Source organism: Mytilus trossulus, chromosome 4 (assembly GCF_036588685.1).
Source record: "Mytilus trossulus isolate FHL-02 chromosome 4, PNRI_Mtr1.1.1.hap1, whole genome shotgun sequence".
Taxonomy (NCBI): Eukaryota; Metazoa; Mollusca; class Bivalvia; order Mytilida; family Mytilidae; genus Mytilus; species Mytilus trossulus.
The window spans coordinates 48,967,338-49,039,426 of record NC_086376.1 but is presented as its reverse complement, the minus strand read 5'-3'; the positions used below and the strand labels follow the sequence as shown (position 1 = coordinate 49,039,426).

The 72,089-nt window shown below is 31.5% G+C and overlaps 1 protein-coding gene across 1 annotated transcript; it reads left to right on the top strand.

Annotated features, from left to right (window-relative positions):
• The first annotated feature begins 40,656 nt into the window (after positions 1-40,656).
• On the top strand, positions 40,657-51,367 carry LOC134715439 (homeobox protein slou-like). Its single transcript, XM_063577614.1, has 2 exons — positions 40,657-41,119; positions 50,708-51,367. The coding sequence occupies exons 1-2, from the start codon at positions 40,765-40,767 to the stop codon at positions 51,289-51,291; spliced, it is 939 nt and encodes a 312-aa protein (XP_063433684.1). The 5' UTR covers positions 40,657-40,764; the 3' UTR covers positions 51,292-51,367.
• The last annotated feature ends 20,722 nt before the right edge of the window (positions 51,368-72,089 follow it).

Genomic DNA, 72,089 nt, shown 5'->3' with positions numbered 1-72,089 from the left:
CAAAGCAGAACCAAATACATTGTACAATGAAAGTTCCCAACATGTACTGGGTTCAGAAGCTGCACATAACTCATTACAAACAAAGATTTAGTTCGTCTTCGAGCCATTGTTCCCCTACTTAACTATGAATTATACTTACTAGTAGACTTGGTACAATCAAAACCCTGATAAAAATTGTTCAAATAAGGCCTTTGAAAATAGTGGAATAAATTACTTTTGGAGCGTAAAAATTGGTTCGAGGTACTTGATAAATTGCATGCTTATAATTGGTGCTTTAGATTCTTCTACCCTATATACAACTTTGCCTCGTAGTCTTATTCAGAAAAAAATCACACACCTCATTAAATGTACATTTAAAAAAGTCAGAATGCGAATATATATATATATTCACACTCTTTTAGGTCATTTTTTAGTAGCATTTGTTGTTTTCTTTTCGTGTTAGGACATCGTAACTTTTAGGACTATCTTAAGACACCTATGTATATATCCTAACTTTAGAACCAAATTTATGACATATCTTATTTTAGGATACTTTCGTTAACCTGACTTAGGACTAAGACCATTCAAGACATTTCATATTCCTAGGACAGCTTCGTTGACACGGTCCCTGTTTCTAAAGCTCTTACACATATTATTTCCCAATTGATACGTATATATCAATTTTTTTAAATGTTATAACACAAGTAGGATATATATACATTATCAGCAAAGAATAGATTGTACTTAACGTCACATTAAACGATATTTAGAAAGACGAAGTGATTAAAATGTGATCAATAAACAGGTATCCATCATAACGACAGAGATGCTGAGAAAAAGTTACATTTTATAGGTAAAACAGAACAATGATTGACGAACTGGAAAATGATATTCCTCCTTATCTTAATTATCTGTCTATTCTCCTTAAGTCAGGTTAATACTGGTGAACACAAACATTGCTGTTTTACTGCCAACACATCATTATTATTATGAATTATATGTACACAAAGACGATTTCTGACAAATCGTCATGAAGTCTTAATTATAGAGCTCGAAATTGATGAGAAATTCGTTTTCTTTACGATACGGTTATGATTTCTTCAGAACAATTCCTTGTCGATTAAAACATTGTCAAGATTCCGCGTACACATGCGCAAATGGCATGTGGCGGAACCGATTGTTACTTGTGCAGAAAAGTTCGTTTGCTTAAATGGCGCATCGTAAATTGTCAATGTTGGAATGATGATGACTTAGTCTGATGTCATCGCTTAATTACACCATTTATTTTCGAGTAATCTAATAATCTGTTTTTGTTTATGATCAATGCAAGTAAGTTTGGGCTATATGTAGCAAATCCTTATGATTTTTTTTAACCAAATAAAGTACATGCGTATAGACGTTTTATTACAGGGACATATCTCTAAGGGAGCTTCCATTTGATTTTTATGGGGGTGGGGATGAAATTTGAAAAAAAATAGGCAGGACAGGAGTTTTGAGTAAAAAAAAAGGCGGGATGAGACACTTGCAAAAAAAAAGTCAGGACGACAATTTAGGTAAAAAAAAGTCGGAATAAACTAAAAAAAAAAAAGGCAGGACAGAACAGAGTGAAAAATAAAAAGACAGGACAGAGATCACAGCTAAAAAAAATACAGTACAAAATTTTTCATCCTAGCCGATATGAAACAATTTCATTATATTATTTCAACTGACTTTACACGGTACATAACGTCAAGGCTTTGTACCTTTTGTCTATGAAGAAATAACATAAACAATTTGGTGCACACTGAATAACGCGCATAGCGGGTTTTTTAACAGTGTGAACAACATTTTTTTAATGTTATTTCGAATAGACAGAAAAAATATTATAGTCATTTCTTATAATTTAATTCTAAATTCCATTTTAAACCATATGAAATGTAAAGCTTTATTACAATTGTCACAAAAACTTTACATTAACCAAGAAAATTAAACATTGACCAATGAACTATGAAGATGTCAGATGAACCATGCAAGGTAGACATGTACAAGGGTCTGGATGGGGGTGGGGATCTGTTATTCTGTAAACATTTAATTTTCACCCCTTTTTTCTCTAATCTTCAAAAAATTAACCCCTATTTTCTCTAATCTTCAAAAAATTAGACCACGCATTTCTCTAATCTTCATTTTTGAAGGCCATTATTCTTTAATCCTTTAACCCAATCCAAACCCTCATGTACTGCTTACATTTCGTCCATACAACAAATATAGTTGACCTATTACTTATAGTTGAAGAAAAACAGACCAAAACACAAAAACTTAACACTTAGCAATGAATGATCGTTAAAATGAGGTCAAGGTCAAATCCTGCGCGACTGACAAATATGATCATATAGATCATAAAATATTTCCACACACCAAATATAGTTGACCTATTGCACAAAGTATAAGAAAAAAGACCAAAATTCAAAAACTTAAATTTGACCACTGAACCATGAAAATGAGGTCAAGGTCAGATGACACCTGACAGCTAGACATGCACACCTAACAATCATTCCATACAGCTAATGTTGTAGACCTATTGCATACAGTATAAGAAAAACAGATCAAACTACAAAAACTTAACTATAACCACTGAACCATGAAATTGAGGTCAAGGTCAGATGACACCTGCCAGTTGGACATGTACACCTTACAGTCCTTCCATACACTGAATATACTAGACCTATAGCTTATAGTATCTGAGATATAGTCTTGACCACCAAAACTAAACCTTTTTCACTATTCCATGAAATGAGGTCGAGGTTAAGTGAAAACTGTCTGATGGGCATGAAAACCTTGCAAGGTAAGCACATACCAAATATAGGTATCCTATTACTTCTAATAAGAGAGAATTTAACATTACAAACAAATCTTTTTTTTATTTTCAAGTAGTCACTGAACCATGAAAATGAGGCCAAGGACATTGGACATGTGACTGACTGAAACTTCGTTACACGAGGCATCTAAAATATACAAAGTATGAAGCATCCAGGGATCTGTTTATCGAAGCTCTCTTAGTATTAGGATATAAAGCTTAATATAAAAAAAAATCAATTTAAAGAAGGGAAATATTAAGTAAGCTTTCAGACCTTAGAGATACAGACCATAAACAATATTGGAAATTATTTAAATCATTAATTATAAAAATATGAGGACACTAATTATAAAATTTAGCTTTAAACTGGTTTCCCAGATATTATTGATAATTGCAAGGATCAAGGAGAGACCGTAAACTATGACAAAGAATTTTACTTTTATTATCAATGAAGTAAATAAATGTATAAAAAAATAAAAACTGGGAAAAGCTCTGGTCCAGATCAAATATCTAATGAAATTATTAAATTTAGTGGTGATGGTACTTGTAAAGCTTGCAAGCTTTTTAACTTAATGCTTGATTCTGGTAAATATTCATCAAATTGGAGAAAATCTTTTACCCATACTTATTCATAAGGTGGAGACAAGCTAGATATAAATATCTATAGCGGAATTTCCCTTCAATATTGTCTTTTTAGTATGAGTGGGGTTTCATGTTTATTTAATTTAACTTTGCTTAAAGATTTGTAATTTCCTTATAGACAACCATATTAACGACATCATCAAGTACATAAACAATCTGTATATGTTTATTCGTGAACCGTAAAGCTTGCCAAATATGAAAGTTTGAAATGAAAATACAGCTTTCAGGATAAAGGATAAAACAAAGTTATTATAGGAAGATATAACACATTGGAAAATAGCATAAAAGACAACACTGAAAACTGAAATAACGAGCAGCAAGAACCTCTTTTTAATACAAATACGTTACTGGAAGGTTATATTTGTCAAGTTAAAATCTGGTGTCCCATTCGTTGATGGTGCACTCCAGTTCGTTTCATACATTAACATTTTGCAATTGGTTTAATATCATTTCGAATTAATCATCTTGAATTCACAAGTTGTGAAAGCATGCATAACATGTATGCAATTTAGTGATAAAAAACTAAAACAGTCCACATTACTTCGCTAAAACAAAAAACAAACGAAAACTTTATAATAAGAAATCTCCTATTAAAATTCTTTGAACAATAGCGTGCATAGAGTAATGAAAATAGCTTTAAACAATCTGAAATGAATTTATCAGCTGAAATCAACTGTTTCAATTGTTTACCGATTGTTTGAAAGCGATGACATTTAAATTGTATCATTGTCTAACTAATTGTATATGCCCTTTCCTTATCTTCCAATTCTACGATTGAATGAGAGATGATTCCAATTTATTACAATATGCCATCATTAAAATCACATAGGAATAAATAAGGACAAATTGTTTCACCCGCTATCACTCATCCGGGTCCCATTACGATAAATTTCCAATGATCTCTGTTTATTAACACGAACAAGTGATTTCTGTGTTATTTGGTTAGTTAATTAGCCACTCGTTTACACAGTTGTTAACTGTAACAAACGAACTCGTCTGCTTATTAGTGACATTCTTACTCAAATAATGAGATTGTGTGACATATGCGTTGTATGATGTATGTCCTCGCATACTAGTTAGAGTACATATAAAACATTTATTCTTCACTGTATGTCCTGGCATACTAGTTAGAGTACATGTAAAACATTTTTTTTCTTTACTGTATGCCCTCGCATACTAGTTAGAGTACATTTAAAACATTTTTTCTTTACTGTATGCGTTTATGAATAAAAATGTCCTTACATTTATTTAACAGTTGTCAAGTTAGTCTTTTTTCTATGCTATACACTTTTGACTTGTTACCTTCAATGTCTGTCTTTATTTGGACATTTTAAATTCGAAGGATTGAATGCGAGCGGCGTAACTGCCTTGAACTAAGCCTCGCTAAATCACTGGTGTTATTCGGTTTATCGAGAGAAATGATCGTGAAAGAATACATAACGGTGGTCAAGTATTGCAATTGAATCGTGAAAGATCTGTATCGGATCGTGAATATAATTAAATGTAAATTCTACTTTGAATACTATGAAAACAAAATTTCGAAAACACGAGACAAAGATTCGAAAAAAAAAATATGTTTGTCAAAATGAATAAACTTTCTCAATAATGCTGTGCAACAAGTTGCTTTTTTTTACGTCAATACGTAAACCTTAGAACTTTTTTTAATGCTAATTATTATTTCAACTGGAATGTAAAATTTATCTCAGTATTTTCATTACCATGTGTGTGGAGGATAATATTTTCTTTTTATTGTAACAATTCAGGACAATTATGGCATATTGAGAATGGTGTTAATTATAAAGTAGGGAGACATGGAATGTTTTTATTTCAATAGTTCATTTCTGGATGATGTTAGCTTCATTTTTACCAGTGTGAAAGGTCAAACTACTACCAAATGCATGGATGGCACTTCTAGGTTGTTCATTGGAAGATGCAATACTTCAACAGTGTTCCGGGATTTTATGCTTATGAAAGTTAACTTTTGATACCTCTTTTATAGAACTTAAGTATAGGAGATATTTTGTTAGCTATGTTAAGGAAACCTTCAACTTGCTCTTTTTTTGCCTGTGAAACCATAAAACTGGCATCTCTGTATTGATGCTTTCAGATAAGAAAAAGAAAAAATGGGATCACCGGACTTGTTACTACATGTAAAAATGGGTTAATTCCTAACACATTCTATTGTAAAAGTAACACTATCTGAATTATCTGCCCTTGCATTTGAGTTGCCTCCCCTCATTTGACAAAGTTGGAAAAAAATTAATCAAACATAGGAATTCTGTTTTTTGTAAAATACATCATAGATATGATCAAACATGACATTTTCTATATTATAATGAAAACTCTTACACATGAATTACCTATTACTATAAAATTTTGCACATTTCATCAAAGATCTAGACCTTTTTTTCTAGTATTTCAAAATCCAAAATGGAGGAAGACACCCTATCTACCTTAATTTAATGAATTTTTGAAAACTGAGGGACATGTCCATCTTTTGATTCATGATCATTTATTTGTAATTAATAGTTAAAGTAGAGGATTTTTTTTGTATATTGATTATCAACTATAATTTTATTACCATATGACACACAAGTGAGTTAGCGATCTGTGTAAAGTTCTTTATTGCAAAGTTTTAGATATTTTGAATGTTCCGTATGGAGGTGCTCTTAATTGCAGGAAGCTAATACAGGTAAGAAGAATAAATGCTCCGAATGAACGATAATTAAGGTTCCGAATATTCCTCCGTAAGCTATATATACTGACTATGTTGCTAACTAATTAATATGCGTGAACCCTCAACGCAATAAGATAAATAAAATATGCAGTACTGTAGGAGAAAACACACAAGGCCCAACACAAGCATATAGGATTTATTAAACAAGTTGCTTTCTTTAAAAAAAAAAAAAAAAAAAGAAAAGCAATACGTGAACCTAAGACCACTGACTACCGGGGTCAACAAAATATTGTTGGTGGATTTGTATTTGCTTTTAAATAGAAATAATTGACTGTGATTAGAAGAAGTCAGTTGAGAGTGTATATTTACATCTACTATTGATTTGAATATACATTGTAAAGCTAGACTATTCTATTTGGTACTTGGGAATGTACATAATTTTTTTCGATGATAACCCTTTTGCAAATCCCAATTTCGACACACCGGATGACCTATGTAAATGATAGATTTAAATTGCGTAGATAAATCTAATGTCCAATTTCCATTTGCAATGAAACCTGTGACATGTAACTGATTGGTTTCATCATATAAAGAGACTTTTTTTGTCTAATAAAAAATCTAAAATTTTAAAGATTTCCTGATTTTACTTATTTTACTTATATCAATTCACACATCCTACAGGAAAAGTTGGTTTTGCCGAAGAATATCTTGAATTCTGAAATTTTATTATTACCTGTACATACCCTCAATATAACCAATTTATATAAAAGGGTATGTAGATATAAAAAGATACCAGAATTAAAATGATGTTCGCCAGACGCAAGTCTACAAAAAGCATCAGTGACACTCGAATGAAAAAAGATAAAAGGCCAAATAAATTACAAAGTTAAAGAATCTATAATAATTCCGTTGGTAAACAATCCTTAGCTTTTCGAAAAGGTCAAAATTTATCAAAGGATTGTGACTCAAAAATGAAACAAAACAGAAACAGCTCGAAGTCAGCATACCGTAAGTAATGATGACCGTTCATGAAAGTCACATGCCAATTTCTTACAGTCGTGTCCTAAATTGAGATAAGACAAAACGAAAATAAACATTCACGAGTGAAATTAATATAATTGGGCAACACAGTGAATACAATTTTCAAAACCGTACCATAGTACAAAAATTATAATAATGTAATAAGGTTAAACTATTAAAACAAACAAACAAAATAGAGTTGAAAACATAATTTTAATATAATAAACATACATTTCAATCAGGGTTTTTTTTCCAGAAAATTTTGAATATATTTACATGATCAATAAACACAAACGACAAGTATTTAAGGACGGGCATTCTAATAATCAAATGATATTTTTAAATTCTACCATTACACTTTATAAATAGATTACTATACAAAATATAAGCAAAGATTTATAAATCCATGCTTAAACAGTACAAAATAAAAGCAATCGGAGATCAGACGCAGATCGGCGGAATATATAACAACTGACATTATTTGGGTAAGTAATGATTAAATTTTGTTATGATTATTGTAAATTTTTACTGTTATATGTAGTATTAAGTTTTTTTGTGAGCTGCAAGGATTTAAACTCTTTATGAGGGTTATCCCAAACTATACTGGAGGTTGATAAATAAGTTACAGGACAAATATCTTGATTCCTCTGTTAACAATATACCATCTTCTGACTGGCTTCATCACTTTTAAGATTTTAAGAAGTAAGGCTAATGATAAGTTTCCAGATAGGGTAAAACATCTTGAGGAGAGTTTAGAGTCGATCGAGAGACATCTATCTCCGAAATGTTTAATGAATTAGAGTTTGTAATTACTGATAATAAAATTGTCACAGCAATCTCAAAATTAAAGTGGAAGAAATCCACTGGGTTGGACAATATAACAAAAAACATTATTAAATGCAGCCTAAGAATTTTAGTCAGTTGCTTCAAAAAATATTTAACTCTGGTATGAGTAATGGCATTTATTCTAATAAATGGGCAGAGGACATATTGCACCCTTACATAAGGCTAATGATATTCCTGATCCATTGACTATCGTGGTTTTACTATAACTAGTTTAACTGGGAAATTGTTTAACTTTATTTTAAATTCCCGTTTTGACAAATTTCTAATCGAATACAACATAATTAACGGCTGCCAAATTGGCTTGACAAAGAAAGCTAGGACCTCTGACCACATGTTTGTAATCAAGACAATTATTGATAAAAATTGTAATAATCCTGGTGGTAGACTATATGCCTGCTTTGTTGACTTAAAAAAGTATTTGTAATTACTGAATTCGTGGTTTGTCGAATTTTGACCCCGCAAGTGGAAGTTGGCTTTCCATAAGATACATATCTTGTTTGTAGTACTATCGAATACTATTTTTTTCTTCAAAAAACCTATATTCAAACAAGTTTAGCTTAATTTGTTTTGTTGATAACATGTGTGTTGCTGTAAGGACATACGATACAGTTTCGATCCTAATATGATTTCTTAAGAACATTAACATATACAAGCTTATTTTCAAAGACGTATTCTAATATGACGTGATTCTTTCGCTTTGTGAACAAACCCATGCTCTAAATCCAATAAAATTTGTTTGCACATACGTATATTGACTTCTTCAGAATAATAAATTTTATCAAATTATCATGCACTTAATACATTTCCTTAACTTTAAAACACTTTCAAACACTTTAATGGTGCACACGATGTTACTAAATCATTTATTATGACTGTAATGTGAGCGTCTGGCGTTCTACCTCAGGCATATATTACCTTAGCTGTATTTGGTAAAACTTTTAGAAATTTTGGTTCTCAATGCTCTTCAACTTCGTACTTTACTTAGCCTTTTAAACTTTTTTGGATTCGAGCGTCACTGATGAGTCTTTTGTAGACGAAACGCGCGTCTGGCGTATATACTAAATTTAGTCCTGGTATCTATGATGAGTTTATTTGCATTCCGAAAAGCTTTTACACTTATACTTATCGGACATCTAACTTACCTAAATTATCCTATTCAGAATCGAAATAAGTGATGCAAGCTACACTTTCACTATCGCTCGGGCAAAAATAATCACGAATATAATGCCTACACTTGTTAAAACTACAACAAAGTATAGCTTGCATCAATTATTTCTTAAATAAAAATATAGCTTCATTTGCTAATTTAAGAGACCAAAGGGGAAGACATTTTTACAGTTACTCTACTTTAGTTTTTATGACAATTCTATGCTTTGGATAGATAATTTCATTTTGGATTTCCAAGAATACTTCTGGTAATGTTTCTGACCATATGCTTATTTGATCATGTACAAATGTGTGTCTATTCGCACATGGCCCTTCCATACGCGTATGGTCAATGTACTAATAATAAATGCAATATTATTAAAAACACCGTTTATTAGCGTATTTTAGATCAGTAAATTCTATATAGGATGAAAGCGAAGCTCGAATCTCGAACCAATATGGAATACCCTACCCCGTATCTATCGTAGTAGGTCATTAGTACACTGTGTAACGATTTGTCTAGTCAGTGGCATAATGACCAAGTCTTCGATGTAAAAAAAAATACTTCCTCCTACTACCAACAAAACAACTTGTAACCTATTAGATTGTTTTATGCTATTATCTCAATCGTTCCCCATCAATTTTTTCGTCTCTAATCCGTACGTCAGTTTCAAATTTTTCTTCAATGCAGTGTTGTTTTCAAAAAGGGACGTAACACCCAGCCCGCATTTCAAAATAAACCATGGCTATAAACCGATATTTTATATCATAGAATAAAAGAATTCAAATATAGAAAAGATATTCCACAAGTGCCCGAACAACTGTTACACATACAATCACGAACACAAGTAGCGCGTCACAAGATGAATATTTTTCGATATTTGAATTCTTTGATTTGACTTATTTATCAGTCTAGTTTTGATGCAACGTCGTCGACAACGACTTGGCAATGTCTATTTAAGGAATGACTGTAATATTTTCTGTCTATGAAGAAATAACATAAAAAATTTGGTGCACACTGAATAACGCGCGTAGCGGGTTATTTAACAGTATGCACCCAATGTTTTATGTTATTTCGAATGGACAGAAAAATATTACAGAATATTAAAAAACAAATCACATTTTTGTAAACAGGAAATTTATACAAATGACTATAATTGATATTCATGTAAACACCGAAGTGCTGACTACTGGGCTGGTGATACCCTCGGGGACTAAACGTCCACCAGCAATGGCATCGACCCAGTGGTGTAAATAGTTATCAAAGGTACCATGCTTATAATTTAGTACGCCAGACGCGCGTTTTGTCTTTATAAGACTCATCAGTGACGCTCAGACCAAATCAGTGATAATGCCAAACAAGTACAAAGATGAAGATCAATGATGACTCAAAATTCCAAAAAGTTTGCCAAATGCGGCTAAGGTAATTAATGCAGTGGATAAGAAAATCCTTAGTGTTAGACAAAAAAATCACAAAACAGGAAATCTCTACAAATGACCATATAATTGATATTCATGTCAACATCGAAGTGCTGACTACTGGGATGGTGATACCATCGGGGACGAAACGTCCACCAGCAGTGGCATCGACCCAGTGGTGTAAATAGTTATCAAAAGTACCAGGATTATAATTTTATACGCCAGACGCGCGTTTCGTCTACAAAAGACTCATCAGTGACGCTCAAATCAAAATAGTTAAAAAGCCAAACAAATACAAAGTTGAAGAGCATTGAGGACCCAAAATTCCAAAAAGTTGTGCCAAATACGGCTAAGGTAATCTACTCCTGGGGTAAGAAAATCCTTAGTTTTTCGAAAAATTCAAAGTTTTGTAAACAGAAAATTTATAAAATGACCATATAATTGATATTCATGTCAACACCGAAGTGCTGACTACTGTGCTAGTGATACTCTCAGGGACGAAAAGTCCACCAGCAGTGGCAACGACCCAATGGTGTAAATAGTCATTAAAGGTACCATGCTTATAATTTTTAACGCCAGACGCGTGTTTCATCTATATAAGACTCATCAGTGACGCGCAGATCAAAAGAATTATAAAGCGATACAAGTACAAATTTGAAGAGATTTGAGGACCCAAAATTCCAAAAAAAAAAAGCCAAATGCGGCTAAAGTAATCTATAAATATGCATGGGATAAGAACATGCTTTTTATTTAAAAAAAAAACAACATTTTTGTAAACAGGAATGACCATATAATTCCCAAAAATTCCAAAACATATTGACAAATGCGGCTAAGGTAATATATGCATGGGATAAGAAAATCCTTAGTATTTAAAAAAATCACATTTTTATAAACAGGATTTTTTTTACAAATGACCATACAATTGATATTCATGTCAACATCGAAGTGCTGACTACTGGGATGGTGATACCATCGGGGACGAAACGTCCACCAGCAGTGGCATCGACCCAGTGGTGTAAATAGGTATCAAAGGTACCATGCTTATAATTTAATACGTCAGACATGTTAATATGTTGGATGATGTGAAAACATTTAATATAAATTTTATATAAATTAACCTAAGTAGTACATGTTAAAAAATGAATTATATTATACCGTATAGCGGGTTATTTTCGCGGGGTGTACATTTTCGTTTTTTTTTCGCGGATAGAACAAAGTCGCCAAAATAAATCCGCCAATTTAAAAGTGTACATGCAAAGGTAATTCTAAAAATGTTGGATCCGCCAAAATGATAACCGCCAAAATTTTTCGTATACCTTATTCAATGAAAATCGCGAAATTTTACCCCCGCGAAAATAACCCGCTATACGGTATAACATTCCGTAATATGACGTGCCTCTTTTGCTTTGTGAATAAACTCATGCACAAACTCCAATAAAATTTGTTTGCACATGCGTATATTGACAACTGCAGAATTATGAATTTTATCAAATTGGCATGTATTTAACATATTTCATTAACTTTTTAAGTTGCCAAACTCTTAAATGATTTTGTTACTAATTCATTTATTATGAGTGTAATATGTTGCGATTGAAAATTGATATATTTGTCCAAGATACGACAACTGTTCATGCTGGCTGTTAAAACCTTCCACCTCTGACAAATCACATAACCAGTCGTTTGCTTGTTTACAAAAAAGGGAGGTTCATGAAAGACAAATGTACTACACTTATAAATATCGGAAATAGAAATTAACTTATTTTGTCATAATCAGAATCGATATAATTAATTCAATCTATACTTTATTGTATTTTTAACATTGGTAGGCATTATATTCGTGTAATTATAGCCCTCACTATCGCTAGGACAAACATAATCACGAATATATATATGTTTTTAGACCCTTCTACAACGAAATTTGTTTGACATGCACACGTATAAAAATTGCGGTTTTTATCCAACGCAATCATAGGTTTGAACGTAGTTTTCAATTTAGACTCGTTTATATTTTTTGTTTGGGCATGTATCATATTTTCCCTCAGGATTATATGATCCGTTCATCCTATATTGTCTCTTAAAATTCAAGAGTCAATCTTAAATTGAGAGTAAATTATATGGCCTTCCAAATACCGTTTCGATCCCTAACATCACTGAAGAGACATATATTGTCGAAATCTAGATCTGGTGTACTAAAGAAATATTGACACCGAAAGTTTTTGGCACAACATCGTAGCCACAAGTTAACAGTTTTTTTTTCTCTGTGACGTATTAAATTTATATTCAGATCCATTTTGTTACATCTTGTGATCAATTTTATTTGGCAATCGTCAATGGCAGTCAGCAGGGTTAAAGAACATCAGTTGTTCGACCTGTTAGTCAAATGCGTTTTGTTAAAATATACTTTTTCACTTTTTTGGTCTTTTGGAAAATGTTGTTTGTGCTGTTTTTAGACCCTTCTACAATAAAATTTGTTAGACATGCACACGTATAAAAATTGCGGTTTTTATCCAACGCAATCATAGGTTTGAACGTAGTTTTCAATTTAGACTCGTTTATATTTTTTGTTTGGGCATGTATCATATTTTCCCTCCGGTTTATATGATCCGTTTATCCTATATTGTCTCTTAAAATTCAAGAGTCAATCTTAAATTGAGAGTAAATTATATGGACTTCCAAATACCGTTTCGATCCCTAACATCACTGAAGAGACATATATTGTCGAAATCTAGATCTGGTGTACTAAAGAAATATTGACACCGAATGTTTGTGGCACAACATCGTAGCCACAAGTTAACAGGTTTTTTTTTCTCTGTGACGTATTAAATTTATATTCAGATCCATTTTGTTACATCTTGTGATCAATTTTATTTGGCAATCGTCAATGGCAGTCAGCAGGGTTAAAGAACATCAGTTGTTCGACCTGTTAGTCAAATGCGTTTTGTTAAAATATACTTTTTCACTTTTTTGGTCTTTTGGAAAATGTTGTTTGTGCTGTTTTTAGACCCTTCTACAACGAAATTTGTTAGACATGCACACGTATAAAAATTGCGGTTTTTATCCAACGCAATCATAGGTTTGAACGTAGTTTTCAATTTAGACTCGTTTATATTTTTTGTTTGGGCATGTATCATATTTTCCCTCCGGTTTATATGAACCGTTCATCCTATATTGTCTCTTAAAATTCAAGAGTCAATCTTAAATTGAGAGTAAATTATATGTACTTCCAAATACCGTTTCGATCCCTAACATCACTGAAGAGACATATATTGTCGAAATCTAGATCTGGTGTACTAAAGAAATATTGACACCGAATGTTTGTGGCACAACATCGTAGCCACAAGTTAACAGTTTTTTTTTTCTCTGTGACGTATTAAATTTATATTCAGATCCATTTTGTTACATCTTGTGATCAATTTTATTTGGCAATCGTCAATGGCAGTCAGCAGGGTTAAAGAACATCAGTTGTTCGACCTGTTAGTCAAATGCGTTTTGTTAAAATATACTTTTTCACTTTTTTGGTCTTTTGGAAAATGTTGTTTGTGCTGTTTTTAGACCCTTCTACAACGAAATTTGTTAGACATGCACACGTATAAAAATTGCGGTTTTTATCCAACGCAATCATAGGTTTGAACGTAGTTTTCAATTTAGACTCGTTTATATTTTTTGTTTGGGCATGTATCATATTTTCCCTCCGGTTTATATGATCCGTTCATCCTATATTGTCTCTTAAAATTCAAGAGTCAATCTTAAATTGAGAGTAAATTATATGGACTTCCAAATACCGTTTCGATCCCTAACATCACTGAAGAGACATATATTGTCGAAATCTAGATCTGGTGTACTAAAGAAATATTGACACCGAATGTTTGTGGCACAACATCGTAGCCACAAGTTAACAGGTTTTTTTTTCTCTGTGACGTATTAAATTTATATTCAGATCCATTTTGTTACATCTTGTGATCAATTTTATTTGGCAATCGTCAATGGCAGTCAGCAGGGTTAAAGAACATCAGTTGTTCGACCTGTTAGTCAAATGCGTTTTGTTAAAATATACTTTTTCACTTTTTTGGTCTTTTGGAAAATGTTGTTTGTGCTGTTTTTAGACCCTTCTACAACGAAATTTGTTAGACAAGCACACGTATAAAAATTGCGGTTTTTATCCATCCAACGCAATCATAGGTTTGAACGTAGTTTTCAATTTAGACTCGTTTATATTTTTTGTTTGGGCATGTATCATATTTTCCCTCCGGTTTATATGAACCGTTCATCCTATATTGTCTCTTAAAATTCAAGAGTCAATCTTAAATTGAGAGTAAATTATATGGACTTCCAAATACCGTTTCGATCCCTAACATCACTGAAGAGACATATATTGTCGAAATCTAGATCTGGTGTACTAAAGAAATATTGACACCGAATGTTTGTGGCACAACATCGTAGCCACAAGTTAACAGTTGTTTTTTTTCTCTGTGACGTATTAAATTTATATTCAGATCCATTTTGTTACATCTTGTGATCAATTTTATTTGGCAATCGTCAATGGCAGTCAGCAGGGTTAAAGAACATCAGTTGTTCGACCTGTTAGTCAAATGTGTTTTGTTAAAATATACTTTTTCACTTTTTTGGTATTTTGGAAAATGTTGTTTGTGCTGTTTTTAGACCCTTCTACAACGAAATTTGTTTGACATGCACACGTATAAAAATTGCGGTTTTTATCCAACGCAATCATAGGTTTGAACGTAGTTTTCAATTTAGACTCGTTTATATATATATATATATATTATATATATATATAGCATGGCCATGTTACGACTACAATAAAGTAAAGCTTGCATCAATGATCTGTTTGATAATCTCATTGCGAATTGGAAAATAATACATTCTATAGATGTCGGTAGAAAAAAAATAGGTCAGTATCTGTATTGTCTGTTAAGGTGTTACTGTATCTTTTTTCTATTCAAAGAAAAGATTCACATGGAAATCACAAGTAACTACCGATAAATGTGCATGAAACAGGAATTTTGATTTAAAAAAAATCGCTAAGATGACCGTTAATCATCATTAAAATGTTTTCAAGATGACCGTAACATATAACAAGGATGACCGTGATTGGTAAAATGATGACCGTAATTTCTAAAGGATGGCCGTTATTTGTGAAGGATGAACTCAACTTTGAAAGGATGACCGTAAATTCAAAGAAATATCCGATTTTGTATTCGTAGCTTTTTATTGAGTTTGTCTCAATAGAGGCTCGGTTAGCTAATATAGATATATTAAATCAATTTCTCTTTTCTAATTAATTTTATATGACAATTACAAACCTTATAGGAGATACCGGTCACGATGTTATGTGGTCTGTATTTTGTGTCTCTTAATTTAAATTAAGTAATCCAAGATTTAGAGGTGCACTCGACTATGTTACAACGTTGTATTATTTAGTACCAGTATTACATTGTAGAAAGATGTTCTTTTTCATTCATTGTCATAAAAAGAATAATAAGTATTATTATACTTCTTTCTGGTAATACAGTGCACTTTTTTCAGCCTCCTGCTTTCCGGACAGATAGTTTTAAATGAAAATGGGAATCCTCAGTTTAATGTTATATTTGTAATTCTCATCGGATTTTGTCAAATGTGTTGACGTCTTTTTATTATATTTAAGTGTTATGGATAGAAAAATTAATCACCGCCTTTATTAATTATATTTAATTTTGTACGATTAATTACGTTTGAAGTTGGATTCATAAACAACTGGACATATATATATATATATTACAGTTAATTGCTATTAATAAGTATTGCAATATGTATTTTGTTTTAATGAATTATCAGTATTTAGTTCTAATATAATCTCAAAGCAATCCTAATTCTATCTCACTTTTGAATTATAGATTTTCATGTGTGACGTCATGCTGTTTCTAAATTTCATAAATTCAAATGTGGCATAACGTTTGTGCCTTTTCGCCATCGTATGTGACGTCATTTTTTTTAAATTAAGTTGACGCCTGGACTGATTCGGGTGTGTCTATGCTGTTTTGAACTTAGCATCATGTATTCGGGTTCAGTTTTCTGTAATAAGTTAATACTTCAGTTTCATTATGTATATATCTTTCATATTCATTTGTTAAAATTTACTGTTTGCAATAGCATGAATCGTTCTATATAATAATGGTGTTCTTATCCCGGGCATAAAAACAATGCCGTATTTGGCAAAACCTTTTCAACTTTTGATCTTCAGTGCTGTACAACTTTGTACTTTTTTCACTTTCGATCTTTTATATCTGGGCGTTATGTATTCGGGTTTATTTTTCTGTAATTAGTTAATACTTCAGTTTCATTATGTATATCTCTTTCATATTCATTTGATAAAATTTACTGTTTGCAATAGCATGAATTGTTCTATATAAAAAGAATGTTCTTATCCCGGGCATACACACAATGCCGTATTTGGCAAAACCTTTTCAACTTTTGATATTCAGTGCTGTACAACTTTGTACTTTTTTCACTTTCAATCTTTTATATCTGGGCGTCACTGGTGAGTCTTGTGTGGACAAGACGCGTTTTTGGCGTATTGAATTTTAAACCTGATGCCTTTTGTTATCTATTAATCATGTTTTTCTTTGTCTAATGTGTTCTCCTATTTATTTGTATTGTAGTCCTGTAATATTATGTTGTCATTTCAATGTTATATTTAACTTTGCCATTAAAGTGCGAGGTTTGGCATGCCATAAAACCAAGTTCAACCCATAACTTATATTTCCCTTTAAAAGTGTCCTGTACCAAGTCAGGAAGATGGCCATTGATACAATATTGTTCGTTTCTGTGTGTGTTGCATTTTAACGTTGAGTCGTTTGTGTTTTCTCTTATTTTTGAGATATTGAGATAAGACGTGGCACGGTACTTGTCTATCCCAAATTCACGTATTTGGTTTTGATGTTATATTTGTCATTCTCGTGGTGTTTTGTCTGTTGATTGGTCCGTTTCTGTGTGTGTTGCGTTTCGATGTTGTGTCGTTGTTCTCCTCTTATAATTTATGCGTTTCCCTCGGTTTTAGTTTGTTACCCCGATTTTGTTTTTTGTCCATGGATTTATGAGTTTTGAACAGCGGTATACTACTGTTGCCTTTATTTTGCATCCGGTGCAACCGAGGAAATTGTAAACAGGATTTTTTTTTTAATAAACAAGTATCTATTTGAGATAAAAAAAAAATCATTTTTTTTTAACTATTTGCCTTATTTTTAGTTCATTACAATAATAGTAAATTGCACATTGATCGTAAACAATGAAACATTAATTGATAAGACGTTACATTTTAATACAAATTGACAGCGATACGACTTAAAGTTGAAGAAACAAATCATTTCTTAAACATATGAATAACCGGTAATCGATGTGTGTGGTTACAGAATTAGCAGATTAAAATCTGAATTAGTCTTGATATATGAATAACATTTCTGTTTATACAATTTGACAAGGTTCCCGCTTGTAACAGGCTATTCGTACAATACAATTTTAAAGATCCATTTTGCTGAAGTTTAACTTCATTATTTTGGTCGCTGATGTTAAAAATCATTTTTTGTTAACTTACTTGCAAAACAAAATTGAGACTGTGCACCGCAGTTTTCATTTTACTTGTAAGGCAACATTTAATCGTTTTTAATTTGTTTTATGTTTTTACCACTTGTCCATGTGCATGTCTTGTTGCATGTTCATTTTGAAAATTATGTCCTCTACCGTTAAAAGATACATATGATTAACTAAGTATTTGAAGAATTTCTTATTTCCTTCTACGTATAGGATAATACTCTCTTATAAATACGTTTCATATATATATACCAACACGATTATTTTTTTTGATACAAAACAAAGGTAGTAATACGTATATACGGATATTTCTTAGAACTGACGGTCACCCTTTAAAAGTTATGGGCACCCTTATTACGAATCGCTAATACTGTTACGGTAATCTCAATTGTGATTTACGGTCATCTGAGTGATTTTTTCAAATCAAATTTCCTGTTTCATACCTATTTATCCGTAGTAATTTGTGATTTCCATGTTAATCTTTTATAAATTTACATCATACCAATGTTTGCTTTGGAAAGAAAATGATACCGAAACTACGTAACAGACAATACAGATACTGGCCTTATTTTTCATCTGACATCTTGGGATGACCGTGAATCGAGTTACGGTCATCAGCTTTACCCCAGTGACAATACTGATGTCATTTTTGTATTGTTGACAAACATATCTTATGGAAATTGTCTTCAAGAAATTGTTAACAAAACAAAAATATATCCTGTTGGTTAAGCTTGCGTTTTGACACACGATTAATGGTTAATTATCAAAAACAAACAAACGTATAACAAAGCCACATTATAAACTTGCAAATATACGCATGTTTAATCAGGATCCAGATCTAATCGGAAAAACCTTTTATCAGTTTTATATTTGCAGGAAACGGTTTTCGCATTAAGAATGATAAATTCCCATATCGGTATAAATTTTTCTGTTCGAGACTTCCTCTAGAGTTTAGACTTTATCAGTAAAACTGCCAACTTAACATGTGCTTCAGTCGTTTTCATTTCTTCAACTAACCCTAATTGATCATGATATATCTTATATATATCGATCAATCAACTTATTCCGGATAGATTTGTAGGCGATTACTGTATAATTTGTACTCCTTGTCAGATAATAATTACAGACAACACAATATACTACAATTATTTTCTTTTGTTTCAAAACAAAATAAAAGAATATGTAATATCCAAATGATTCTCATTTCCAAAATCGATTATTAAACTAAGGCTCCAAGGATTACAACACATTATACAAAACCAACTCGTGATGGCGTCCGTAAAAATTACAAAGGGATGATTTCAACTTCACCATTTGGAACTCTTGATTTAACAGCTTCTTTGTGAGCAGCAACCTTCTATCAAAAAAATCATGATAGGAAATGCAAGCACGGGAATATCGTATAATTGGGAGATATATACCCCGTATGCAGGTGCTGCTGGAATGTTGCTACTTAGAAATGAAAAGTCCACAATTGGAAAGCTCTTTTGTCGTATAGTTTTGCTTTCAACCGACCCTCATTGTCAATTTCTAAATGTAAGTCAAGATACGAGACCGAATTAACTGTGTCTGTTGTATCCTTTATCTCTAGTTTGATTGGATAGATGCGTTCCACAGTCACCAAATTTTGAACTGTTTAGTGAAAGAGCATCATCTTTATAGCGGAGAGTTAAAGGATATCGCTTACTTTTTATCTTTCTTCCTGTGAGAAGTTCCTGTATGAAGTTAGCCTCATATAAATAAGGGGAAAAGTCGGCAAGTGAGACACTGTCAATGCTATTCGCAAAGAAAAACTTTTGGTGGGATTAGTTGGCGACTCAATAATATGTTCCTCCATAACTTAAAAAATAACTGTGTACATATCTTGTATTTTAAGGTTATGTTGTCCGATGTTTACACATAGCTGACAAGTGTCTGTTTTTGTCTCTTACATGGTTGCTTTCCTGAAAATATATTCGCCAGTTTTGTCTCGCCTGGACGGAGAAAAAAAGTCACTGTTAGGACACCCGTTTCCGGCGGCAACGGCGTCAACAATGTATTAGTTTGTGGTTATGAGCAGGTTATGGTAAACAACAAGTGGTAGGTCAATGATATTTTATATGCAGTTGTATAAGCATTGGTTCATCTTATTTTAATTAAGATAATTTTGCCCTGCCCCCTCAGTCATTGTCTATTGACTTTGAAACTTTTGCTTAGTCTACATGTAGTAGTTTGTGATTATGTAAATATATGGGGAACCACTAGTGGTAGGTCAATAATATTTGGTATACAGTTGTATAAGCATTAGCATTTCTCATTTTCATAGAGATTATTAGGACGCGCCCTCAGTCATGGTATATTGACTGAAACTTTTGCTTAGTTTACACGTATTAGTTTGTGCTTAGATCAGTTTAATACGTATCTGTTGTCAGTAGTTGTCGTTTGTTGATGTGGTTCATCAGTGTTTTACTTTGTCGTTTTTTATATAGATTTGACCGTTGATTTTCCCGTTTGAAAAGTTTCACACTAGTTATTTTTTGGGGCCCTTTATAGCTTGCTTTTTTATGTCAGCCAAGACTCTGTGTTGAAGACCGTACTTTGACCTGTAAGGGTTTACTTTATAAATTGTGACTTGGATGGAGAGTTATCTCATTGACACTTATACCACATCTTCCGTTATATGACAATGTTAGGTCAAGATATGCAACTTCATTGGCATTTGCAAGAATCGTTTCCATGGTTACCAAATAGACCCATTCATTATGCTTCATTGTCTTTGAAACTTTTATAGTTTAAAAGTTGATGTTTGTGTTTAAAGGGAACAATTTATAAGTCAATGGTATTTGGTATGCAGTTGTATTAGCATTGGCACATCTCATTTCCATCAGCCATATACCTTCAGTCAGGACACATCGACTTTGAATATTTGTATAATTTATATGTTAAAGTATTGCTATTTTAATTTCAACATTTGCATATTCAAAATTACCAAAAGGAGAGACATATCTTTGTGATAACATTTTTGTTTGGATTTATTTTGCTATCAATATTGTTCTTCAAAGACTTCGAAGGTTCATATTATTTACATTAAATGTTTTTGATTGGATATTTTTGTTACTGTAGATTCAGAAATTAATGCGTTCATTTATTATTGCAATTTTGTCGTTTTAGACGTTAATGCGATTTAAATTTTTATGATTTTGTGAAAATCCTGCTTAATTCATATAAAATATTTCAAAATATGAGTTAAAATGTTTGCGCTTACAATTATGTCGCATTATTCACAATAATAAAAACCTCGCAATAATTTCTAAATTTACAGTTCTATACATGTTCGAGGTTCAACATTGATAGAAAAAAAGTCCGATAAAAACTGTGAATATAATTGATACTTAGATTATAGGACTATGCTACCCCAAGAACTCAACTTGAAAATGGTCAACAAATCAGGGTTACTGCATTACTAAGGGGAAACACGATGTGTAACAAACCATTTTAAATGATACAGCAAATATGACTGTCAGACAAATAGTACTTGTTTAAGTAAAAACACATATCAAACATACAAATATATTTTTGAACGCTAGTAATAGTTTTAATCCCGAACATGTCATGTGATGTTACAGATATAGGACGGGTGTGTTCGATGCGTTAATCAATGTCACATTTTGGTTTGCCACTTCGGGAATGAATTTAATAGTAATCAAAGGTACCAGAATTTTAATTTAATACGCCAGACACGGGTTTCGTCTACATATGATAAGATTTATCAGTGACGCTCAGATCAAAATAGTTAAAAGTCAAACAAGTACAAAGTTGAAGAGCATTGAGGACCCAAAATTCCAAACCGATTGATAATTCATTTCCAAGAAGGATTACAAAAATCCCTTGTATGTTTTGAAGTATATTTTAAAAATAGAAAATAAAGATTAACACAAGCAAAACCAAAGCAGTGACTTTTAGTAAAAACAAATAAGAATTTTATAATACATGGAGAAAACATTGAAATAGTTGTTTCCTACTGCTACCTTGGTAAACATTTTTCAATCACAATGGTGGCGTTTGTAGTGCACGAAAAAACTGCATTTCTTAATCAGACACAGAAGTCTTTGTTTGCTCTCTACAGAAAAAAAAATGTATTCCCCTCGATTTGCAGCTAAAACTTTTTGACTCATTGGTTAGTCCTGATTTATTATATGCTTCGGTGGTATTGGGATTTAATGGTGAAGACAGCATCGAGTAAATACACCTTCAAGTTTGTAAACACTTTTTGAAATTAAGGTGGCTCGGGACTATTTGACTGCGCATAGTTTCACGCATGATTTACAAAAGTATTTGTCGTAAATTCGATATATTTTTTTTAAAATATTTTGATTGATTAGAAATGTTAAATCAATGTAGTTATGTGACTAATAGAATATTTTCGTCATTATCCATATTTGTTAAAGGGTCAAAATGACATTCCACCCATTTGTTTTTCCATATCGGTGGCCTATGTTTTTTATTTGCTCATTCTTTGAAGCTATAATTCAGCTCTTTATATTACAGTTTTGGTCCAAGTGTCATAGAACGTTTCTTTGATAATCCGATAAAAATATGTCAACACCTCTTTTTTCCCTATCATTTCATTGAAAAATGGTCCATTTTACATACCTGTTTAAAAGAAAAATTGTGAGCTTAAATGGTCCGTGACCCCCTATTTTTTCCAACCAATTTGATTCACTTTCTGTAAAGAATACAATAACACAAAATACGGCATTTCTGATAGAAAATTCGAATAGGCCCGAGCCACCTTCAGAAGCAATACACCTTGGTTAAAATGAGATTGTGTATGGGGAACTCGGAAGATTACCTTTGGAAACTATGGTTAAACGTAAAATGGTCTTGTTTTGAAATAGTTTATTATTGTAGAATAACAACTTATCTTTCATTATTTACAAATTAATTCTAAAATTACATTTTCAAAACCCACAAAATTGAAATGAATTACGTACATTTAATCCATATTTAACGAAAATTGAATTATTTTATTTGGCAAAATCAACTTCCATCGGATAAACTTTAAAGAACATTATTTCACAAAAACTGAATGACCAATTTATTCAACATTGGTTTACCCAAATGAATAACTCTTCAATAGATGCATTTTAATCATTTTACAAAGAGAAAACTTATTTGGAAACCTATAAATAAAGTTTAAGCTGTGTGGCAGGTATTATATAGCAAAATTCAGATGCTCAAATTTAAAAATTCACTAGAACACACCCGCGAAATCGCGGGCATATATAGCTTGTGGACTGTTGTAGGATGATTTTTTGTAAAAGATAGTATATATATATGTATGGGAAATTTCATAAAAGGTATCAAAAGCCTTCTCCCTTGTTCAAAAGTCCGATATTTGTTTCCTATCTGTTAAGTTCAAATATTTTCGTGTGTCTTGCCTCAGACCACAATTATTCTTCTCCTTTGCTATAATGCTGCTTTTGGTAAAAGTCAAATAAAATTAACAATTTGCACCGTTTCAAACATGAAACAAATCTAACTGCTTATATATAGACCATTATTAGTCTAATAACATATGCTTCTAGGACAATCCGTCAGTGTTTATTTTCTTTTGAGAGCCTTATTTAGATGTCAATGGTAGGATATGAATCATGTATAAATGACTAAGGCTAATTTGAGGGGTGGTCGGAGGGGTCCTGATCCCGAAATCCCGCGCTTGACACCATGAAATCCAGAGATGCAGAATTAAAAGAAATGCATATCCCGAAATCACGAAATCGAAAAATATATTCCCAGATCCAGTAAGGATCAATCCCTAAATCCCGAGCTTAAAAACACACGATCCCAATGCCCCGAAAAATGATCGCCTACTTTTAATCTCTACCTTACTTTCATTTTTGCCAAATCACTATTTTTCCTTAAAACAATATTTTTTTATGCCCCATTTATGGGCATTATGTTTTCAGGCTAGTCTGTCCGTCCGTCCGTTCGCTCGTCCGTTCGTTCGTCCGTCCGTCCATGTCTGTCCCGCTTCAGGTTAAAGTTTTTGGTCGAGGTAGTTTTAGATGAAGTTAAGCATGTTTTACTTATTTTAATATATATGAAAGTGGTATGGCCCGTTAAGTAGTAAACATTGCAAAGAAAACAGTAGACAGAATCAGGTCCGACATTCTATACTAACATAGAAAGTACCTGAGGTAGCAATACACAGTTAGGAAAAAAACTTGAAATTGACACTCATAATTTTTTAACACCCTCTTTTCCCTCCTGTCTAACAAAGAAGGCTTTATATGTGTGTTATGCATGTATATACTTGTAGAAAGAAAATCTTCCATAGATTTGATTTTTAATGGTCATAAGGGTGAAATATAATCACTTTTGGGTGTAACCATGGCAACAATCTGCATTTCTTAGATATAAAATATAGCAAAAAAGAGGGGTGAAAATGCCACAAAAGTCTCCAAAATTTGGTCTCAAGGAAAATTTCAATGAATTACAGTGATACCTTTCCTGAATCCATAGGTTTATATCTATCAAGTGTTCCAAAAAAAAAATATATGCTTTTCTGCTCGTTTTTCCATAAAATTGAATTGAAAAGATCAAGCGCAAAATCTTTGTTGATAAACACTACAATAATTTATGGACCTATGAACGGTACGGATAGAAAAAATACGGACTGTCAATCATAGAAATGGCCTATAAAACATGTTTAAATCAATCTAAATGATCATATAAACCCACTAAGAAGGCTTTATTATTCTTCAATTATCTAAAAATCAATTTTATTGTACAAAACTTTCATATTTAAAAAAATCACAGGGGCCATAATGCGAAACTAAACTTCTAACTGTGTATTGCTACCTGACAGAATACAGATAGTCTCTATATATTAAAGTAGTAAAATCGTAGTTTACATGTAGATAAACGCGGAAAATAATTGTCTTCTCTAAGGAGGTATAATAGTTGTGGTTATTGCGATCTAAACACCATGATATGGAGAACGCTCTGAATGGCTTATTTTTTCTCTCCAATTTTGTTATCCATCATACGATTGGTTGTACTTGTGTCAAATATTTTACTTATTTTAATATATATATATAGGTGTAATACCACCAAATCATGGTACGTCGCATCCGGTTGCATACGAAAGTAGGCCTAACAATGATTCCCTTGAATTTGACAGTTGTAGAAAATTAACCCTACATTTCAATGCACTTAAATTTTTCTGAGTCGCAAATATGTATGTTGGAAGTCTGAAAGCATCATTCTTTTTTTTTGATGGTCTTTTAAAATATTTTGGAACGTTAAGGTTACATAGTTACCAAAGCAGGTAACCAGTAAATAACAGTGTAAAAGTTGGGTTGTTTACTTCCGGTGTTGGTTACTTTCTTATATGCAATGAAATGTGGTGTGAAATTTTCCGTGACTGTATCACTGGAAAGGATTAAACTTTATACATGCAAAGTATTTCTTTGGTTGAAATAAAGGTAAATACTGTACAATTTTTTTAAAAGTGCCAAATTAACAAAGACTAATAGGGAAAAATCAATGGTGGTATTACACCTATTTATAATAACTGTGTTATAGTAGTCTCAGATGTTATAGTGGTCTCAGATATAAACATCTGGTATGACCCTTTAAATAGTAAACATTTCAAAGGAAACAGTAAACAGAATACAGAGAATCTCTATATATTTAAGTATCATAATCCGGTAGTTTACAAATAGATAAACGCGAAAAATAATTATTGTCCTCTATAAAGGCGGTATAATAGTTGTGGTTCATTCGATCTAAACCCCATGCTATGGAGAACGCTCTGGTTGGCTTATTTATTTTTCATATTTATTTATCTATCATACGATTGGTTGTATTTGTGCATCTTTCAAACCGGAAATCTAATCTATGACTAAAAGTTAGTCCGATGACGGAATCATATCCGGACTCCTTTTTTGTCGTTTTTCTCCGAAAATAACTCAATCTGAATAATCAAAAGAATGGATGACAAATGCGACTATGCATGTTACATATAGGACACAGAGGCATGATGATTGATTTATTGTGGAAGGAAGAGCAGCGACACACAAAATGAGGTCTTCTCGTTTAATAGTATAGATGTAGAAACGGAAAAAGATAGTCTAGAATACCAAAAAATGAGCGAATTTGTCATCTCTGTGGAAATGGAATAGGAGATGAATTTATTTATCTATTCAGATGTCAAAAACAAGAAATAAAACTGTTTAAAAATAAATATATACCACAATATTATACTGCAAATCCAACGGATACAAATTGAAACAGCTTTACAAAATCTTAGCAATAATTTTAAAAATACGATACTTATGATTTACGTTGTCTTTTTTCACTTGAATGTTATGGTAGTTTATTTATTTAACTATAACATTGATAAATAATACTACATGTATGCATGTATTTACTTTAAGGGTTATAGTAATTTAATTCTTATTAATTTTATTTACTTGGTGCATAGTTCAGATTTTTTTTTCTAATTTGTCATGTTAGCCTGTTTTTCGAAACAGTAGTGTGCTAACGTGCAAAATTAAAAAAAACGTGCTCTTTTTATATTTAAAAAAAATTAAAATGTGAAACAGTCTGTCCTACTTGTGAAGTCAGCCAACCTTCGTCAAAAAAAGGTAAGAAATGTTGTTGAGAATTTGAAATTTATTATCGGACTAGTTTACATATCACCAAACTTCAGGAAATTATTTGATCATAAAAATACATCTATTGTTTATGTCAAGCAGGTAAATCTCCTCACCTACCATTTGCTAAATCTGGTATAAAGAAATATTGTATTGTTTTTATATTGAGTTATTTGGTGGTGGTCATCGTGGTTTCAATAAAATGACTACATCGATATGGAATGTATATTGTTGCAACATTCAACACCGAACAGAGACAGCACACGCGGGAATGAAAATTTATGTTAGTTTTATATCATCGTGGGTGTTGACTTCCAGTCTAAGAGGAACCTGAGATGACAAATAATAGCATAACACAAGTTTTACTGATTTATCAGAAAATGTGTAATTTAACGCATAGTGTAATTTTATAGACTAATTTACACGGAATCTTAACACGAAACGGTTAAGTGTCGCTGTATGTCTACCTCTCTGATTTGTCAAATATAAAACTGATTTGTGCTAAATGTACTGATAATGTAAATAACTTTCACTACAAATAAAGCATAGTCCGTTATGAATATAACATAATTACACATCAGCTCATTATCAATATATGTAACAAGTTCACCATCAATATAAGTATGTTTGCTAAGAAAAACATGCAATGCTATATACAATGATAAAAGAGAGTTTTGAAAAAAAGATCTTGTCCATATATATCATTTCATTTTATCTAATTCTTATATATTTTATTATGAATAAAGGCAACAGTCGTATACCTCTGTTCAAAACTCATAAATCCATGGACAAAACACAAAATCGGAGTAACAAACGAAAACCGAGGAAAACGCATTAAATATAAGAGGAGAACAACGACATAACACTAAAATGTAACACACATAGACAAAATCCCACGAAAATAACAAATATTACATATATGTTATATTAAATAGTTGAAATTAGGAATTACACGTAACTACTAAAATTTAGGAATTACACGTAATTACTAAAATTTAGGAATTACAGGTAATTTCCGATGCACTTAGTTAATACAAGTAATTCCTTAAGGTAGATCACAAGTATATATTTTTTGAGTCAGATTTTTTTTATAATTTGCCAAAATGAAGATTTTACTATGCTCTTTTCAAAAATTTAACAAAAAGTATGGGTCACCGTGCTATTTTTCAAGCTATGAGTCGTTGAAAATTGCAAAAATTTGGTTAGTTTGTTCATGAAAATACACATTAGTGTGCATAAAAAAAATTCTATGTGATAGAATTTTGAAATAAATTGTGAGAAGAAAGGTTTCATAATATGCTTTAAGAAAATAAAAAGAAAACATGGTGTCACCGAACTTGTTATCTTGCTACAAGTAAAAATAAAAAAAATCCCTATTAGACCAGTATAAATTTTGTACTTAAGAATTATCTCCCCTGAAATGGCTCATTAGAAAAAACATGATTTAAAACCTAACAAATTGATATTTGTTAAAATATTTTGTATTATTCAATTAATTAACAAGTTTTCTTTAAATAGAAAAACATTTTAACCAATGAATTGCATATCTGTATCTAAATTGGCAGATTTAGGCATTTAATTAGACCGATTTTGTACTGTGATTGTACAATCCAAGATGGCGGTATACCATCAATCTCCCTTAAACGGCCCAGTTATTACTAACTCGAATAATTCAAGCCCTTACCGTCTCCGATTCTCTCCACCTTTCGAGGTTAATGTAGTGATCGATAGGGAGCGTAATATAACGACTGGATTATTCGGGTTAAGTTATTACCAGTAATTACTGATTTTAAAATGAATTTTTACAGCTATTCACTGACTGCTAAAACAATGTTGTATTACGGTCAGGTGATCAAAAGTTATGGTAATACTAACTAGAAGATCAGTTAATACTCTTAAAATTTTGAATGGTTTATTTTTATAAAAAAAATATCTTGAATAAATATGGACTTTCAAATACTTGGTTAAATCAGAGTAACTTTAGTTTTAATCCAAAATGGTTAAAGTTGATACAGATAATTTTTGACCAATTTCAACAGACATGGAAATCAGAAATGGAAAATTCTCCCAAAGCATTATGTTTTAACTTTAAAAAAACCCTTTTAATTTGAAGAATATTTAAACTTATTACCTCATAAAGATAAGATAACGTTATGTAGGTTAAGAACTGGAAGGAACTGTTATGTGCATTAGCTTCTACATATATAAAAAAAAAAATTTTTTTTTTGTTAAATTATTAATAAAAATGATATAGTGAAATTATAATTCACTGTTAGCAGCCAATCTGGTTCTTTTTTGTTAAATTAGCTGAGAAACAAGGGTGATGAGTTGTGCACTTGCGTGTGAATATTTGGACCTCATTGAATACGTATTCATGTGACCTTCAATTCAACCCCTAGCTGGAGATGGGTTATCGATGTATTAAGCTATTAGAATTGTATGGGTTTTGCAGAACAAATAGTCCCGCCTACTTTTGCTGTTAATCGCAGGCTCAACAAAAACGAGGGAAAATATTGAAATTTTCCTCTAGATATATACTATCTTTTGACTAGTACTGTAAGAAGCTTCTGTCAAAATTGGGTAAAAATCCAGGATGGTTTGTAAAATCTAATGTTTTAAAAACTTCATTTATTTAGTCCATTTATAAGTAATATACGAAAAAAAGGTTTTTTTTACAAACTTTACTTTTGGATATTATCTTATGATAATAAACATTTAGCTTCTGTCCAAGTTTTGTAGAAATCCAGGATATTTGGAGAATATTGTTTTAAAGTTTTAAACCACAGTGCATGATGGAGATTTTAGTTTTACATAATTAGGAAAATCAATTTTGGATTGATATCATTATCTTGCATGCATATATTTATGGAGTTTCAAAACCTATAAAACAACCATTTTCCAGTTTCAATTCACAAACACCAAAGAGTATGCACTTTTGATGTGCCTTATATTCCTACATCCTTAAATAAGCTCCCTTTAAAATCCCGTCCCCTTTACTTTTTATTTGGTATCTTGAATTATGTTTTTAATTTTAAAACAAAAACATCAAAGCTGTAAAAATGACCAAAAAAAATTCAGTGATTACCAGTAATTACTGAAACGACTAGTAAGTACATGTAATTACTAAATTGGCTAGTAATTACAGTTATTTACTGAAATGTTCAGTAATTACGTGTAATTCCTAATTTCACCTATTTACTGTAACATATATATAACATCAAAACCAAATACATGTTTTATTTAGAATAATTTATTAAAGTATTAACTAATTACAGGAAACAACTGAAATACATTTTCATAACCAGACATATGAAACACAAAAGTAGACACATCCGAATAAGTTTAAACCTCAAAGCCAAGTGACGTCATATTTGAAACTGTGAAAAATGACAGAAAATGACGTCATTTGAATTTGTAAGACAGATTATCAAAAAAGTCAATAAGTATATTATAAAAGACAATTGGTATAATTAGATCAAGAATTTTATAATTTTCTTCACGAAATGAATCATTTATATTCCCAAGCAATATACCTGTATTGCATACAACATACATACATAGTATTAAAGTTAATTTAGTTTGGTTTTATCTAGCCTTTTTCAAAAGTATTGTTAAACATATTTTGGCGAGCGGAGCGAGGCAAAAAAATTTTGAAGGGTTTTGATACCGCTGAAGGCCCAAGAAGCTATAGACCTGCTAAGTTATTTATTTTCAATACATTGCAAGTCAGGTTATTTATTTTCAAACTACCACAGAACAAACCATTTATTTTTGTGATTATCAAGGCTGAGTTATTTATTTTCAAAATCCTCCTGTCCCCCCCCCCCCCCCCCCCCCCCTTGAACGAAATAAAATATAAGAACACAAATAAACGCCCGCCTTTGTCAAGAATTCAGTTCATTCAAAACAGCACTTGAACATCTCCAAAAGAAAAGTAATCCTTTAATCCTACAGCCAGTTATCAGAAAGCTTCAGCGCGGTAAACAAAAGGACTGCATTGTTTGCTCTGATCGTAAGAATAGTATTCAGAAAAGAGCTAGAACTGAATGGTTTTTTGTGGATAGTTGTCTCATTGGCAATCATACCACATCTTCTTTTTTATAGGTAATCTATGCCTGGGATTAGAAAAACCTTAGTTTTTGAAAATGACCACATTATTGATATCCATGTCAAACCGAAATGTTGACTACTTGGCTGGTGATACCCTCGGGGACGAAACGTCTACCAGCAGTGGCATCGACCCAGTGGTGTGAATAATTATCAAAGGTACCATGATTATAATTTAGTACGCCAGATCTACATACCACTCATCAGTGACGCTCATATCAAAGTATTTATAAAGCCAAACAAGTACAAAGTTGAAGAGCATTGAGGATCCAAAATTCCAAAAAGTTGTGCCAAATACAACTCAGGTAATCTATGCCTATATTAGAAAATCCTTAGTTTTTCGAAAAATTCAATCGAACCAGTGGTGTAAATAATTATCAAAGGTACAAGGATTATAATTTAGTACGCCAGACGCGCTTTTCGTCTACATAAGACTCATCAGTGACGTTTATATGAAAATATGATCTTTGACATCGATATTAAATAACAAGACCATCAATGCTTCAACAAACAACCCAAAAAGTTGTATTTCTATCTAAAAAGCAAAAGACAGGAAAACACCGGCATTGCATATTGAAGAAGCGAAGGCACCCATCATACAAACCCCTCTGAAAAAAACCAACATATTAAACAAGCAATTTCAATCTGCTTTCACATCAGAAACTAATACAGGAATATCAACGAAAGAATCTAGTACACACCGTAAATGGATCAAATTCACATCAGTCGAGAGGGTGTATACAAACTCATAAAAAAACTGAAAGAAAACATCGAAATAATCTCAGACATAGTTACAATCATTTTCGAGAAATCTGTAGAAACATGCAAAGTACCATCAGACTGAAACCATGCAAACGTTATAACAGTATATAAAAGAAAAGATAAACACCATCCTGGTAATTATAGACCAATTGCACTTATCTGTATCTCATGTAAATTACTTGAACATATACTAACTAGCAACATGGTGAAATACCTCGAATCAAATAAAATACTATATGAATAACAACACAGATTTAGCACAAAAAATTCATGCAATTCAAGTAATATCTCTTATCCACCAACTAACTCAAAACGATGATAAAAAATATACAAACAGACTTACTAATCATGGATTTTACCAAAGCATTCGACAAAGTGCCACACAAAAGCTTACTTTACAAATAAAGACACTACGGCATCTCAGATCAGGCAACAAATTGGATTCAATCATTTGTATCTAACATTACTCACACAGTCCAGTAAAATCTGGCATTCCATAGCGAACTGTTCTAGGACCTATACTCTTCCGTATTTACATTAATGACTTTACTGACTACATTAAGCATAGCCAAATAAGACTCTTTGCAATTCAAACATGAAAACTGAAAGAAAAAAAATAAATTAACTTTAAAAGCAACCTCACTCATGCATACGCCGGAAAGTAATCTTCAAAATGTTGATGGTTTTCTGTACTTTTTCAAAATTCGCGGCACCCAAATTATTTTTGTGTCTACAAATTTTTACCTTAAGTATATATTTTTTTCTTGCTATTAAGCCGCATGTCAAATCTATCGTATAAGACTTAAAAAATATACTCCGCCAGATCTTCTATGTGCTTATCAAGTTTGAATTATCGTTGGGTGTTGTCGTCTCCTGTGGATAGCGTTCCAGTGTATTAGCACTATAAAGTCCTAAAACTACGGTAGGCTAGCACAAAATAGTCAAAATTACACATACACCCTTTGGGTTTTTTTTTTAGTTTTTTTTATTGTATTTACTTATCTTTTTTGTACATACAAAACCTCAGTTTTCTAATTACTTTTGCAAGACTCACATACACAAACTAAGGACTATTTCGGTTTATAGAGAATATTTGGCTACTAAATTCAAAATATATCAACTAAAATTGAGAATGGAAATGGGGAATGTGTCAAAGAGACAACAATCCGACCATCGAAAAAACAACAGCAGAAGGTCACCAACAGGTCTTCAATTTAGCGAGAAATTCCCGCACCCGGAGGCGTCCTTCACCTGGCCCCTAAACAAATATATACTTGTTCAGTGATAACTGTTTACTTCGCTGCTGGTGTACCACGACGATGTTGTTGTCGCTCACTGCTTACTTTGGTGGTTCCATTGTATTTAATTAATTTCTTAAGTTATATATTTTATTTTTATTTCTCTAGGTTTTCTATAAAAACAAATCATTTTCTTAATTTTTGATTTTTTTCTATCCACTAGTTTATCTATTTATTTAATTATTCTATCAAAATTATTCGAATTTTTACACATTTTTACTTTTTATTTCTAATAGTTTTTCCCCTGTTATTTGTCATTCTAAATTATATCAATTGCCATATGGTAAAATTAAATTATTCAAATGCCCAAAAAGGCGTAAACCATGCAGGGCCGAACGTGCAAGGGCTTTATAGCCAGTCAAGGTCGTAAAAAAACCTTCCATAGTCTTTGTTAAATTGTCACTACACTGAAGACAGCAGACGATGCAGATCAAAATGGTTAGAAAGGAAACCTGTTGTTAGGATATATACATGATAAGACAGTTGCTTCGTTACAAATGTCCAAACAGGGAAATCGGCGAAAAACGTAATATAATTTGTCTATATATCATTAAATTTCAGATTTTTACTTCATAGAATTTTCTTATAAAGCTATTTGTTGATAGCGCGGGTCTACATCTAAATTATAATCCTGGTACCTTTTTCAACACCACTGGGTCGATGCCACTTCTGTTGGACGTTTCGTCCCCGAGAATATCACCAGCCCAGTAGTCAACACTCCAGTGTTGACATGAATATCAATAATATGGTCATTTTTAAAAAAAAATACTGTTTACAAACTTTGAATTTTTCGATAAACTAAGGATCTTTACATCCCAGGCATGGATTACCTTAGACGTATTTGGCACAACTTTTTGGAATTTTGGATCCTCAATGCTCTTCAACTTTGTTCTTGTTTGGCTTTATAAATATTTTGATATGAGCGTCACTGATGAGTCTTATCTTACCCGGCCACGTCCAGCCTTTTTCAACTGATTTTTATAGTTCGTTTTTATGTTGTACTCTTATACCACTGTCCCGGGTTAGGGGGAGGGTTGGGATCCCGCTAACATGTTTAACCCCGCCACATTATTTATGTATGTGCCTGTCCCAAGTCAGGAGCCTTTAATGCAGTGGTTGTCGTTTGTTTATGTGTTACATATTTGTTTTTCGTTCATTTTTTTACATAAATAAGGCCGTTAGTTTTCTCGTTTGAATTGTTTTATATTATCTTATCGGGGCCTTTTATAGCTGACTATGCGGTATGGGCTTTGCTCTTTGTTGAAGGCCGTACGGTTACCTATAGTTGTTAATTTTTGTGTCATTTTGGTCTTATGTTGATATTTGCCTCATTGGCAATAATACCACATCTTCTTTTTTATATTATGTAGACGAAACGCGCGTCTAGCGTACCGCTAAATTATAATCCTGGTATCTTTGAGAACTTTTATTCCACTGGGTCGATGCCACTGTTGGTGGACGTTTCGTCCCTGAGGGCATCACCAGCCCAGTAGTCAACACTCTAATGAATATCAATAGTGTGGTCATTTTAAAAAAATTACTGTTTACAAAACTTTGAATTTTTCGAAAAACTAAGGATTTTCTTATCTCAGGTATGGATTACCTTAGTCGTTTTTGACACAACTTTTGGGAATTTTGGATCCTCAATGCTCTTCAACTTTGTTCTTGTTTTACTTTATAAATATATTTTGATATGAGCGTCACTGATAAGTCTTATGTAGACGAAATGCGCGTCTTGCGTACTGAATTATAATCCTGGTACCTTTGATAACTTTTTTTGATGATACAAAAATTTCCGTTTTAATGATATAAAATAATCATTGGGTCAACGACATCGTTTTTACGGTAAACATCAACATAGTGATGTACTTGCAAGCTCCCCGGCAGTTCCAGCTTCAATCTGCAAACGGGTCCGCGTACTACTGTACACTAATGATGGAGTAGAGGAAAATAGTTCCGGAACGGACACGATCACTGTACGGAGTTAAGTGTACTTGTTGAAAAAATACACAAAAAAACGGCATAATCGTAACGCCCTTGCGTTATCGACCTTTTAAAATTGTCGATATTTTACGTTTTTAACTTCAGACTTGTTAAAGGATTTGTTTATGCACCAAAAACTGAGTCGGTGACCATTTGTGTTTTTATATCATTTAAACAGAAATTTATGTATTAACAACATATGGTTTCTTAAGAAAGATCTATGGAGTGAAAATATTTTTTTTTTATTTTTTAGGTAAATTTATGAACTTTTTTCGTCAATTTCATGCGTTGCGTATAATGAGCTCATATAAGAACTAAAGTATCCTCTGGAATAACCACTCTACACGTAGCAAGACACATCATATGCGGGACTGGATTGAGGAAAAAGCCAGGAAACTGACATTCTACGAAGCATTCCAAAGAAAAGATGGCAAAGGGGAGAGCAATAAAACATGACAAGGGCAAAATTAAGTGGTACTTTGATTGTTTTATTTATGAATCTTAAAGGGTCATAAAATATTCAAGGGGCAAGAAAATGATTGAAATTTGTGTCGCAAACTTCATATATTTATATGACAATAAAGATCTGTATATTAAAACAATGGCAATGGTTATGATAAATAAAAGAAATTCCAGTTATGATTTAAAAAAATGAGACATTGTTTAGTGTCAATGATAATAGATCATAATACATTGCCTAACATATTAGCATATGAAAGCATTAATGGCAACCTGTTTTAAGCAATAGTTAATGCGCTTTTATAGCATTTGTAGTGTAAAATATCAGCCTCGAAACAATATATGAATCTCTGATATCGAGTGCGTATTTTTTTCAATACAATTTTTTTTATGAAAAAACAGTACTAAAATAGTACAGACAAAATCAGTACTGAATTCATAAAAAAGTATAACATTATAAGTGTTTCCTAACAGTACTGATATATAAGAGAGTAGAAATGTACCAAAAACTTGGGTAAATTGTTGGAAGTGGATACAAATGTTCTTTTATTTAAAAGAATTCAATCAGTAATATTTCAGATAAATGAATATTTTTTTCGATTTTCAGATACAATTCAACAAGCCCAACTGATGTGCATTGTTTCATACTTGGTAGTATAGTGAAAACTGTTGACTATAGATAATTTGCATTGCTCTTCAAATCACAGGAAACTGGTATGAACCCAAGGATAAAAATAATAAATCGCCCCCTGCCTGATACACACGTTTACATTTTGCATATAGTCAGTTATTCCGAAAAAAGTATAAGCATTGCCTTTTTTAGTCATTTAACCAAGGATTTTTTTATCCCAGGAATAGATTACATTAGTCGTATTTGGTGAAACAAAGTCCACCTGAAGAAATTTGCGAATTTTTGGACTATTTTGGAATTAATCCGGAGCATCAAAGGATTGCATTAAATCAATTATTAAGAAAGTATATGTCATTGATATGGTTATATTTGTAAATTTACTGTTTCAAAATTTGGATTTTCATAAATACTAAAGCATAGATTACCTTAGCTGTATTTGGCAAAACTTTTAGGAATTTTGGTCCTCAAAGCTCTTAAACTTCGTAATTTATTTGGCCTTTTAAACTTTTTTAGATAAGAACATCAGGTGTTCGAACTGTTGGTCAAATGCGTTTTGTTAAAATATATTTGTTCACTCTTTTGGTCTTTTAAAAAATGTTGTTGATGCTGTATTTATACATGTACCTCTCTACAATGAAAATTGTTTTACATGCACACGTATAAAAATACGGTTTTTATCCAACGCACTCATAGGTTTGAACGTTGTTTTCAATTTAGACTTGTTATATATATTTATTCTTTTAAAAAGTATTTTTTATTTTTTTAAAATGTAAAAAATGTAAGTATCGTGTGCTTCTGTGCGTTTTTGTGTCGATCTCGGCTCTCAAAATACATAAAAAAAGCAACTTTTGAGTTCTTCCTGCTGGCTATTTGATACACAGGGCGATATTGGAATGACCGCACATTTTGCGTATTTAACGTTGCTGATAAAATTCCTGCTTGAACTGTTATCGAACTCTTGCTTTTGCCATACCGTTTTGTTAATGGATTAGGAGTGAAACAGAATTATTAAAATTATATTTTTTTTAATTTATTTTTAATTTTTTAAACATGTGAATACTCTTTATATACATTCATGCTATGGCAAACAAAGATCACACAGTTGTAACAGAGTTTACAATAATATGAGAACAATATAGGTCATCTTATATTCCAAGCTTTTAAATAATAGTTTTACTGTCAGATATTTACAATGAGCGTGTAATCATGAAAGCATCTAACAAAAAACGATTTTGCAAAACTGTTGTTCTTCAATGAAGAAAAATATAAAAAAAAAATAATAATATGCCAAATCCGTGTTTTTCTTAAATGGAAGCGTGCGTATATTGCTTAAATTGTGGACGATGGTACCGGTGTCTTACTAATCTATAATGTGCATGGTCATGTGTTAAGTTCATACTAAAATGAAATAAAGTTTCCGTATTAAATGGTCTATTTAATATCAAATCCGTTTCAATTTGCCTGGTTAATTACTTAATAATACTTTTATTTTCATAAATGCCCATTTGCTTGATGGAATAAACACGGTGTTTTCTATAGCGGTTAACAGGTTAAATTTTCTTCTCGCGATTCTGTTAAAATAACATTATCTACAACCATATCATATTCACCAACGTTTACACATGTGCAATCTTAATAATCATTAAGTCTCAAGCGCTAATTTTCAAAGAATCACGGCGTATTCTGTATTTATAATCAGCTTCTGATACATTCTCGATGTCTGCTTAATTACTCTCTCAAAGAGTCTGCTCTGATATTTAATACGTCACAAAACGTATGTCAATATTGACAAATTTCCAATGGTTATTTGAGCAATTAGAAATGTTCTAATTGAAGATAATGTAGATTTCAGGAGTATGTTTGTATCTCACTGACATATACTATAAACAGTTTTTATTGATGTATAACTATAAGACTTATATTGTAGTTATTGATAACATCAACAGTGTTGGACTTTCCTGATTTTTTGTCGACTTTGTCAATTTGTGGCCACTTGGTCCCGTATTTTGTTTTTTCTCTGACTTTTCCAAAAAGAACTGAAACATATTATCTGGAATTAAATAATCAAGTTTGTAGTTGATAATCATAAAGATTTCGAACCATTTTGAATATGCATCATGTAATATAAAATCGAAAAATTATCATTGATTGTATGACGCTTTGCATTTTCGCAAATTGATATTTAATTTGCGTGCAAAAACGATTATTTCAGTTGCTCTACCAACCATCAGTTATAGTTATACATATTTAATATTCAGTTAATTAATACTATTTACTATAATCTCGCCAGCATTAAATGTTACCTCTTGACACCAAGGAAACGTGAAAATAGGATGTCTATATGTTTTTCCCAATCTGTTGAAACCGTGGTTCGTCTTTGCCTCTCTAAGAGACTTAGAGTTGTCTCTATTCTCCATTAGTACTCAAGATAAGCTACATGTGTTGTTTTTAAAAACGGAATTATAGCATTGCTGTCACCATGGAATTATAGCATTGTTGTCACCATGGAATTATAGCATTGTTGTCACCATGGAATTGTAGCATTGCTGTCACCACGGAATTATAGCATTGCTGTCCCCATGGAATTATAGCATTGCTGTCACCACGGAATTATAGCATTGCTGTCACCATGGAATTATAGCATTGCTGTCACCATGGAATTATAGCATTGCTGTCACCATGGAATTATAGCATTGCTGTCACCATGGAATTATAGCATTGCTGTCACCATGGAATTATAGCATTGCTGTCACCATGGAATTATAGCATTGCTGTCACCACGGAATTATATCATTGCTGTCACCATGGAATTATAGCATTGCTGTCACCATGGAATTATAGCATTGTTGTCACCATGGAATTATAGCATTGCTGTCACCACGGAATTATAGCATTGCTGTCCCCATGGAATTATAGCATTGCTGTCACCACGGAATTATAGCATTGCTGTCACCATGGAATTATAGCATTGCTGTCACCATGGAATTCTCCATGGAATTATAGCATCTTGCTGTCACCATGGAATTATAGCATTGCTGTCACCATGGAATTATAGCATTGCTGTCACCATGGAGTTATAGCATTGCTGTCACCATGGAATTATAGCATCTTGCTGTCACCTCGAAATTGTTGACATTGCACAATTTAAAACCGAATAAATTGCAGTGATGTATAAATGTATTAACTAAAGAACCGGCTGCAAGGTCAAAAGGAGGACGTCCATAAAACGTGACTAAACCAAACTTATATATATTCACGTAGTGGCTAGTTTAAAATCTTATCATATAGTCTTGTATTTTGGATAAAACTAACATTTTTGTATTAAGTTACCTTGTTTTATTTTTGGCACAACTTGATGTAACCTTGGGGCCCAATATTATTTTATTAAGTAAAAGTGAAAATGAAATATCATAATTGCTGGCAATATTGCGAATAACAAATGTTTTATAACATTTTCATCGATGGGAATCGTTAAACAAAATAATATATTAAGTTGATAGTACTTGAAAGATTTTGGTCAACAAATTTTCTCATATTTTTTTTGGGTAAAAATACTCAATATCACGTCTAAACAATATCTTATAGCTATAGATTGTATTGTCAAATTATTTGAAAAGTTGTTTAGATATACACAATTGATTTCTTAAAAAAACAAAACGCACAAATAGACCAAAATAAAACTGTTAGCTTGTAAATTTTAGAAAATAATTTAAAATATCATAAATGATACCGGTGTTGTTCTCGTTTGAAACAAATTTAAGCAAAATTCATTTTATATAAAAAAAAAATATATATATACTTAATTTCATATTCAAATACTGCGTTTGCATAATGTTTTTTTTTCTTCCCTTCATTCTTTTACTTTAAATCTTATATCTGATAATAAATATTCATCTCCTAATTATCAATTTGATTAATGAAATGACGCAAAATTATTTTTATACAATACTTAATAATAAATACCACAAGTTGGAATATTAATAATGTGTTTCCTTAAAGAATTGAATTGGACATGTATTGAGTTGTTCTTTAGTCATTATAGTTCTTAAACGATTATTTTAATGTTTACCCCCCCCCCCCCCCCCCCCCAACCCAACCCAACCCACCCATCCAAAAAAATAAAAATAAACTTGTGTATAATTAAATAGTATTAATAATTTACCTCTAAAATGCATGAACGTTTAAAAATTACCGGCACTTTAACCGTTATAATTTCTTTTATTTTACATCTGTAATTTTGTATTTCTTGGAGTAAATTTAGATTTACCTTAAATAAACAAACCTTTCAAATTTTATGTAGTTCGATTGACATCTCATTTTGGTGTCGAATAAAAATAAAGACGGTTAATAATGGCCGAACATTTCAATTTCTTCGGTTAATGAACATGATAATGAGGTTATAATTTAACATTGTACTTGAACAATTAGCTCAGCATTCAATTTTAAAAAATCCCGTGTAATTTGTGAAATTGATCCCGTCATCAAATCTTCTTAATAAACAAGACTTTCTTTGCAAACATGCATCCGATAAAAATGATGAACTGCGCATGTCATTTCTTAGGAATTGAATACGGCGTTTTGCTAAATAAAAATTCGATTACGAGCCAATCAGCAGACGTGTTAAAGGAGATTTTCATCAGTAATATCCAACAGACCATGTTATGAGGTCTTATTATCATTTCGCACTTTAAGTTAAGTTTTCAGTACAATAACATCACTTTCATGAATTAAGAAATATGGAAAATGATAATGGGAGTCCTTTAACTTCGGGAAGTGTGGTGATTTCTGCTTCCCATACGGAGACAAATACTGGAATCGACAGTCCAAAATCTAGTTCTGGAGAAACAAAAAGAAAACTAATAGAAAAACAAACAGTTCAAAATAAACATCAGAGACAGCCAGACAGGGAAGATCTTGAGAACGAACAGGATGAGCAAAACCGTGTAAACACCACATCATTTTCTGTTATGGACATTCTAGATCCTGGAAAATTTACAGGAACTAACCATTCTAATAAGGTTTTATGGAAAAGGTGGAATGACAGTCAGTGGCAAAGGCGAAAAACTGATTCAGATGAACATCATATTTCAGGTATTGAAAAGAAATTATATCTTTATCTAAATCTATTTAGTGTAATTCATATTCTTTATTTGTTGACAACCACAGCAGCATCCGTATAGTATAAAAATAATACGTACAGCTCGAGAAATTTGGATAATAATAAATTAAATTCTATTTTTACACGTAAATGGTATTGTTTAAAATCTTATGAAGCTCCAAGATAGATTTTTTTTGTAAGTTTTGTCTCGTTGTCTTTTATATTCATATTTAGATATATAGTTACGTTAAACAGGAACATTCTTATTAAAAAGAACACGTTAAATAATGAATCGATGATTTTTACCTTGTTTTCTATTTACAAATTTAACTAGTTTGATAATGTAAAGAACCACCCATGTTTGTTTAAGACACATTAAGTATAATGTCTGTTGACCAGGCCCATGTTCGAAACACTTTTGTAACTTTATTGTGCAGAATAATATTAAGCATGAAATAAGAAAATTTTCAACCTACAATTTTCTTTGAAAGGGGTCTAGGAAATTATGTTGGGCGAGATGACATTCAGGGGCCAGTTTCACGAAGCTGTCTTAGGATGGTCTTACGACAAACCTCTGTCCTACGTGGGTTTCGTCATAAAGTTAGGTCTACACGAGAGGTGTCTTATGATGGTCTTTCGATAGTCATAAGTTTATTTATATAAATTACACTCATTTTTTATATTAATCCTGTTAAATTTTCTTATATCTATTATCATTTTCATGCTTGTTCCTAAATCTGTATAGGTTAATTATCATCATGATTTGTCAACAAAGAACATTTGATTAATTGATATCAAGACACCACGATTTATCATCTACCCTATTATGACCGAGTGACAAATTAAATTAAACTCTGGTACACAAAAAATTGTCATCGTTTTATTGTTTTAACTCAATTTTTTATTTTAAGTTTCATATGTTTTTTTGTGTATTATTTATAAAACTTGCACTTATTTTTTAAATAATATTTTTATTTACTAATTATATTAATAAATAAGTTTATTAATCTATGGGGAAGTACTACATTCACATGCTTTTTTCCGCAAATCCATATTTTTCCATAAATCCATTTGAAAAAAAAGAACTTGCAACAGCTTTGTGATATCTTTGCTAAGATCGTCATACTACAGCTTCAAGACGAGGTCTTCGAAATGTTCTGAGAGGATCATAAGACATGCATAATATTAAGACAGGTCTTCGGATAGCTTCGTGAAACTGCAGCAAGCGGTAAAATATTTCGTTTTATAAAAATACTTTTAAAAACATTTCATATGAATTTTTCATATAAATAAAATGCAGTGATAAAAAATATGAATTTTTGTTTCTTTGATTGCTGGACATTAAATTAAGAAGTTTGGGAACAGGTTAGAAAACACACATTTTGTTATGCCTATTTAAAACGAAGAACTAAAATTTACCCAAAGAGACAAATCTATTTGCAAAGATTTTGATGTCAGTCTACAAGTCATGGTGTTTATCAATATTGATCAACACATAATTATTACCACTATTTTATTAAGAGAATAAAATTTAATGTTTATAACACACATTACATGAATAGAATTTATTAAAGGATCATGCGATGAATCTGACACAAAAAAACAAGACGGCCAAATAAAATCCTTGTAACCCTGCACAGTAGTAGGTCGATTCGGTACTTGACACCTCCCAGCCAGGTTTTATTATGTTTGCAATTAGATAAGTGATTTCATTAATTATCTAAACAACAAAGAGATAATTCAGTTATCGAAATTGGATAATAAGATTACCAACTATGTGTAAAATGCCGAAACCTTTATCAGTCTATAACGGAAAAGAAAACTTTACGTAATAATGTCCACGAAGAAAAACAGATTAAATATTGATAAAAAAAAATTCATAGCTTAATTTACTTTTTATTCACTCAGTCCAAGTGTTCTCCTTTATATTATGTCGCTTACTATATTATATATGTTGTTATGCTTTAGCATTATTTTTGTATGCTGATTTGCAATAAACTTATTTCAATTACATACAAGTGCAGTATTGAAAACGTGTTCAATCGTTCGTTTTCATATTTTGTCAATTCAATTATAAGTAAACCGGTATTTTTGGTGCATTAGAATAGTTTCAATTAAATGGATTTTGTTAAAGATAAATATAATATATTATATATAATCATCGAAAAATAATTTTCTCATGAAAAAAGTGAAATCACAAAAATACTGAACTTCTAGAAAAATTCAATCGTAAAGTCCTGAATCAAATGGCAAAATCAAATGACAAAACACATCAAACGAATTGAAGATACTTAAATTTTCGACTTAATGTAATTCGAGAAATATACATATACATTTACATCAGAGACTTATAATACATATATTATATGTCTCTGTTTACATATTCATTTCACGACCAATTTATAACTGGAAAAAATAAACGAAATTGTATTCTTAAATATTTACTAAGTCGCACTTAATGGAGTGTTTAAGTTGATGCAAGCTTGACTGATGCAGACAAGTGTCCATGACATTTGACACTTTGCTACATGCAATGAACCATTAACAACACAAAATTAAAATGAATATACCAGCTGTTTTAAGTTGTATTCAAATGCATTATTTTCTATCCTCAATTTTGTTTCTTATGTGCAGCGTACGAATAAAAATAAAAGTGAATTGTTACTAAGAATTTCCCAGAATTCTATATTTACCACTATTTTACACGAAGCTAAGCTTCAAATGATGAGAAATTCCGATATCACAAAATATAATTAAATGATAAGTATTTGTAAAATAAAATATGAAAATATATAATTTTAAATTGATATTTGTTTATCGATTTAAATACAAACTAACTTATTATAAAATATCTTTCAAATATTGATTAATAAATTATATGAATTATCTGGAGTGAATCATTTTGTGATATTGCTAAAGACATAAAACAAATTACATATTAAACGTAAATATTTTATGAGGCCTTTTTAACTAATTTGAAAATAACTATTATGATAATTAAGTTTCATTTAGATAACTGTACCTGGTCTTAATTATTCTCTTATTTTTATATACATTGAGATACTATATATATCGTATTCAAAGAAAATTCAAAATTTCAGACTTACTCTGAGACTAACGTAAGATAACAAATCTTTTTGTCCAGAAACTATGTAAAATTATTAATGTTAATGATGCATGGTATTGACCTAGTTGTTACAGTATTGCAAATAATTAAATATAAAATGTAAAAATGAATGAAATTCAATAACATTACTGTTCCGTCAATAAAAAGTTTATAAAACTGGAAAATTAAAATTGTGTGAAAAGTGGAATTGGTTATTAAACGCGGCAACACTCAGTAGCTTTATACTCTTTTTTTTTGTGGCTTTAGATTTATATAATTGCATGTATGAACGTAGAACAAAGTTATTATGCAATTTTATGCATATTAAAAAGGAACAGAAAAGAAAAAAAAAATATAACAACAAGTTTAGTAATAATACACTCAGACAAAAATTGTGTGCAACAAGAGCAACATAATATAGCACACAAAATAATAAATTATATAGTAGTTACGTAAGTTATCAGGGGACTTGTTTATCTATGATGTGTCTTAATACAGAGTGGTTAAACTGTTTTAGTACTGCCAAAAATTATACTAGTTATAATGAAAAAAAAAGGAGGAATCATAACTTAACAAAATATATACGAGTAAATGTATGAACAAAAGGAGGAATCATAACTTAACAAAATATTTACTATATTAATATATATATATGAACAAAAAGAAAAGTCCTAGGTTTAAAAAAATATACAAGTATATAATATGAACAAAATGAGGAAGCCTAACTCAACAGGTGCCAAGCAAGAGGCAGGCACTCCTGAAAGCATAAATCCTTCCGTTAAAAAAACAATTTTACAACCAATAGTGCTTGAAAGTGGATTCGAGAAACAAATTATGTGTAAAGTATAACACCTAAATGTCCTCAAACTACTATTGCTTCGATTAACAGATTCCAACGCTCTATTTCATTATGTATGGAAGTCGTTATAATCTATAGATTAAAAAAAAATATTAATTGCATTAATATATTTTTTTTCTAGTCTATTGGTTTATTTTAAAAGAATATTGTAATGTCTTTTGATGTTTATTTTGTTAAGGTCGGAAAAAATAATATAAAACGTAATTTTTAATATCATCACATGGTGAAAACCACCCCTCGAACCTGTCTGCTCTCGGGCTGGTATTATGACCCTGGGGCCGTGTCAACGAAGTTGTCCTATGACTAGGACATGTCTTAGGATGGTCTTAGGACACGTCTTAGTCTTACGTCAGGTTAACGAAAGTCTCCTAAAATTAGATATGTCCTAAATTTGGTCCCAAAGTTAGGACATACAAATAGGTGTCTTAGGATAGTCCTAAAGGTTACAATGTCCTAAAACGTAATAAAACAACACATATGGCATAAATTCAATACTAAAAATACTAATACAATATCAAACTGTTTTTAGAATTAAATAAATAAAACATTTTTTTTCTATTTTTGTTAAAGATTTAATTGTATTACATCTGATTATTTCGTGCTGCCTTTTTTAAAACATAAATAATAAAATATACTTTGCATTAAAGCAAAATTTTTGAGACTAACTAAAAACGGTGCAATATTAATTAATAAATTGGGAAAATATGATTTTTTTTTAACAAATCCTCATTCGATACATGTAATGAAATCGAGTGGACCTAAGGACAAAACTAGTTCATTGACTAAAATTGCAGCGCGAATATCGCATTTAACAAAGTTTCGTAACTATTTACTTTTGTTTTTGTATAAATTCATTTATATCTTTTATCATATTATTAAACAACGTTATTTATTAGAATAACGTAAAATCTTTAACTTTTATTTTGCTTTAATTGTTTTCCATATAAAAGTGGTCCTCCCTCTATTTATATATATATCCATGCCTTATATATCATGTACTGTAGTACGCCGCTAGATTGAAACTGACGAGGAAAGGTAACACATAGCCACCGAAAGCTTTACTTTTGTGAAGCCCAGGTGGTCGTGTGGTATAGCGGGACGGCTGCAGTGCAGGCGATTTGGTGTCACGATATCACAGTAGCATGGGTTCGAATCCCGGCGAGGGAAGAACAAAAAAATTGCGAAAGCAAATTTACAGATCTAACATTGTTGGGTTGATGTTTAGACGAGTTGTATCTATACATAATGTATACAGCCATGTATCATCATCATTGATGGTGATCCGATGGATCAATCTGTTGTAGAGTTGTCAATGACTCAGACGTACTTATAAATAAATATATATATATATATATAGATACTAAAATACCATTAAATCTATGTCATAGAAATCTATAAATATGATTTCAATAAAAAAAAATGTGTTAGGATGGTCCTGGGATCTAAATAATATCTTAGGACATATCCTAGGATACTTTCATTGACACGGCCCCAGGACTGATAAGGAGTCTGATATGAAAAATACCATTCTATATATAAAAGCAGAGACATATAATATATGAATGTAATTATATGTCTCTGATAATAGTTAGTAGTTAGTTATTTATATAAATTTATATAAAGATCCATATCTTGTGATCAATTTATTTGAAATCGTCAAAGGCAGTCAGTGGGGTTTAAGAACATCAGTTGTTTGACTTGTTAGTCAAATGCGTTTTGTTAAAAATACATTTTCACTTTTGTGGTCTTTTGGAAAATGTTGTTTGTGCTGTTTTTAGACACCTCTACCACGAAACTTAATTGTTTTACATGCACACGTATAAAAACTGGGGTTTTTATCAAACGCAATCATAGGTTTGAACGTTGTTTTCAATTTAGACTTGCATATGGTGTGTACAAGATGTAAGTTTTTGTACAAGTTACAAGTTTTTGACATATAGTTTTTGTACAAGTTACAAGTTTTTGACACATACCTTCTTGCACCAGGTGATACAGTTTTATCTTCTAAAATGTACTATAGTTTAATGTTTAAAATTAAAATTTATATACGTCAATCTAACATTTAGTTCTATTCTACTTGTTATCCAACTGGAAATGAGGATACATGAATGGTTTACATTCAAATTTTATTTTTCTCCTGATACCATGTATTCATATCCATTAAAAGTATATTGTATCGTGTAGTTGTGAAAATATGCGAAACAAAATACTGTGTGCTTGAATCATCCATTTGTGTTAAGCAGTTCATAAAACAATGATAACTAGTATACAATATCTGTACATTTATATTTTGTACAACATTACAACTTGAATACACAGCACATAAAGGATGTACAAATACAATGAACTTTATTGTGATCATACTTTCCTGTTGTGTCTATGTGTTGCGGTATCAATTCTATATTGAATGTGATAAATAGTTAGAAATGAAATATAAATTTTATGATGCATTATCTGCATGGCTAAACAAAATAATAAGGTTTTTATCAATGTATATATGTCATCGTTACATTTTATTATACCGCAGACTTTAGTTGGGGGTTTTTCTTTGTGTTTTGTGTACCATTGTTTGTTTTTCGGTCGTTCTTCGTTTTTTTTGCCATGTTATAGGCCCGGTTTTTTTTTCGACTGCCGAGTTTACATAACTTTTTTGTATCTATTGGATCTCGTTTACATCTTATTAAATACACGGTGTAAGTTTTGACCACCTTTGAATGTCGAACGATATTATGTATGTACAGTTATTAACATCGGTTTTTTTTGTCTTTCGTGGATAGTTTTTCGATCACCTTATTTTCAGTTTATCCAACCTTTGGATATATCATAAATTGAAATTTACCATAGCTTAACTATAGCAATTCAGAGGCCGTGTCAACGAAGCTGTCCTAGGACTAGGACATGTCTAAGGATGGTCTTAGGACACGTCTTAGTCCTAAGTCAGGTTAACAAAAGTCTCCTAAAAAAGATATGTCCTAAATTTTGTCCTAAAGATAGGACATATAAATAGGTTTCTTGGGATAGTTCTAAAAGTTACGATGTCCTAAAACGAAATAAAACAATAAATATGGCATTAAATAACAAATAAATATACGTATATATATACAATATTAAACTATTATAATGTTATAAGAATTAAGCTAATTAATCAAAAAATTTTTCAATATTTGTTAAAGATTCAATTGTGTAACATTATTTTCAATTTGTAGACAAATTTTATCTCAGTAAAAATACTTCTTAACCATTGTTTATTTAAATGTGGAGAAAAAAGTACTCCTTTTCAATTAAAATGTATTTGTGTACAGTACATGTAATGAAATCGAGTGGACCCACAGACAAAACTATTTTACATACTTACATCAAATTGCAGCACGAATATCGTATTGTTTACAAAGTTGTGCGACTATTTTGTTTTGTTGTCGTATGAAATTCATTTATATATTTTTTTATCATTTGTTATTAGAAATGATAAAAAAATATATAAATGAATTACATTGAGAAAGGAAATGAGGAGTGTGTCAAAGCGACAACAACCCGACCATATAGCAGACAACAGCCGAAGTATCTCCTAGTATTACGCTTAATCTTTTATTTTGCGTATACTGTTTTCCATTAAAGAGTCCCTTTACACATATATAGTGAAATACAATAGAATGTATGTCATGAAATTTTCTACATATTTGTTTCATTTAAATAAATGTGTTAGGATGGTCTTATGACCATCGTAGTTAGGACTGTTCTAAGATAGCTTTGTTTTACATCCTAAGACATGTCTCAGACACGTCCTAAGACCATCCTAAATAATGTCCTAAGAAATATCTTAGGACTTATCCTACGATACGTTCATTGACCGTGACGGCCCCATGTGTCTTATAAGATGGTATGCGGTATGGGCTTTGTTCAATGTTGAAGGCCGTACGGTGACCTATAATTGTTAATGTTTGTGTCATTTTGGTCTTTTGTGAATAGTTGTCTCATTGGAAATCATACCACATCTTCTATTTTATATATTAAGATAGTCCTTTACAATGCTTAATTTTGCACCCAAACCTAACCGGTATGTTAAGCACCAGTGGTTGCAATATTGGAATGTTACTTCATTCATTGGGATCTGTTGTTTTGAATAACTTAAATTATGATCTCTTATTTGGCACACGTATTGTTCTCTGTATGAAATGAACGATATATTGATACACGAGATTTGCCTTCGAAATCGTTTATGTACTCTTTGACTCTTTGAATTCAACTCATCCAAAAAAAATTTTAATTTATAATTCTACCGATAATATATTTAGTTGAAAATATATATATGTATAGTTAATTTTTAGTATTGGGTTACATTATTTCTTAAAAGTTTACGGAACTTTGAGATCATGATATTAAAGTCATATGAAATGAGTGAGTGGTGAAAAATAATGATTATTCAATTCTTGAACCAATGCATGTATTTATCATAAACTTAGTCTTCTGTGCACGCTTTTATCATTTTTTTACGCAAACATATCGTATACCTCTCTGTCTGTCATGATGAGAAAATATGGCTGCTAATTATTATTCGTGTTTAGAAGCCGTAGTTTGCCGATTGCCACCTTATAGTAAACAATCAACAAAGAAGCATAGATATTGAGCACGTGTATAACATGTACAATCAGATGATAGTTTATTTCAATGAGAGATCTATGCGATTTTTTTTATATAGAAATTTAAAATCGAACTATTTATTTGAAAAAAAACCCTATGCTCGCCTCAAAACATAAATGGTGGGTGCCTATACGCTAAATACTTTAACTTATTAACCAACTTACTCAACAAAAGTAAGATAAAAGATTTGATAATTGTCAACACGTATCAAACCCATTCGTAGAAATATCTCCACATATATAATACTAATCAAAGGAAGTTTTGCGGATATTAATAAGGTCATACTTTGAGGGATTATATATTCTTGTAGGAAATAATATGAAATTAACAATATTTCTGTTTTAAAAGATTTTGAATTGGTTAAAGAATTCTTTAAATTGATAAAATCGTGGCTTTCAATTTTGACCCCTTCAATCAAATTTGTCACACAGTGTTGGTGTCTGAAATATGACAACAGTGCTGTACTTACACTCAAATGATATAGAAAATTTAGAAAATTTAGAAAACACATACTAGAGAGCTACATTTGGTTGTTGTTTTAATCTATATCTAGCTACAAAGTGTGTCGCTAAACATTTTTATGCCCCATCAATGATAGTGAAAGGCATTACCTTTACTGGTATGTGGGTCTGTTCGTTCGCCCATATGTCGTACGTTCGTTCGTTCGTCCGTCCGCCCGTCCATCTGTCCTACTTCATGCTAAAGTTTTTGGTCAAGGTAGTTTTGGAAGAAGTCCAATCAACTTGAAACTTAGTATACATGTTCCCTATGATATGATCTTTCTAATTTCAATGCCAAATTACAGTTTTGATCTCCATTTCACGGTCCTCTGAACATAGAAAATGGTGGCACGAGTGGAAAATCGGTATACTATTGACACATTCTTGCTTGGGTGGTATATTTATATATGTTATACTATAATTGAGATATATGGAAAATATTTGAAACAAACATAAGCAATTTTATCTTTTGTTACAGGTCCACGAGATGACGAATGTGCCACAGACCTTAGCAAGAAGTTGGATAGATGTGAGGATGATGAGCTTGATAATAATAATTCATCGTTGGAAGAAACGGACCATATTCACGATTTTAACGAAATTGAAATGGATGAAACTGGGGACGAAAAGAGGTGTCAATCAGTAGATTCATTTAAATCTGGTAAACCAAGGCGAGCAAGAACTGCATTTACATACGAACAGCTTGTTGCACTAGAAAATAAATTTAAAACGACGAGATACTTGTCCGTTTGTGAAAGACTTAATTTAGCATTGTCGCTTAATCTGACAGAAACACAGGTTAAAATTTGGTTTCAAAATAGACGAACAAAATGGAAGAAACAAAATCCAGGAATGGACGTGAACAGTCCTACAGTACCACCTTCAGCTGGAAGTTTGTCAGGCTTTTCCTCACCATATGCTTCAAATATGCTTTACGGACAGGGTTTACACCCATATCTCCCTAATCCAAACATTGTTAGTGCTCTCGGACTTTTGCGACATTCGGCATATTCAGGACAGAATCATCCTATATACTATCCATATTTCAGTCAAAGTACATGACATTTCATGTTGAACTTTGAGTTATGTTATTTATCATATGTTACTGCAATAAATTCTCTAATCAACTTCAAATTTATATATTGTGTCGATTTAAGTTATTGAAAAAGGAAATAGCCATCTTCAAAAAACTTATTCCACAATGAAATATAATACATGGGACGGTTTCTTACAGCTATACTAAGACTTGTCATAAGATATATCTAAGGGCAGGTCTTTTGATCCTCTGATGACTATCTTAGGACATTTATCAGACCTCGTCTCACAGTTGTCTTATAAGGATCTAAGTTTGATTCGTAATTTACTGCGTACTGGCCCAATTTTTTTTTTAAATCAGTTAATTCAAAAAATATTTGAATAAAATTGAGAATGGAAATGGGGAATGTGTCAAAGAGACAACAACCCGACCAAATAAAAAAAACAACAGCAGAAGGTCACCAACAGGTCTTCAATGTAGCGAGAAATTCCCGCACCCGGAGGCGTCCTTCAGCTGGCCCCTAAACAAATAAATACTAGTTCAGTGATAATGAACGCCATACTAATTTCCAAATTGTACACAAGAAACTAAAATTTAAATAATACAAGACTAACAAAAGCCAGAGGCTCCTGACTTGGGACAGGCGCAAAAATGCGGCGGGGTTAAACATGTTTGTGAGATCTCAACCCTCCCCCTATACCTCTAACCAATGTAGAAAAGTAAAAGCATAACAATACGCAAATTAAAATTCAGTTCAAGAGAAGTCCGAGTCTGATGTCAGAAGATGTAACCAAAGAAAATAAACAAAATGACAATAATACATGAATAACAACAGACTACTAGCAGTTAACTGACATGCCAGCTCAAGAATTCAATTAAACTGACTGAAAGATTATGATTTCATCATATGAACATCAGGCACAATCCTTCCCGTAAGGGGTTTAGTATCATACCATCATAACATATATGAGAAGAACATAACCCGTGTCATGCCAACAACTGTTTTTAGAATAAATGTGTTTAGTTCCGACGCAAAGACCTTATCAGTGACTCAATATTAACGCCAAAATATGCAATCTTTAATGACTTGACAACAGTATCGTAATTATATCCCTTCTTAATAAGCATACACACACATATTCAAATTGCACGTCTGCTTCGAAATTAACTGACTGAATTAAAATATAAAAAAGAAGATGTGGTATTATTGCCAATCAGACGACTATCCACAAAAGACCAAAATGACACAGACATTAACAAATATAGGTCACCATACGGCCTTCAACAATGAGCAAAGCCCATACCGCATAGTCAGCTATAAAAGGCCCCGATAAGACAATGTAAAACAATTCAAACGAGAAAACTAACGGCCTTATTTATGTAAAAAAATGAACGAAAAACAAGTATGAATAACACAAAAAAACAAACGACAACCACTGAGTTACATGCTCCTGACTTGGGACAGGCACATACATAAATAATATGGCGGGGTTAAAGTTAACATGTTAGCGGGACCCCAACCCTCCCTCTAACCTGGGACAGTGGTATAACAGTACAACATAAGAACGAACTATAAAAATCAGTTGAAAAAGGCTTAACTCATCAGATGGACAAAAATACAAGTGGACGTGGCCGGGTACTTATACATCCCGACAAAAAATCCATACCAATTGTGTTCTGCTATCTTAAAATTCAAAATAGGCGACAAACACCCATACAACATTTTAATAACCATGATGGTTTATTGTAAATAACATTCAGATTTGCTCGATTGTCTTTTTTTATAATTCAGGGATAGTGTTCTCGAAGCTATCTTAGGATTAGGACATGTTCTAAGACCATCTTATGACAAGTCTTTGTCCTAAGTCGTGTTCTCGAAGCTCTCTTAACTTAGGATATATCACATTTTTCGTCCTAACTTTAGGACACGTAATTAGGTGTCTAAAGTTTATCATATCTTCATCCTAACTTTGTGCATGTTTTTTTACATTTTTGTTACGTGAAGATGAACGTGAAAAGAGGCGCACCATCGGTTATTTAAGAATTGAATGCTTCTTTTTATAACTTCATTGGGGTGTAAAAGAGTTGGCCGAAGTACATTTGCGCTTCATTCTTAAAATGTGAGCCCGGTCAACGCTTTTACAACCCTATGAAGTTGCAAAAAGAAGCTTTCAACACTTATAATTACATATTAAGCTAGGATCATGATTTTATCATTTAATTCACCTGTGCACTTTATCGTGGGACCTCGTGTTATGGTGAATGAAAAGTTTTATGGAGTAATGCAATTGCAAGGATTAACACGTGATGTGCAGTTAGCCAATCATAATAACGTATTATAGTGAAACATACATCTAATGTAATTATTTACTCTTATAAAGAAATTGTGCATGACTTTAAACTTTGAACTTCGTGTTTTTACGATACGATGACACTACGAATTCAATATTCTCATTTCAAAACAAATTGTTGAAGTTTATATCAAATTCCTATTTTGATATCATTTTATAAATACATTTGAATCATGCATTTCATTAAATACTTGTTATTACAAAAAAAATTAAACGATTTTATTAATTGTTTTCGTCTCAAATAAATGTTTCATCAAACAATTACTTTAACTATTTAGGATTTCGCACATAGGATGTGTTTAGGAAATCTTACATAAGATACGTCTGAGATAGCTTCGAGACGAAACTTAAGAGTGTCCTAAATTATATAAGTCGATCCAAAGTCCATCCTAAAATCGGTCTTATCTATGAATTACGACGAATCTTAGGATTCTTTCAGGAACACCACCCCAGATCTGTTGGATTGTCTATTTTTACAATTTTATATCTTAAAGCACACACGTTATTATTAATATTTTTTTAATTTAGAAAAACGGACAAAATGTTATAATTTCTGTTTATGTTGAATTATGGTATAACTAGACCATGTGACCCGCGACGGACACCCGCGAAAATGCAGGTGTGTGACTGCATTACAGTAACTACGCCTCGTTTTTAGTCAGGGTTTTTAGTATTTGTATTCTCATCTGATAAAGAAATGCTTTTCTCTGTCATCATTTACGGGTCAATTAAACAATAAAAGAGACATTAAATATATATTACATGTCTCTGACTAAATGTATGGCCGGATCTTTCGATAATAAAAAAATTACTAAGGTTTAGCAAAGATTGCAGTGGAAAATACGCACTATAAACATACGGATCGAAATGTACTGCACCCAACACTATTGATATATAAATAGAATTTGTTTGTATTATAACCAACACTATCAAAGTATGAATAGAATTGTAATATATATTAAAGCCACCAATATTTACACGCGAATATAATTGTTCTGTATACTTCATATCTTTTACATGTACAGAGAATGATCATCCCTTTCTTCATGATTAAGTACGAGGAGCGTTAGCGAATCATGAAGAAAGGGACTTCCATTTTCTTACATTTACTTACAGAAGATATAGCAAATTGCTTTCGATCAATGAACTAGTAGGATTTGGTGTTTTTTAACTGTGAAGAAAACCTAGAAAACCTAGTAACATTACTTAAATTTATTGATAATACCCGAGAGTGCTTGTTTATATACCTGGGGTGGTGTATCTTATGACAAGTCTTTGTCCTAAGTCGTGTTCTCGAAGCTCTCTTAACTTATGATATATCTCATTTTTCGTCCTAACTTTAGGACACCCAATAAGGTGTCTTAAGAGCATCCTATCTTCATCCTAGTGTAATAAAGTTTGTATTTCGCTTTTTGCTCATTATTTTACGTGAAAATGAACATGAAATGAAACGCACCATCGGTTATCAACTCGTAAATAAAGAAATTGTGCATGATTTTCAACTTTGAACTTCGTACTTCACGATACGATTACCGTGACTACAAATTTAATTCTCATTTCAAAACAAATTGTTTTCAAGTTAAAATAACAATCTTTTTTATATAACTACATTAGTTATTATGCATTTAATTCTGTAATGTTATTATAAAATTCGTAAACTATTTAATTTTAAAAATAATTTCGTCATTAATAAATGTTTTATAAAAAAATATCTTGAACAATTTAAAATTTCGACTAAGGATATGTTTAGGACGTCCTAACATAAGATTCGTCTGAGATAGCTTCGAGACACAATTTAAGAGTGTCCTAAGTTGATCTTAAGTCCATCCTAAAATTTGTCTAAGATGTGTCTTAGGACGAATCTTTGGATACTTTCGAGAACACCACCCCATAATTTTACCTTATACCTACCTAAAACCTACCTGAGCCCCAGGGTATTTACAATATATAAACAATACAATCAATATTTGAGACGATTTGAGGCTCTATGCGAGTGCGAAAATGGATAGTACAAACACAGTAGCGGAATTGATCAATGAAAGTAGAGAAGTATTGTATGGAGAAACTAAGGAATGTGTAACACTTGAAAACGTGTATCAGCTTATGGTTGGAATGAACGAAAGATTAACCACAATTGAAAAAGGGATGCTACAAGTTACACAGATAAATAGAACTCTAACTACAATGGTACATAACTTTGGTGAGCTTAAAACGAAAGTAAGCAACGTGGAGTCTGGTGTAAATAAGCTAAAAAGCAAGTGTGCTACAACCGAATCTGATATTGCTTCTATAAAGAATAAAAACGTTAATATTGATAGAGACATGAAGCAAATGAAGAAAGATAACAGTGAGACAAATAGAAACATGCAAGGACTTAGCGATTTCATCGACGATTTTAGAGCCAAGCATGAGAGTAATGTAAAAGAAGTGAACAGAATAAGAACAGCGATGAGCAAGGCGGTAAATGATTTTGAGGACATGTCACACAAATTAAAGCAGGAAATAAAGGTTTCGATCAACGAGGTTACGGAAGAGAATGATGAGCTTAAAGATACCATAATGATTTACAATGTCGCTGAAATGAAAAAACAATCTCATCTTCACAGGCCGAAGAGAACCAGAAAACGAAAACACAGAAAACTTGATTCGCGGTTTTATTAAAGACGAGCTACACATATACCACAAGCTTGAATTAGGGAAGGTGCATAGGTTCGATACCGGAGCCCAACCTGGAAAACGCGGACGACCTAGACCTATCGTCGCAATGTTTATTTACCACAATGAACTGGCAATGGTTATGTCAAACACCTACATACTAAAGGGAAAACAGTTTCCAGAAACTATCGAGCAGGCCAGACAAAGTCTCTATCCTGTTATGGAAGAGATGAAAGCTGACGGACATCGTGTGAGACTCGTTAGAGACATACTATATGCATGATATGTAGACGGAGTAATTTATAACCATCAGACTTTAAATTCTCCATCGCCTAACAATCGGAGAGAAAACTTTTCACACCTGTTTTAAATTTTAGATTGAGTTCTTTCTTAGAGGATAATTTATTATTAAATGAAAACCAGGCTGGCTTCAGAAAAGGTTATTCCACAGTAGACAATATATGTGTTATTCACATATTATTTGAGTTGCTAAAGAGGAAAAAGAAGAAACTATATTGTGCTTTCGTTGACTTTGCGAAAGCTTTCGATACTGTTTGGCGGTCTGGTCTCTGGTCAAAACTTATTAAACATTCGATTAACGGAAAGATGTATAACGTTATTGTCAACATGTACAATAATATCAAATCACGTATTCACTTTGGATCAGATTTTTTCTGATTTTTTTCCCTTGTTCCATTGGTGTTAGGCAGGGAGAAAATCTCTCTCCTTTGCTTTTTTCTATTTATCTTAACGATCTGGAATTATTTTACAGAATAATAATATAGAAGGTTTATGCACTATCTCTGATGAGTTAGAAATAGAGATAAATGTTTATTTAAAATTGTTTGTCATTTTATATGCTGACGATACTGTCTCAATGGCAGAATCTCAGATAGATTTACAAAGACAACTGGACTCCTTATATGAATATTATGAGTTATGGAAACTAAGAGTAAATGTGGAAAAAAGTAAGGTTGTAATTTTTTCACAAGGTAGACTACCGCAGAATATTGTTTTTAAGTATGATAATATAATACTAGATATTGTGAGTGAATTTACTTATCTTGGTGTATTACTGTCTAGGTAAGGAATTTTTTCAAGAGCTAAAAAGAAACAATGTGAAAAAGCAACACATGCTATGTACGATATTATTCGAAAAGGTAGAGTACATAATCTGTCAATTGAATGCCAACTTGATCTATTTGATAAAATTGTTAAACTAATACTTTTATATGGGTGTGAAGTTTGGGGTTTTGGAAATAATTCACTAATCGAGAGGGTTCATATAAAATTTTGTAAAATATTACTTCGAGTAAAAACGTCTACACCTGATTTTATGATTTATGGTGAATTGGGAAGATATCCATTAGATATTTCCATTAAGTTACGAATGGTAAATTATTGGTTCAAGTTGGTAACCGGAAAACCTGACAAATTGCCTTTTGTTTTGTATAACTTATTAACTGCCAAATATGCATGGTACAAATATTTTATGGTTAAAACAAGTCAAGTCAATTTTAGACACGTGTGGCTTGTCATATGTATGGGACAATATCTTTTTTGTAAATAAAACATGGCTACATGTAACCACCAAACAGAATGTGATAGATCAATTCAAACAAAAATGGCTAGCAAGCCTGCAGGAATCACCAAAAGCATTAGATTATCGTTTATTTAAAGATACCTTGGAGTTTGAGAAATATCTAAATATTTTGGATGACAGGCAAATATCCTTATTTCTTAAATTTCGAACTTTGAACATGAAATTTCCGACAGAAACTGGAAGATGGCAAAACATAGAAAGAGAAAACAGAAATTTTGTATTGTGTAATTCAGATGTCATTGGTGATGAATACCATTACATTTTTAATTGTTCAGCATTTGATAACTGTAGAAAACAATGTATTGCATTTTACTATAGAAATAGACCAGACACATTGAAGTTTTAACACTTAATGAATTCAAAAAAAAATGTACAGAACTGAACGAACTATGTAAACTTATTAAGGAAATCAATAACAAATTGAACTTTTCTGGGTGAACAATTGTAAATGCCTCTATCTACTTTCGTACATTATTTATACAAAATAATTCCATGCACATTATAATGAAAAAATAATAAAACATTTGTAAATAAAAAGAATTGTAATAATTAGTATGCCCAAAAAAACTATTCTCATATTTCTTTTTACATTTTTATTCAATATTTAAGATAGAAGAAAATATGTTATTATGACAGTCATAAGAGCATCATGAGTATGACCATCTTAGGACAGCTTTCGATTTACATTCTATGACATAGCATATGATGGTCATAAGATTTGTCCATGATGTATTTTATGACATATCTTACGGTAATTTCGAAAACCAGGCCCCGATAACTGGACTGTGACACCGTTAAAGTCCATAATTCCTCTAAAGTCCATGTAACACCGCTATAGTCCATGGTTGGTGAGAATAAAAACAAAAGTAATTGCCAATATTCTGATAAAAATTTAAAGATCAGGAATTAAGTTAAACTTTTGAAGATATTTCCAACATTGAAAGGCATTGTATTTGAACATTTCCCTAACGTAATGAAGTAGTATTTGTGGTATAGGCCTGTACCACTGAAAATATTGGCTGTAAAATAAAATTTTATTGTAACTCAAATTTGGAATTTATTAATTTTAACTGTACATACATACATAAACAAAAAGATAATGATTTAACAATACACAACCAGGAAACATTTCATTGTACTCGGGTGTCATGTCATGTTTAACACACAATTTATCATATTTTCCAAGATTATAGTTTAATCTTATTTATTTATAGTGGGGTGGGACACAAGTTATCTGCAACTTATATTAACCCCTTCCCACTTTGCGGGTGCGAAAGTTGCCTTGTAGTTGCATAAGTCTGCTCTTTTTAGAAATTTACTAAGGGTGATTTTTACGTGCACGAGATATGTCTCTCTCTTAACACGTGTCAGCCATCTATCGTCCCCTTCCGATGGACTATCATCTTTTTTCAAAACCATACTCGTAAATGGTGTCAAGGGAGAGCCAACAATTCAGTCGCTAAAATTTACTCCCTGAAACGGGGATCTAACCAGGAACCTTTGCATGTGTTAGTAGTTCGTTGCGCTAACCAATTAGTCTTCACCACGACTCACCAAGGTTATAAGAAAGTCCTTACATCAATAAAATTAAACCACAAATGAAATGCCTAAATGAAAGTCATGCATTAATTACAAATAGTGCACTGACAAGGAAACTAATTCTTGAATATAACCGGAGACATACAATACATATCTCTTGTTAAAGGTTTCTGATATAACCAACCAAGATATCATATACAACTTCCGTTGCAAATCTGTGCCTTGTTCTTTTACATTTCTTAATGTAAATGGTCGATGCAACCTCTCCTTGGACGAACACCTGCTTGTTCTTTTCGGAGGAGGTCATTAATAGAGTCTAAAATTCGTTTGATAATAATTTTTGCCATGATCTTACTTGGGATGGAAAGTAGTGTAATGCCGCGCAAGTTGTTGCAATTATAAAGTGTTCCCTTTTTACCTTGTATCATCACATGGCGTCCTTCGTCCGTCGTCCTACGTTAACTTTTACAAGATTATTCTCCTCTGAAACTACGAGACCAAGTTTAACCAAACTTGGCCATTATCATCACTAGGGTATCTAATTTTAAAATGTAACCAATGACGCAGCCTACCAACAAACATGGCCGGCATTGCTAAAAATGATCATAGGAGTAAAATGCAGTTTAATAGCTCATATCTCTGAAACTAAAGCATTAAGAGCAAATCTGACAATATAAAAATGTTCATCAGGTCAAGATATATCTGCCCTGAAATTTTTGAATGAATCAGACAATCCGTTGTTGTCCCTGAATTGGTAAAATTCAAAGAAGAAAACTTGCGGCCTAATTTATGTACAAAAAATAATCGTAAAACAAATATTTTACACATAAACAAACAACAACCACTGCATTACAGGCTCCTGACTTGGGATAGACACATACATACAGAATAAAGCGGGGTTAAACATGTTAGCAGGATCCCACCCTTCCCCTTACAATGCTTATTACTAAAAAACACAAAATCAAATTTGAAATTTGGTAGCGTCACTTTTACCGTTTATGAGTTATCATGCCCTTTATAAACATAGAAAATGCCTCAATCAAATTATATAAACCTTAAACGCAATACTTATAACCCCAAAACACAGATCTATCAAATTATAGATATTTGGTAGCGTCACTTTTACTGTTCATGAGTAACTTTATATGTAAGAAGATGTGATACGAGTACTAATGATACAATAAACTCATCATAGATACCAGGACCAAATTTAGTATATACGCCAGACGCGCGTTTCGTCTACTAAAGACTCATTAGTGACGCTCGAAACCCAAAAAGTTTAAAATGCCAAATAAAGTACGAAGTTGAAGAGCATTGAGCAAATGTCAACACGGAGCCTTAAGATACATGAAGGAAAATGCTAAAACTTCAGTTTGCCTCGACCAAATGTTACAAAATTCAGAGAATCCTGACTTGGAACAGGGACACAAATGCGGCAGGTTTAAACATGTGTTATCTGCTTTTGGGTAGGGTTGTACTGTCTCCCTTTAACATATTCCCCATTTGAATTCGCAATTTTATTTGTAATATATCAACCTTCTCCCTTTACATCTAGCCAAAGTAGAAGAAACAAACACATAGCAATACCCACTGTAGAACTCAGTTTAAAGAAGTCAGCAGTCAACACAAGAAACTAAGCAATATGACAATGAGTATTTAAAAGAAGATGTGGTATGATTGCCAATGAGACAAAATTGACAATGGTTATAAAAAAAACATGAGTGCCAATGAAACAACTCACAAGAGACCAAATGACATAGAGATTAACAATTAAAGGCCATTATACGGCATTCAACAATGAACAAAGCTCATATATCATACTTACAAAGGGTATTTGTAAAAATACCCCTTGCAAGCATGACATTTTTGTATAAAAGCAACAAAAGGCATTTATTTTCACCAACAGGTTGAATTCAATATCTTAAAAACGACAAATGAATGTATAGCTGTGTCATGTTATTTTCATTTAAGAGTATGCAAGCATTGATATTTTAAATGAAAATGTCGTCTGGAAAAAGGCAGATGGGGCATAAATATGTAAATAATAAAAATAAGACAGGATATAAGATTTTGTTTGTAAATTATTGTATACTTATATTCCTCGCATTACAGTATGTATCGTCGTCAAACCCCAGCTTTAGAAACAAATAACAATGATGCCTTATTTTACATTTAATACTAGATATTATTAAGGATTATCTGGTTATTGGGTTATAATTATTTCCCGATATGCATTAACACCAGTTGTTTTTACCGGAATCACTTCATGATTGCATTCGGTGTTGACTCTTCTATATAATTTACCAGTAGTTAAGTCGTAAATCTCTTTCCATTGTATCATTTATCTTTTCTTTGAAAAGCCGATAGTCTCAACCACTAATGATGATCATCCAATTTCCTTTAGTAAAATATTTTCCTTATTGAGGGGGATTAAAACGAGCGTAATTCAATAAGAACGATTTAAAGTGATCAGAATTTAATTAAAATGGAAATCACTGTCATCGGTAAAGATTTGCCGTCATGTCCGGGATTTCTTCAGCCGTAGGTGATTGTCTACAAATTAAATAGCAGTTTATGGTATCATTGGTTGGTTTGAGCAGTTATAGAGAAAAATAGCCAGCACGTCTCTAATTGGGCCTCTCAACAAAGAATAAAACATTTAATTCAGTGCTAATATTATTAGATTGTTTGCTATTACCGCCTTCAGAAGCAATTCATTCTTCATTTAATTCATTTATAACAGCAAATTGTTTCAAATTATTGCCGATATTCGGACTGTTAGAGAAAAATAATAAATTTAATATAAGGGTTCGGTGACGACATAATAACAGTTTATATCCATCTGGCATTTGTAACAAGAACGTGATATTCATACTGTTATTTATGAATTCGATCTCAGTTTTTGGCAACCTTCGAACAGAATGCAAAAAAGCAATACCTGTTAGTGTAAATACAATTGTTATAAACTATCACTTTTTCTACGACAATCCTTTAACAAATAAGGACTATTTATAATCATCTTCTTCATAACTTCTGTTAAGGGTCAGTATATAAAATTATATACGGAAGCCCTGGAGTGCCATTATAGCATCTTTTTAATCTGTATTTTTAGTATTACAATCTGAAAAAGTCATAAAGATTATAACGGCCTGAGACCTAGTGCTTCTTCATAGGACGTATGCGTTATTTTTAATGAACTTTTAATTTATAGGACATTTGCAGTGTATAAAAATAAGGATATTTGTGCTTTTAGAGAAGGACATTTGCGCTTTTTGTATAGGAATTTTACGATATTTGCTTATTATGACTTCACTCCCATTTTAACTGGGCTTAGGTAGCTTCGACCTGGCCGAGTTAAGTCGTAATTTTCATTATAGTTTGAAATTTTCATAAAGCCGTTTCAAAACGGTTATTAAGAAATCAGTGGGCTGCAAATGTAATAATTTTTCGTTGGAGTTCCTGTCAATATAGTACGTCCATGGTTATATATAAAGTCAATTCGTCGTTTTATCCCATGCGGGCGAGTAAATTGGGCCTCGTATTTTAGTATTATAAATAATACTATATATATGTTATTTTGAAAAGTTTTAACATTTGAGGTTTTGAAATTAATTTTATTGTAATAAAAAAAAACATCAAATCGTAATATTATTTTTTGTTTTAAGAAGTATCTAAAATTTCGATTAAACTGGTTGTTCTTAATTCTAGTTAAATAGTTTTACTGTTACCCAAGGGGAGATTATCTTTTGTGTTATTTTTCAATAATTCAGTTAATCGTATTGATATTTTTGCAATCGTCAACTTATTTATTTTACTCATTGACCATTAAAAATTCCCTTTTAACAATGTTTATACTAACTAATCATAGAAGGTGAAGATCAAGCCTGTATAGATACAAATGTTTTTTTATTCTGCTAATCGTTTAACTTTTAAAATAAACTGAAATGATTACAGATTAATGATCAACAATGTATTTGGAAACTATAATGTTTAATAATGAAGAAAACTTAGTTAAATCTTGTAACAAATTTATTGTTTGTGTTGATATAACACGTTAATGTGAAATATTTTAATCGAAAAGTAAAGAAATGGTAGGGTATACTTGATATACAACCTTTAGGATGTTTTCAGTTATTAAGGGTTTAATGTTTTAATCTATTTACACTATTAAATTAAATAAATATATAAAAGAATCTGCAAGGAAACAATAATACTTCCATTTATTCGATTTCAAATGAAAACAAACCGATTTGCCAGTGATTAAATGTAAATAATTATTATCATTTCAGTGTTGATTTTAAAATCAGATATATATATATATTTAAAAAGTTATCTAAATTCATTTTTTTCAAGTTATTAAATTCTACGAGATGTCTTGAAACGAACACACTTACTAATTGCTGTCATAATGGGAAACTATGGTTGTGTGAAATCGGTCCTTTACCGGTATGCAGCACTTTTTTTGGATTTATTTTAGGTTTTCAAAAAAAATAAATGAGCACACAAAGTCTTAAAGTATTCACTTTTATTATTTTCAAAATTGTACCACCCCTCCAACTGACCGTGACACCTTGGAACTCTAAAGCCACTATGACTAAAAAAATAAGGATGGGCATCAAGATCCTTAGTTGGTCCACATAATGGTGTAAGTATTAGTATACAGGTTAGCATACACGATCGCAATCATGTGAAAACATTATAAAGTGTCAGAGAAATTCGGGAAAAAAAGTATTTACAAAAACACATAACCTCGAGTGAATTTCAAGTTCACAAAAAAATGCATAAAATCAAACGCTCGACTGTATATCTACCAACGAAAATACTGACTCGGTACAAGCATTTCCCAAAGAAAATGGTGGATTAAACCTGGTTTTATAGCCAGCTAAACCTCTAAATTTGCAGTTGTTACAAGTTCCGTTACATTAACTAAAATAAATGAGTAACCCACAGATACATAAAGACGGCAACAAACATTGTTATGTAAAGATACTGAAACTTTAAATCCTTTATTTCCCTTTATTTTCCTGCTTTCTTCATAACATTATTGATGTTTTGGTATAACAGAAGTAATTACTAGTAAATGAACACATTTTTCAGTGTATATATATAAACAATGTGAAAGACAACATAATTTTCTTACACACATTTGAAACTTTTCCTCAAGACTTGTATAATGCATAACTTAAAACTGTTATGTGATGTAACTACCAACTAAAGTTATATTTATGCCCGTCTCCCGCAGTGGGTTGTTTACTGCGTTTTGTTTGTTCGTTCGTTATTTCGTCCGGCAGTTACTTTCGTAGCATATCGGAACATAACTTGTACTGCGTGAACGATTTTCAAATATGCCGTGCAGTCACTTTCTGTTTGACGACACTTTACCAAGCAACGACAAATTTACGCACTGACCAAAATCAAGTATTACTAAATTTAACTTCCGCGCAAACAGTTATTATTAATTAAAATAACATAAGTAAGTGATAATCACTTGCTATACAGACAAGTGATACAGCAACCGTATGAGAAGTTATAATAAATCTTTGACATTAGATATGTTTGGCAATGGTCATTAGTTACTTGACGACTTGTAACGCTTCAACAGTAATAAAGATTGATTTACAGAATTAAGGAAACATTTGGAGAAGTCAAAATAGAGAAAGAAATATATAGCAAGTTCAGACATTAAAGAAAAAACATGTTTTATTGTTTTAGGGTTATTTTTCTATTGCAATGAACGAAAAAACATCTATTCAATTACATTATGTAATGAGTTGAGAATTATAAACGTAATTAAGAAGAACATTTTCTGCCAATGAAAGCATGCTTCAGTACGAAGAAAAACACAAATAGTGAAGCGAACTGTGATCTTTGGGTTTGTATAAACGTATAACGATTAAATTGTAAAAAGAATGTAATTAGTGAAACTGTAAACAATCCGTTATAAAATCACTTCTTTAATGGGATGCCTTTGAATTAGTTCCACATGGTTTGCACCAATTAAAGCGAGAAAAGTAAACTAATAAGTCTTATAGACCAATAGAACAAATAAACAATGTTCCTTCTTGTTAAATTTACAATGTTTGTTAAAGAAATAGATTTAAGGAAATTTGCCACAGACATATGATCGACAGATAATGGGAAGTTTAGCAGAGAAAGGTGTTTAATACGCAACACAATGTACACATTTCATGTCAAAATTTACATTAAAACAAAATCATATCTTTCTGCTATTACTAAATACTAACTGGGCGTAACGACGTCCGTTGGTGCATCCGGTCATATGTAGATTTGACTCCAATGTTCATTTCACGCATGAAATGAAAGGGGGAATAAACCAAGTGTATGATAGTTTTAACAAATGGTCAAACGTGTGGTCGAGTGATGACAAATGCCAAATGATATTGGTGATAAGTTTAACGTTATAGCTTTGTCACGTGTATTAATTGACAGGGAGGAACCAGAATATCTCACACAATTCCCCTCGCACAGAACAATTTATTCTTAGATCAGATATTTAGAGAATATGACAAAATTTTTAACGTTTATGAAGAAATAACATAAAAAATGTGGTGCACACTGAAAAATACCACATATTTTATTTTATTTCGATTAGACAGAAAAAAAAAATATTACAGCACTTACTTATAATTAAATTTTAAATTCCATTTCAAACCTTAGTTAATCATGAAAAACGTTGATGACATCACAGTCACATGAGAAAATTATGTCTATGAGCTGATAGACAAAACACTGTCATCCAATCAGAAGACGCGTTACAACCAATTAAAATTAAAAAGAATAAATTATTGAAACTTGTAAGTCGAACTCTAAGCTATACTAATTATCGCAAAAAAGTGTGTTAGTATAATATTTCGGGATAATACATTTCTCGTAAAAGGGTAAGAGGGTCGAAATTTATCTTTAACACTGATGTGCACATCTAGAATTGTATATATACGGCAAATCTTAACAGACATGTTTCGATATTTTCTCATGTCTTCCTGATATTCAAATAGGTTGTTTATCAAGCAGTCAAAGCACTAAACAGTATTGTTTATTCGCAAAAACATGCATGGTAACATTGCTGTGTAAACCATACTAAGTCTGAATTTAGTATGATTTTGACTTTAAAAATAAATGAATTAATAAAAAGCAGAGGACTCTGGAAGTTTTTAATAACTCTCTCTTCTAGTTATTGATGATAATCTTGTAGAAAAAAATTTAAAAAAAAATCTGTAAGCAATCAAAAATATTTTATGAAAAACTTTACAAAAACAAAGAAATTCCTAAAAATGTTAACTTATCAAGGGAATTACCATCTTTGACATCTAAATTAAATGATAACGAAATAGAATCATGAGAAGGTAACACTTCCTTTGCTGAATTAACACAAGATTTGAAAAGGATGAAACATGGAAGTTTTCGGTCAGAATTTTTTTAAGTACTAGTATTTTGGATAGACATTTGCAAGTTCGTCTTGAGGTCAATAAATTATTCATATCAGATACTGGGACATGTCTGTCACACACAGGCAGTGTGTTATCACATGTATTCCAAAAGAAGGCAAGTCAAAACAGTTCTAAAAAAATTGTGTCAAATTGCACTTTTGAATTCAACATACAAACTAGTTTCTAGTTGTATAGCTGAGAAGATAAAGTCAGTTCTAAACAGAATTATTGACGATGGTAATTTTTTAAGAGGACATTGTAGTATACGTTTATTGTCGCTGCTGTGTTTACATGATGCGAAAATGGCTTATCTTTATTTTCCAATTATTAAAATACCCAAGGAAGGTATGCGGAGTTAAATAATTACACGAGTGGAGGCAAAATGTCTTGTGATACCAGTATGTATTTTAGGATCGAAATTTGCACAAAAGAAAGGATACTGGAATTTGAAAATCTGTTGGTCCTTGGCCATTTCTTATGTTGACAGCATAATATACATATTAGTAAACAAATATCTACTGTGAACAGAATGAAATAATTAAAATCGAAAACGCAGAAATGTCAATAATTATATACTCATTTGTTATAGTTTTGATTTGTAATTAAATAAAATGATTAATGTGATTCTGTTTGATAGATTTGATAATTCACTTTAAACCTATTCTTATCGATGACAAATGCTTGTGAATTGGCAAGCTTTCTGCTCACATATTGCCGAAAATAGATTGCAGGCGATCGTCAAATGCGACAAATTGGATTCATTGGTTAATGCCTTAAATGGACATGTTATAATAATGATACAAATTAAGGAGAATCAATCACCCCCTATATCATAATTATCTCCCAATTTTCTATCAATCAGATGCCATTTCAGTTGTCAAATTTTACAGTTATCAACAATCTAAATTGTGGATTTTCTTCATAAACAAATCGAGATAAGTGTGATGGGGGTTTAATCTAAAATGTATCGTAAGAAAAAAGCAAAGAGCAAAAAGTATAGTAATACGTCACTATTTATCTTCTGAAGATGGAATTGTAAAATAGAAAAAAAACGATCGAAAGAAGGGGAATATCAGATTTAATTCCTGTGTAAATTTCCAGCAATTTGATCTTTTCAAAAGATATTAATTTGAGTCATTAATCATCAAATGTACCGAAAAATCTACAAATGTTTTGAATGTCCCCACACAATTTTATCTTATTTCTAAAATTTATGTAGAGTGGATATTCTAAGAAAAAATGAATCGAACCTTCATAACTTGGGTCATTTACTAAATCAACTCAGCTTTTAAAGAGTAATTTTGTATGCAATATATTTTCAATCCTGTTTCCAATGAAATACTATTTAGGTACCAATAAAGAAATATCATTTCGTCGGATTGTGTTTTTGAAATTTGGAGATGATTGAAAGGATCCAATATCTAACAATAATAAATTCCTCGACAAATTGAAGAAGGGGAAAAAGATTTTTTTGATAAAATTCGGAATTTTTAAATTTTATATTTTGGTATTATTATAGTCACTCATGTGTCTATTTATAGTAATAACTTCAGTAAAGGTAGCACAACGATCTTCATGAAATGGTTAAATCATATTTCCAACATTTGTAATGAATGTGGTCTTTCTTACATATTTTTCCAATTATGATTGGCTAAAACATACGATTAGAACTAGTCGCAAAGACCAATTTATCCAAACTTGGAGTTTAAATATTAATAACAGTCCTAAAACGGTTAACTATTATTGCTTTTATACAGTAAGATTTGCTTTCGAGATCTATTTCAACAAGCTAGACGATAAAGACAATTTTTCTCTTTGTATATTTAGAACCGTAATTCACAAGCTCCCAATTGAATCTGGAAGACGGAAAACATACCCAGAGAAAATCGAACCATGATGTAACTTTTGACCACATTGTAATAGAAATGAAATCGGAGCTGAATTTCACTATATTTTTATGTACAATTTTTCAAAAGACAGGAAAGAATGTATAGATCATAAAATTCTGTACCAACATTAATACTTCAAAGTTTACAACAGTTATACATTTTTCAAAACAATCAAAACCTAAAAAAATGTGTAAGCTCATTAGAATCATAAATTAAAAAAAAATGGAATCTCTCTGATAATTTAAAATGTAATCCTTCAAACATATGCATTCTTTTATTCTCTATTTGTTATTAAATTACCATATGTCTTATATAATATTATTATGTATGTCTATGTGTTTCTGTTTACCATTGTATCAACATAGGAACTTGAGAATAAAATATATGTGTCATTATAAAAAAAAAACATGAAGAAATATTTGGAAAAATGATGTCATTGTTTAAAACATTTAAATGTATTCCTCTGTTGTACAGTATGGTAGCAGCTATATTCAGATATATGCAATGGGAAAAATGAAGAGTTCCTTCAATCTTAACAACTTTAGGTCATCCTTTGATAGAATTGTGTAAATGGTGTTACCAATTCAAAACATGAATTTATGTACTAAATAGTATTGCTTAACACCATACAACTGTTCCAATTTGTTATTAAGGTTAACATTACTACTAATTGAAAATATTCATATAGCTGTGCATTATATTTAAACATAAATGTCAGAATACATTGCCGTAAAAAAGTTGGCTGTCCTTATTATGGCCGTTGTAAATACCCAAAATATAGACTTAAACTGAATATATGTAAAATATATAAGATTAAATGATAAAAGTGTGCATAATCCTTCGTATAGGACATACACACACCTTCATTTATGAATAGAAAATTTAAAAAAATATTAATATATTAACACCACTGACTCTGTAGTAACTCAAATGACACAAAAGTATCACCATTGACAACACATTTCAATTTTTGCTTTTGTTCTTTTATTAAGTGATTAACACAAAAGAAAGAACACTGAGCAAAAAAAAAAGAAGAAAAATAATTCTTAGGGTGAAAAATCTCAAACAAGTGAAACTGCGAGCTACTGCTCACTGATGATACCCCCGCCGCAAGTGGATAATATAAATAGTGTAAAAATATGCAAGTGTTCTGTAAACAGGAAGTTGTCGAGTGATGAATCTGAAAACGCATCACACGGTATAGCTGACTTATATAAATCCTGAAACCAAATTTCAGAAATCCTTGTATTGTTGTTCCTGAGAAAAATGTGACGAAAATTTTCAACTTGGCTATCATGTGTAAAATCATACAAGTGTTCGGTAAACAGGCAGTTGTCAAGTGATCTATCTGAAAACGCATCACACGGTATAGCTGACTTAGATAAACACTGAAACCAAATTTCAGAAATCCTTGTATTGTAGTTCCTGAGAAAAATGCGAAGAAAATATTCATGGGACGGACGGACTGACTGACGGACTGACGGAAGGACAGACAGAGCTAAAACAGTATACCCCCCCCTTTTTTTTTTAAAGCGTGGTATAATTATGTAACATTATATCAGCTAAACATGTCAGTAGTGTTGCTAAATAGTGTCATTTGTGTTACCAGCATACACCAGTTTGTGAAAACTAAAACTTTGTATATGTAATACATGATATTGTTAAAACATTGTTTAATAAGTATTGTTTTTCATAAATGTTATGATGTTTCGCTTGTAAAACATGAAAGAAACACAAAACAATGCTGATTGTCATAATATATTCAGTGGTGTTACTAACCTGGTCAATGGCGTTATTTTATCAAAGTGGTCTCACCACATTTTTGTAAGGGTACACCATAGACACTATTTTCATTTACGATATAGCTTTAACTTACTTTTAATATTTTTTACTAAATTTTCAACATAAATGTTTGTTTTCTTTTGCATAACATACTTACAGGTAACATTGCTAAGGGAGAAACTATTGTTAATGCTGAAATCTTGAGAAAGATTACTCTTACACTACCAATTTGTTTGTTGGTTACACACTTGACTTAAAAAATGAGACATTTCCTTTTGGTGATTTTGTTTTAATTATAAAACCAACATACACCTCCCAAATCATTATACAGTGTTTGTATGTATCAAAAAGCAATAAAAAGTGATAAATCCTAATAACAAATGATATGAATAATAGTCCTATTTCAGGTCGGAAAGGATTTATAGTAAACAAAAATACAAGTTGATTCTGGCTATATCCAAGGGTCTTAGAAAACATTAAGGATGTTTTTATAACATTTCATACTGTAAACTGTATATATAGTGTATCACAAAACATTTATATCTAAATTATGCAAGTGTTATTTTGATACATTTTGATATATTTTCATGTCTTTTGACTTAAAAAGACCAAATAACATAGTTTTGCATGTTTTTTTTTATAATGACCCATATATAAAGGAATTACAATCGGATCTAATTAAGTAGCTCTTCCAGGTCTGTGATCAAATCTAGTCGCGACTAAAATATTTTCATCAAGATGATTTTCTGTGATACAAACTATGGAAGAGCCTAAGGCTAGATTTTCAATGTATTCAAGTTTTTTTTTTGACACTTCTGACATTCAAATGAAATATCGAAATCTCTTTTTCATAGGAACCGGGGTTTTCAGCTCCTTCATTACAAACCAATATCAAAAGTAACACAATAAAGGTAAAACTAATATCTACGCAAAAATTACACTGAGCAAACTTAAAGAGATAATCTAAGCTTATTTTAACACTATTTAAAACAAATTGAATAAACTGTGAATACAGCGAAAATGTTTTCATATAATACAACATTTCCTTTTTCAGAACCGAATAACACTTAAAATAAAATGTGCCTATTAAAAATCCTGTATTGAATTAAATCATTATCCCTATGATACGCACATCTCAGCCTATTGGTTTATTTGTAGGATATATCTAATAGGTAAAAACCACATATGATGACATGTTAATGAACAAGTATGCGCCAAACATGCATCCTTTTGCGCCACAACTTTTTTCTCAAATGCAACGTTTACGCCACCTGTTTTTAAATTACATGGTATCATCTGCGCCCAAAAAAAACAACATACGAGATTGTGTCAATTAGAAGAAAAATGACTTCTCTCCTCCTTTATTCGGACATGGAACTGACAGTTTACACGGTAAATCTTTCCTTTTCTGAAATACATCTTTTTCTTACTGCTGCTGCATGGGTACTTCTTAATTTAATGCTTGTATTTTCAATTTATTGTCCAACAACACATATTGTAGGATTAAATGCATAAATCAGTTCATTATAATTCATGTGAAATGCTTCTGCTCCATCA

Coding starts and splice junctions, on each gene's coding strand:
- LOC134715439 (XM_063577614.1), top strand. CDS start 40,765: ATGGAAAATGATAATGGGAGTCCTTTAACTTCGGGAAGTGTGGTGATT. Junction 41,120..50,707: donor AGATGAACATCATATTTCAG/GTATTGAAAAGA, acceptor CTTTTGTTACAG/GTCCACGAGATGACGAATGT.